General features: G+C 45.7%; 1 protein-coding gene and 1 long non-coding RNA gene across 2 annotated transcripts; one reads left to right on the top strand and one right to left on the bottom strand.

Moving 5' to 3' along the window:
• Positions 1 to 26,507: 26,507 nt before the first annotated feature.
• Positions 26,508 to 30,368, bottom strand: LOC136571794 (metallothionein-like). The gene is made up of 3 exons (XM_066572421.1): positions 30,338 to 30,368; positions 27,040 to 27,105; positions 26,508 to 26,566 (listed from the first exon to the last, which is right to left on the bottom strand). Exons 1-3 carry the CDS (start codon positions 30,366 to 30,368, stop codon positions 26,508 to 26,510), a joined length of 156 nt encoding a protein of 51 aa, XP_066428518.1.
• Positions 30,369 to 32,282: 1,914 nt separating this feature from the next.
• On the top strand, positions 32,283 to 53,875 carry LOC136631556 (uncharacterized). The gene is made up of 2 exons (XR_010793054.1): positions 32,283 to 32,381; positions 52,845 to 53,875. It is a non-coding gene; the product is annotated as an uncharacterized lncRNA (long non-coding RNA).
• Positions 53,876 to 72,089: the final 18,214 nt, after the last annotated feature.

Raw genomic sequence — 72,089 nt, forward strand, 5'->3', positions numbered from 1 at the left:
CACACAAGTGATGTTTTGCAGCCTGTGACATTGCAAGACTACAAAATCACAGCATGCTCTATACAGCCACAATTTTTTGTAGCCCCCGTTTCCCTATGCACCCTTCCTTTGCTTTACATAACAGTAGAAAATCCTGCTGTCAAAGGCCTATGTGCATAAAAATAAGAAAAGAAGAATACATCACCTCTCACCTGCTGTCATGCTCCAGCACACATCTGCTCTTCAGCCCCAGTCTTCTGTCAGACCTTCCTGGATTTGAAGTTGAAATGAATGAATGCCTGCGAGTAGTTCTCGAGCGCTAGCTCAGCCAATCACAAAAAGTGCTTCCTGGAGGCGTGGATTTCAACATTCAATCCAGGAAGGGCTGGCAGAAGACTAAAGACCGGGGCTGAAGAGGAGACGCACGCCAGAGCCTGACAGCGGCACAAGAACACTTGTGAAAATAGTATGTATTGAAAAACAGACTCTTCACACCATTACGAAAACATAAAAACATATTTATTATTACGCATGTATAAAATGAACCATATTGAAAGAAAGACAAAATTCACTGGAGATTTGGTGTAAAATGAGTTCTTCGCTTGTAACATTCAGTTTTTGTCTTCTGTCCTTCATCCTTTCTTACCCCTGTATACTGTATCATATAAACTGAGTGCTACATTATCAGAGCTGGTCAATTGTATTCTAATTCACATTTAAGATTTCAATGTAGTTGCAAGTATGTGACTTATATCAGTGTCATGAGAATCAGCAATGAACACATTAAAAAGGGTTTTTCCAGACAATTTTTATTGTCTAACCTCAGGATAAGACACCAATAGCTGATTGGTGAGAGTCCTGAGTGGAGGACCTCAGCCGAGAAGCTGTGGGTGCCCACTGCTGCCGGCAAAACACACAAGGTACGGAGTGAAAGCATGCAACGCCGACCCTTGTGTAGTGGCCAGTGCTGGTAATTGCATTCCCAACCCTAGTTGATTTAAATGGGACATGTACTTGCATTTACCTGCGTCGGCCACTACACATGGATTGGCAGTATCCACTTCTGCTCTGTACCCTGTGTATTTTGCCAGCGACAGTGGCCATCTGAACAGTTGATTGAGATTCCAAGCAGCAGATTGCAACCGATCAGCTATTGATAACCTATCCTGGAGGACAGATCAATAAAAATTGCCTTGTAAACCCCCTTCAAAATGCAGAATTACAAGGCAAAAGTACAGCACTAAGATAACTTCTACTATATGGTAAATGTGTATTCTAATAGTCTAAACCCAGCACTAAAAGGGTTTAAATTACTGGAATACACATAAGGCTACATCCATATTTCACTTTTTTTGTGCGTTATGCTTATTTTTTCAGAAATGCACAATAACCAAAAAATACTTTTATTTTTTTGCCTACAGTTTTTAACAATGTATGCATTTTTTTGTTTAAAAACACGTGCTTTTTTAAAATGCTTTTTTTGTTGTGCTTCTGTTGCTGAACGCTGCCACACTGCTTTTTAGGGTAATTTGAAGGGTTTATTTGAAGGGCAATGTTAAAGCTGTATTCTGGGACTTACTACTGATGACCTATCCTTGAGGATGGATCATGAATAGTTGCTTGGTGGGACTCCCTGCTGATCAACTGATCCTCTGGCCCAGTGTCAGTGCACCAGGGGTGAATATTCACATCAGAGATCAGGGCTGGAAGTGTAAGAGACAGTTTAACTCCTATTGAAATAAATAGGAACAATGCCTTCTATTACACCTTCCAGCTCCTCATTGCAGAAAGAGCCAAAAGTCTAGTAGAAGGTTTCTGCCTTCCTCTGGATCAACATGGTTGGCAGGGGGCAGGGGGCAAAAAAAGATGAACTGGATGAACTTTTATCTTTTTTCAGCCTACCATACTATGTTACTAAGTTATTCCCTTTGATTTCAATAGAAGTGAAGCTTTCTCTTATAGTTCCAGCCCTGATCACCAATGCAGACAACTGGCCTCACTGCACTAACAGCAGGCCACAGGATCAGTTGACCAGTGGTGATCCTGAGCAGCAGAGCCCCACCAAGCAACTAGTGGTGATCTATCCTGACAATAGGTCATTGGTAGTAAAAGTCCCGGAATACCCCATAACAACCACCCATACACCTTTTTCCAGTCCCCGTTAAGGGAATTTATTGTGATGCAATTGCCTTTTTACATCGCTGCATCAGAAGCTGCCAGAGGGAGCGGGTGCTCTGCTGTTGGATAATAGCCTGGAACTTGCTCAAACAGCGAGGACTGGAGAGACCTCCAAACCCCGCTGTTTAAGACTTCACGTCACGGTCAACGACCACAGCATATAAAAGGGCTGATAGAGGAAGGACGCTCCCTCTGTCACACATCGGACCCCTCTGATGTGATCACAGGGTCCCAATGGGTTGCTATGGCACCTGGGTACTTGAATATGGACTCTGGGCCTGCTAGCCATTTGGTTAGCCTGACCATGTGACCAAACAGCAGTTTATATCCATCTAACAGGCATTTCCGTGCTCGGGATAAATTGGGTAACACGTTGTGGAGTGCCTATTCTTCTTTTGTTCTTGGAAAAAATGCTTATAATCTGGGGCTAAACCTGCATATTAATGAAAAAAATGGGAATTTTTTTATTTATTTTGAATTTGAAAAAAATTCACAACACACCATAGGGGCAAAAAATTATTCCAGCAAAATAGCGTTCCTTCCCTTCTAAGCCGGCCACATGCCTAAACAGCGATTTATGTCCACAAAAGGGACATTTCTAAAAGCTGCATGCAATTGCCATATGATGTATTTTAAAGTCCCATTGCATTGAAAACAACGAGACAGGCGTTCTGAACGTCTAGAGATAAAACGGGCTCTGAAGAAAAAAAATACAAAAACACAAATCACTTGTGTAAATGAACCCATTCAAAAGAGTAGATGACAAAAACTTACATGATAATATCGTTGATGTGAATAAGCCCTTACAAGGAAAAAAAACAAAATGTGAAAATTGCCAATTTTTCTAAATTTTCAATAATTATAGATTTTTATTAATAAAAGGCAAAAATTATTGTTGAACATTTACCACTAACAAGTAAAAGCATTCAAAAGTTATCAGCGTATTAAGTGACAGATGTCAGATTGAAAAATAAGTCTTAGTCCTTCAGGGGTTAAAAATAATTAAGACTTAAACCACACGTTTGATATCACTGCATGAGTAACCACCAGTATAATACATTGAGCACTGTTTAACCTGCAGGGAGGAAAAAATAAGAGCCAAAATGCTTATTTTATTAATGTTGCCTCAAAAACAATTTAAAAAAAAAAGTGATCACAAAAGCCGTATGCACCCCAAAATGGTACCAATAAAAAATTACAGCTTACATATAGAAGGAACAACAGGAGCTCCATCTTGTAGTTTTGCACAGATAACTGCAGCTACGTATTGATCATTGCATCTCAATTACATTATTCACAATGGATAATTGCAGCTAAAATCCGCATGCCGCGCTGTTCAGTGTGGGGTGCAAATAATTACCGGATTGTTTTGTGGATAAACTGACATTTACCTGAAAAACAGCCTTTAAAGATGAACAATATAGCAGTTTACCTGGAAAATCGTGCAGCCATGAACTACAACTGAAAACCACGCAGGGCTGCAGGTCAGCACATTTTTTGGCGACAAGTGTGAACGCGGCCAGAGGGGGAGAACAGAGTGGGTAGACTGTGTTTGAAAGGCAAAAAGCCCCCTCATCAAAATAAAATTAAAAATCACATGTAAGACATCAGTGTTTTTGAAAAAACTAACATGCGTTGTACGATTTCAACCCTATTCAAAAGACAAGTAAAAATGCATTATGTGAGGGGCCGGACTATCGAGAGTCTGTATTATCAACAGAATATAGGTTATTATTCTTTATTACTTTTGTAAGCGGGTGATATGGGCCTTTTATTCAGTGGTTCTGGGACAAGACATAATAGTAATAGGCCTCTGAACAGCGCAGGGCTGAAGTGGGCGGAGCCTAGAGTGGGCAGAGCCTGTCATCATAATGCTTGAAGGTCATAAGTGACAGTTGGTGAGTCAGGCGCCATCTTGAAGCTAGATGAGAACTGCTGCTGACATTGACAAGAAGTGAACCTGACTGGGTTGGATTTTAGCAGTAACAGCCAGGAAAGCTAGAAGAGGAGGAATAGTGCCAGAGAGATGAAGAAAGAAAAGGCAACAGCAAGTCCTTCAGAGGATACAAGGAAATATATCCAGCAGTCAGAAGAGCCACAGCGTAGACATATCCAAGGGCCAAGTGTGCTGTGATTGGGGGACTGAAGGAGCAGCACCATTATGGATATTACCACCAGCGAGAGGGACCACCGTGAAGCGTAAGTGATCAATTCATGGGAAATGTTTACGTAATCAGTCATTTAAATCAGAGTTTGAGGTTGTGGATTTTGTCTTGAAGTTTGGTATTTGTGGCAAATTTCACCCTTCTGGTTGTAAAGAGTGAAATCTGCAGCAAACCGCCATCATGCTACGATTTTAAATATTCTGCAAGCAATTTTTTTTCCACACTATGGGGCAGATTTAAGAAACTGACTACAAGATAAACAGTCTTAGTTGCCCCTAGCAACCAATCACAGCGCAGCTTTTATTCTACCAGGACAGAATACGAAATATAAGCTGCGTTGTGATTGGTTGCCAAGGACAACAAAACCGTTTCTTTTAGGGTGGATTCAGACAACCGTATATGGGCTCGGTTTTCACGCCGAGCCGATATACGCTGTCCTCATATGCAGGGGGGAGAAGGATGGAAGAGCCAGGAGCAGGAACTGAGCTCCCGCCCCCTCTCTGCCTCCTCTCCACCCCTCTGCACTATTTGCAATGAAAGGAGGCAGGACATGGGCGTGTCTGTTCTGAAAATTAGCCCTGCCGCTGTCCCGCCTCTCATTGCAAATAGTGCAGAGGGGCGGAGAGGAGGCATAGAGGTGGCGGGAGCTCAGAGCACTGCTCCTGGCTCTTCCAGCCTCCCCCCCTTCAGAGAGAGACGAGGTATATCGGCTGGGCGTGAAAGCCCAGCCGATATACTGTCATCTAAATCCAGCCTTTGACATACTAATAGATGTAGTTGGGATTTATTAAAATCTCATCCATATGGCTTATATTGTAAATGCTGTGAATTCTCCATGTGAAAAGTCTGCACGAAATATCTGTAGCATTTTTGCCCCATGTGAAATGTACCCTAATCAGGAGCGGACTGGGATTAAAAAAAGACAGTCCTAGTGCACAACAATCAACACCCCAAATACAATATGAACCCCCTCGCTCCAAGCCACATTGCAGATATATAATATAATAGACCCTGTGCCGCTGAAATAAGGATTTTTGCTAAATGAACGCGCAATAAAAACAACAAAACAAGTTTATCATTTTCACAGAAAACTGTATTTATATCGATACATCTGTAACACCACAAATTCAAGCACCACCCAAGCTGCAGCCGTGTAAAGAAGCTCACACTAGCTATACAAAACAAATCACAATGTTATTTATCATCAATGTACTGGCGCACCACGTAGTGCTTACTTAGAGCACAAAATCAGAGGGCCCGCCCGAGCCGCGCCTGGACCGGACGGATGGCCCCCGCCCGAGTCGCGCCTGGACCGGACAGATGGCCCCCGCCCGAGCCGCGCCTGGACCGTACGGATGGCCCCCGCCCGAGCCGCGCCTGGACCGGACGGATGGCCCCCGCCCGAGTCGCGCCTGGACCGGACGGATGGCCCCCGCCCGAGCCGCGCCTGGACCGGACGGATGGCCCCCGCCCGAGCCGCGCCTGGATGGATGGCCCCCGCCAGGATAAGACTTGCCACAGAGCGGAAAAATATTTAACTATGTATATTTAACCCCTTAATGACATGGCCTATTTTGAGCTTAAGGACCAAGCCTTATTTTTCAAATCTGACATCTGTCACTTTCTGTGCTAATAACTTTTGAATGCTTTTACTTATCAAGGTGATTCTGAGATTGTTTTTTCGTGACATATTGTACTTTATGTTAGTGTAAAAATTTCATCAATAAATTTTGTCCTTATTAGGAAAAAAAATCCAAATTTACTGAAAATTTGGAAAAATTCACAATTTTCAAACTTTGAATTGTTTTCTTTGTAAGATAGAAAGTCAAACACCACAACATAGTTATTAATTAACATTTCCCATAGGCCTACTTTACACAGCAATCATTTTTTAAGTGTTATTTTACTTTTTGCAGACTCCACAAAGTATATAAATTTAGCAGTAATTTTTCACATTTACTAGCAAATTTCAAAATCTAAATTTTTTATGGACCAATGCAGTTCAGACATAGTTTTGCCGAGCCTGTATATCAGAATCCCCCATGAATTGCCCCATTTTAAAATCAGCACCCTTCAAAGTATTCAAAATGGCATTTAGAAAGTTTATTAACCCTTTAGATGTTTTACAGGAATTAAAGGAAAGTGCATCAAAAATTAGAACAGTTCCTTTTTTCTACTGATTTTCAATATAAAACCTTTTTTTATATATAAAACAGTAGGAGTTAGCAAAGAAACAAAACTTGGAATGTATTACCCAGATTCCACAGTTTTTAGAAATGCCCCATATGTGGACGTAGCCTGTTGTATGGGCACATGGTAGGTCTCAGAAGGAAAGGAGCGCTTCTTGTCTTTTTGAATGCAGATTTGGCAGGAATAATTTTCAGACCCCATGTAGTGTTTGCAGTGCCCCTGAGGTAGCAGTACATTTGAAACCCCCAATAACTGACCCTATTTTGGAAACTACACCCCTCAGGGAATTTATTAAGGGGTGTAGTGAGCGGTTTGAACCCACAGATGTTTGAGGAATTTTTTTTAACAGTTTGAGTTCAATACGAAAAAATCCAATTTTTCACATAATGTTTAGCTTTAGGCCCAGATTTTCATTTTTCACCAGTGGCAGAAGGAAAAACGTACCCCATGATGCGTTACCCAGTTGCTCTCGAACACGGAAATGCCCCATATGTGGACGTAGCCTGTTGTATGGGCACATGGCAGGACTCAGAAGGATAGGAGCGCTTCTTGGCTTTTTGAATGCAGGTTTTGCTAGAATAATTTTCAGACCCCATGTAGTGTTTACAGTGCCCCTGAGGTACCAGTGCATTTGAAACCCCCAACAACTGACTCCATTTTGGAAACTACACCCCTCAGGGAATTTTTTAAGGGGTGTAGTGAGCGGTTTGAACCCACAGGTATTTGAGGAATTTTTTTAACAGTTTGAGTTCAATACAAAAAAAAAAAAAATCACATTTTTCACATAATGTTCAGCTTTAGGCCCAAATTTATATTTTTTACCAGTGGCAGAAAGAAAAAACGTACCCCATGATGCGTTACCCAGTTGCTCTCGAACACGGAAATGCCCCATATGTGGACGTAGCCTGTTGTATGGGCACATGGTAGGTCTCAGAAGGAAAGGAGCGCTTCTTGGCTTTTTGAATGCAGATTTTGCTGGAATAATTTTCAGACCCCATGTAGTGTTTGCAGTGCCCCTGAGGTACCAGTGCATTTGAGACCCCCAACAACTGACCCCATTTTGGAAACTACACCCCTCAGGGAATTTTTTAAGGGGTGTAGTGAGCGGTTTGAACCCACAGGTATTTGAGGAATTTTTTTTAACAATTTGAGTTGAGAACGAAAAATTCACATTTTTCCAATAATGTTCAGCTTTAGGCCCAGATTTTCATTTTTCACCAGGGGCAGAAGGAGAAAACATAGTCCATAATGCATTACCCAATTACTCTCGAGCACGGAAATGCCCCATATGTGGATGTAAACAGTTGTTTGGGCACATGGCAGGGCTCAGAAAGAAAGGAGCGCTTTTTTTGAATGCAGATTTTGCTGGAATAATTTTCAGACACCGTGTAGTGTTTGCAGTGCCCCTGAGGTACCAGTGCATTTGAGACCCCCAACAACTGACCCCATTTTGGAAACTACACCCCTCAGGGAATTTTTTAAGGGGTGTAGTGAGCGGTTTGAACCCACAGGTATTTGAGGAATTTTTTTTAACAATTTGAGTTGAGAACGAAAAATTCACATTTTTCCAATAATGCTCAGTTTAGGCCCAGATTTTTATTTTTTACCAGGGGCAGAAGGAGAAAACGTAACCCATGATGTTACCCAACAGGGAAATGCCCCATATGTGAATCTAAACTGTTTTCAGGGCGCAGGGCTCAGAAGGGAAGGACTTAGCATGTGGCTTTATGTACAAGCTGTGCGAAGTACATCAGGGTAAAACGTCAGGGCAATAAAAAAATTAAAATTTCAGGGACGTGTGGTAGATCTTAAAACACTCATTTATACAGAGGCCGGGTTGTGTGGGGCACGTTTCACACTGGTATATGGTGTCTTTTCTTATCCCCTGTTTGTAGCACACTCTGCACCTCTTTTGGGTCCTTCCCTTCATCGCAGTGGAGGGAATTTCACTGAGAAAATGCTGCCCTGGTACAATTCTTGTGGCCTCGCTTCCAGAAGTACTGGGCCTCTCCCCCACCTCCTGGTCCCCAAATATTAGGTCCTTGATAACTTCCTCTTGAAATTCAAGGAATGTCCCCCTGTGGCCTGCACCTCGGAACAGCACGTAGGCATTATACAGTGCCATCTGTACGAGGTGCACGGCCAGTTTTTTGTACCACACCCGTGTTTTCCACATGGCTCTATAGGGCTCCAGTACCTGGTCTGATAGATCGACCCCTCCCATGTACTTATTATAGTCGAGGACGCAGTCTGGTTTGGGGGTCTCTGCACTGGTACCTCGTACTGGGCAGGGGGTACTGCTGTGGCCGTGTATTGTCGTCAACATAAGGACATCCCTCTTGTCCTTATATTTAACGCACAATACATTGTCGCTGCATTGGGCCCGGCTCTCACCCCTTCTGAGCAGTTGCCCAAGCAGCGTCTTAGGGAGGCTTTTTTGATTTTTCCGAACAGTGCCACATGCCACTGTTCCTCTGGAAGCGAGGCACTGAAACAGGGGGACACTGGTATAAAAGTTATCCAGGTACAGATGGTAACCCTGGTCTAATAGTGGGTGCACCAGTTCCCACACTATTTTCCCTGTTACTCCCAGCACGGGGGGGCATTCTGGGGGCTCAATTTTAGTGTCCTTCCCCTCGTAAATACGGAACTTGTGGGTGTACCCTGATGTACTTTCGCACAGCTTGTACAACTTCACACCATACCGTGCCCGCTTACTGGGCAGGTACTGGTGGAATTTTAGCCTCCCCTTGAAGTGTACCAGGGACTCGTCTACTGCAATGTTTATCTGTGGGGCATACGCCTGGGCAAACTTGGCGTTAAAATGGTCTATTACGGGCCTGATCTTATACAACCGATCGTAATTGGGGTGATCGCTGGGGGGGCACAGCTGGTTGTCATTGTAGTGCAGAAATTTTAAAATACACTCAAAGCGCGTCCTCGACATCGCCATGCGGAACATTGGGGTGTGGTACAAAATATCGGTAGACCAGTACGCCCTGATTGTTGGCTTCTTTATTAGCCCCATGGTTAGTATAAGCCCCCAAAATTTTTTTATCTCTGGTGCATCCACAGGGGTCCACTTATCGGGTCTGGCATAGCTGGAGGTGGGATTTTCTTCTATAAAATTCTGGGCGTACAAATTCGTCTGGGTAACAATATGGGCAATGAACTCTTCAGAAAAAAAAAACTTGAAGTCCTTCCCTCTGAGCCCTTCCGTGTCAAATTGAATCCCTGGGTTCCCAATAAAATCAGGGATCTGGGGTCTGTAATCTTCCGGGGTACTCCAGTAAGCATCTGATGCATTGGGGTCAGTGGCGGTCCTTGGACGCCTTCTCGGGGGTGCAGGGAGCTCAGACTCGATGGATGAGGATGAGGAGTCGGAGAATGCCAAAAAAGTGGGGTCGTCATCACCACTACCTGAGTCCGAGTCTGATGCAATGATTGCATACAGTTCCTCTGAAGTGTACCTCCTGCGGGCCATATTTATATAAAATGGGGCACACGGGGAAAAAGTTTTATTAGATGGGACACTGCGGGATGGGGTGACCACGGGACGGGGGTCGGAAAGAACGCGGAAACTTATGTGGTGTATTCACGTAAGTGTTTTTTTTTTCGTTTTTTTTTTTTTTTACACAGACGAATACACTGACACAACACGGACTAACGACACACTACACACTAGACGGACTAACGACACGCTACACTAACTAATGACGGGTGACGGGACAGGTAACGAAATGGGAACAACAGGAACTTTTTTTGTTTTTTTGGTTTTTTTTTTACACAGACGAATACACTGACAGTACACGGACTAACGACACGCTACACACTAGACGGACTAACTAAACGCTACACTAACTAATAACGGGTGACGGAACAGGTAACGAAATGGGAACAACAGGAACTTTTTTTTTTTTTTTTTACACCAAGGGATACACTGACTACACGCTGCGCTGCACTACACTGCTGATCGCACGCTACAGCTCACTCACTACACGTCTGATCACACACTGCCTGATCAATCACTCACTACACTCACTACACTACACCACACTGATCACTAACACTCACTCCACTACACCACACTGATGACTAACTCCTCTCCACTACACTGATCACTCCACTCCACTCCACTCCACTCCACTCCACTCCACTGATCACGCACTCCCTGCCTAATCTACACACTAATCGCTCGTTTTTTCATACAGATATGACAGTAGGTGCTCTATCTACAAGCACCGGAAACACACTGCGGTGCTTGCACATGGAGCCCCTACTGTAAACAGCGCGAAGTCCGCTGCTGCGCTGTGATTGGTCAGGGAGTTTTTCCCTGACCAATCACAGCGATCGTGGGGGAGGGACCGCTCTGATTGGTCCCCAGCCCGGACGCAGCACTTGTCTGCTGACTATGTCAGCAGACATCACTGCTGTGTCGCCGCGATTGTCACCGCGGCGACACTTTAATGACATGACGTACCAGGTACGTCATGTTGCGGGAAGTATCCCGCTACCATGACGTACCAGGTACGTCCAGGAGCGGGAAGGGGTTAAATAAATAAATTTTTTTTTTTAAATAAAGAAAATCGTTCATGTGTATGACCCTAATCAAAAAAATGGGGTTTATTTTCATGTGAGATTTGTGCACCTTCAACACACAAATCTTGCACAATTTTCCCAGCCGTTTTAAAAAGGCCTTACATGGAGTGCAATTTCTCCGCAACAAATCTGCAGCATTTTTTTTTAAACACTGAAAATTATAAATTATGTCTTTTTAGGACGTGAATTTCTGCAGCAGAATTTAACCCCCCAAATACAAAGGTTTAAATCCGCAGCAGATCGGTAAGCAAACGTACAGCCAAATTTATACCATTAGGCTAATTTCACACGGCGAGTGTGATATCGGGCCGTGAAATTTGGCCTGATATTGCGCTCTCCAACATGCTATGTCCCTGCAGTCACCAGGTTATTTTGTATTAAAACCGTTTCACTTTGGTGAAGTAGCGATCCTCCCCCGTGGCTAAAAGTATCGTGAAGGGTTTCCTATTGGTTTCAATGGGGAAACAGTGCATCACACTTGTGTGCAGCTCGCACGCCCTGCAATGCTGTGTGGGCCCCCTTTAAAAAACAATAGCGGATGCCATGCGACGCATTCCAAGGGAATGCCCAAAGATAGGACATGCTGCGATTATTCCCGCACCAAAAGAACATTAATAACTTATGTATATGACACCATTCAAAAGAACGGGGTTCATAATCGAACATGATTTGCCCTTAAGGTGCAGATTTAATGCTTATTTTCTGCAGAAAGCCTGCAGCGGATACACTTTGTGTGAAGATAGCCTTCGGGTACGTTTACACGTAGCAGCAATGCTGCATCACCCTGCCTGTTACTTGTGCAAAAAAAATTGCAGCATGCTCTATCTTGATCTGTACTATGTGCACATACACGCCAAGGTAGTACATAGGGATTGGCAGCATGCAGATAGTACGAATGTCATCTCGTACTTGCTGCATGCCCCCATGCCAGTACACGCAGTTGCGTGAGCCCGGCCTACGTCACGGTCAAATCTCACATTTAGCTGTGATTATTGTAGAATGATAGTAAAACCAATAACAGTTTGAACAGAATGTGTGAACATAACTTCATGTACCTTATACTAAGGCCCCCTGTCCACGGACGCGATTTCGCCAGCGGCAAATCGCTGGCGAATCACGCTGCGTGAGCCTTTTCATAGCATTGCTATGGAAAGCCCTGGCCCCATGTCAATGAGCAGAGAATCATTGCGATTCTCTGCTCGCGGTCGGCAATTCGCAGCATGTTCACATGCGGCAACTCCCGCGGCAGAAATCCGCCACGGGATACCGCTTCGCTCGTGGACAGGGGACCTAAGGCTTTGTTCAGACAATACAGTAAAACAACAAATGCAGTGAAAGAAAGCAAACTAATTTTACAGCAATTATATATTTTTTTTAAAGACGCTCCCATATTTGTGCTGACTGACTATTCATATAGGCGAGTGCTATACGTGTCCGAGAAACTTAGACCAGGACCAATATTGTGCTTTTAACCCTTTCCAATCCAATTTGTATCCTGGTCAGCTTACTCTTTTTCTGCCATTATACAACGGCGCTAGATGCTGGCTACAGCCAGTACTGCATGAGGTGTCACGTTGGCTAGGCTCCGACAGCAGAGAGGCCGGCAATATACAGTAAGAGAACCCCGACAGATGTCTTCCAACATCGGAGCTGTACAGCCTTAAATCATAATGTCTTCAGAGGTCAGACAGTGGATTGGAAAGGGTTAAAGATACGTTAAAAAAAAGTCGGATCGCACTTGTCTGCCATGCAAGTGTGTTTCTCTTTATTTTTATAGATACCATAGGAAATAATGAGTGATTCCTTGAAAGAAATGAGCCGAAAACAGGATATGCAGCTATTTTTTAAAATCTTGCAGCTTCACTACGATTTTTCTTTCTTGCAACATCGCATCAGTTAAAACATCACAAATGTGAAGGAAACCATTGAAAATCATTGGGTTTATAATTCTGCGCTTCTCACAAAAAAGAAATCGCACGATTTTATCGCTCGTGTGAAACCAGCCAACAAGTGATCGAAAAAGCCATGTGTAGCCCAAAATGGTACCAACAAAAACTGCAGCTTGACGCACAAATGCAAAGTAAAAAATCATTTTCGTACCGTTGTAACCGCAAGATTAGGGCTTATTTACACAAGCGTCTATCGGTCGGGTTTTTATGCCCAGCTGATATACGCTTCCATCTATGCAGCCCCCCCCCCCCCCCCCCCGTCCCCCCCAGCTCTCTGCATCTCTCCTCTAGTCCAGCATTTGCAATGGGAGGGGGCGAAACAGGGACAAAGCAAAGTTCCGCTCTGTCCCGCCCACTCCCATTGCTGGCTATGAACAAGGGGCAGGGACCACTCCCATTGCTGGCTATGAACAAGGGGCGGGGACCACTCCTATTGCTGGCTATGAACAAGGGGCGGGGACCACTCCCATTGCTGGCTATGAACAAGGGGCGGGGACCACTCCCATTGCTGGCTATGAACAAGGGGCGGGGACCACTCCCATTGCTGGCTATGAACAAGGGGCGGGGACCACTCCCATTGCTGGCTATGAACAAGGGGCGGGGACCACTCCCATTGCTGGCTATGAACAAGGGGCAGGGACCACTCCCATTGCTGGCTATGAACAAGGGGCGGGGACCACTCCCATTGCTGGCTATGAACAAGGGGCGGGGACCACTCCCCACTGCCATTGCAGACTGCTTGGAGGGGAGGCGAGAGACAGAGAGACGGAGAGGGGGAGGGCTGCTAAGATGGAAGCATGTATATCGGCCAGCCATGAAAATGCCAGCCGATATACGCTTGTGCAAATAAGCCCTTCTCAAACAACAAATTAAAGCACCACACAACACAGTACGGGTAATTGGAACATTTGATGATGGAGTACCATTCATGCAAGGTTTGTTGCAAAAATATTGGTACATCCTGAAGGAGGATCCGGACATTAAAGACATCATCCCAGATACGCCCCTCTTCACTTTTAGGAGGGGAAGGAACCTCAAAGACCACTTGGTCAAAAGCCACTTAGACCCTTCCCCTAACACACGCACTTGGTTAGGCCAGGCCCGACCCAGAGGTACTTTTTCATGTGGGAGATGCGAAGCATGCACGTACATTGGAAAAGGAGATAAATTTTACAGCGTGTCAACAGGCACCTCGTATGTGATTAAGGATTTTATAAATTGTAAATCCTCACATTTAGTCTATGTTGCCACATGCCCATGCCCCAAGAATTACGTCGGCAAGACAATCTAGCAATTTCGTAGACGTATCTTGGGGTATGTGGGCAATATCAGCAGGGGAGAGAGTACCCCGGTGGCAAATCACATGCGTCAGGTACAGGCGGGGGACGAACTCAACATTAAATTCCAAGGTGTCGAATGCATACGCACCTATGGAAAAAGAGGAAACGTCAACCGCAAGGTCCTACAGAAGGAGTCACAGTGGATTTATCGGATCGACTCCGTAGCACCAAGGGGTCTAAATGAGGTGCTACCTTTTGGATGCTTCCTTTGAACTTTCTCCACTAATACATACCTTATTTTTGCTTATTCACATATTTCTTCCAGTCTTATCAGTCGTCCCTGTTCTTGTACATTCTTCCAATGAGTTTATAAATATGCATTTTTGCAGTTCTCCCTATGGACATAGGCACACTCCTTATCTTTTATCCGTCATTTTTTAGGTTATGCACTATATAATGCTATTTATGCATTTATGATGGATTACCACTTGAATTAATGGCGCTCACTATTATGCATTAATTGTCATATCACATCTATTATAGCATTTGTAGCCATTATTTTACACAATGCATATTATGGTATTTGCTTATAGATGCTTCTTTGCATAATTACTTACAGCAAAACATCTATAGACCAACCTAAACACTGTGACACCAACTATACCCTAATAAACTCTAGTACCGGCATGACCCGTTGTTTATTTGACTTACATCATACAGTCAATTGGTACTCAGTAACCAATAAGCCTAACATCCGGGTCTCTATGGTTACAGGTACTAGGCAGCCGACCAATCATCTTTTAGGATTAGTTCCTCCCTGCAGGGTAACTCCTCCCACATACGTCATGATGTCATCGTGCGGTCACATGATTTCGGGTGAGCGTGGTGACGCGATCTAGCGCTACTGTCACTCGCTCCACCCACACGCATTCACACAATCACGTCATGGCGCGGCCACTCCTCCAGACGTCATCACGTCTCCCTGTCACAGGGTATCAGATAAGCTCTATGAGGTGGATTACTACGACCAATGACTTCGGCATCAATGGCGATCCTACCCGCGGATAGGTACTACTGCACACATATTAGCTGTCTATACACTAAAGGGCTTTTACCACACTCCTTTTTGGGGGAATATGAATGAACAGCCGGTATATTTTGACATAGAGTCCCTCCCACTATGATGAGAGGGGGTGGTCTCTATTAATGGTGTCTACTCATTGGATAACAGGGACATACCCCCAAGGGGGGCGTTAGCCTCCTCACCTCATTTAAGACATGCAATACCTGTGAGTTAACATTTCCCTCCTGTCTACCATCAAGACAGGAGTTGCTGTTCTTACTCCCCTCTTCCCCCTTTGCTCTTTCTCTGGTATTCTAACCGAATTAGGGTTTACTCCTTTATTTGATTCAGGAGCATTTACCACGTATTGTGGGGACCCTGCTTTGAATTGCACATTGTTTCCAGCATATAATTTTACTCGGCACCTTCAGTAAAAGAATTATTGCGCCAATCCTGACGCTTAAATATTCCACAGGTGCCTTGTCTATTTTGGTTAGTTCTAATTTTAAGAGCAGACTTCCTAACTATTTGGGTTTGTGCTATTAGGGAAGCTTAGGGTGCTATACTTTTCTGTTATGGGCAACTTATTATCGGTCTATCTGCCCTTACGGATAGGCACCCCTTATTGTAATATCTAACAGCATTATTTACAGTTTAGGGCATTTCTACTATCACGGGTTAATTTAACCATAGATAAGATAGGTACTATAGCTACCAAGGACAACTATTTTCTCTGTCGGATGACACTATCGTGCATCAAGGTTCCTGATGAGTCTGCATGAGACAGAAATGTGTTGAACCAGCTTTGAATCAACTTATAAATTTTCCTATAAGAGAACCCAGTTTGATCATCCACTGGTGTTCTGTACTCAAGAACCAGTTTTGAATTGGTTTTTGAACCACATTATGCATGAGAAACCATCATACTCCTGATTGTGGTCCTCTAGTTCTATTAGAATCTATCATGATTTTTGATTGGTAACCTGTGGCTTAAATTTCATCAGCCACTTTTTTGTATTTTTCGGAAGAACCCAGCGAAAGCACTGATTGGTGTTCCTTCATTCAGAACAAAAAATTCTAACCTGTTCTGAACTCTATCATGGATAAGAACCAATCATAAACTTTCGCTGGCATCTGATCGGTTATCATCCTCTGCCCTTTATTTCTCCAACAGGGCATTTTTTTGGATGGAATCGAACCTGTCTCTTATTGAGACGTTATTACAATAAAAGATGGGTGTTTTGTGACCTCTATCAAGTCGCTTATTATTGTGTTCCTAGTCTATTCGATAGGACATAGTATGGGCCTAAGTGCTCTTTTTCATTAGACGCTAGCTGCAAATCACTGACTTTGGTGGAGCTATCAGCCCCCTTCCACCTCATTTAAGAGTATCTACTCCGACACTGGCCTCTAATCACCTTTAAATGGTTTACCCAGGATAGGCACTAGTGTCTCGTTTTCTAGCACACCCTTGTACGACTATAGAGGGGCTAGCTTCACATAATCTTATTCGGTTCTCTTCTAGTATTGAGCCTCTTGTTCGGTTATTGTCTGTCTATCTTGTTTTGTCTGATTTCTGTGAGGCCTAAACACTATTTTATATATATTTATTATTAAAAGTTATATTTTAGGGGATACACCCAGTGAATATTTGTAAATAAGCTCTTAAGGCTATAAAAAAAAATCTTTTAAAAAGCCCAAATTGGTATTTTTTTTCCTCTTTGGCCTCCAATTTTTTTTTTTATAGAAGTTGTACAATACATTATATGTACCCAAAAAAGGTACAATAAAAACTACACCTTACCATGCAAAGAACAAGTTCTCATATGGCCAGAAATCCCCCCCCCCCCCCAAAAAAAAATAATCATGTCCTTAAGACAAAACTAGGCCAGATTATTAAGGGTTAAAATAGATCACACATGAAAGCCTATGGGAGCGTACACAAAACGCAGTGAGCACAGATGTTACATGCGTGTGCACTTTGTTTTCTTAACTATGCATGTTTCCAAGAAACAAAAAAAAACAAAACACGATTTTCACATGACGCGCGAGGGAGTGAAAACGCAGAGTTGTGAAACCAATGGTTTAATTGTGTCATTCCCATTTACAATGTTTTTACTCATGTGATGTTGAAAATCGCAGCACGTACTATCATTCTGTGTTTTTTTTCCTCCACGTTTTCCTATGGAGCCTCTTTATCGCATCACAAAGCATGAACTTATGATTTTCATGAAATGCATTTTAACATTAGAAACTGCGCTTTTGTTAAGAATTTCTCATGGCGATATCGCGTTCACCAATGGGAAGGAGCCCTCAGTGATCCTCTACCAGTGGGGTCATTCTACCTGCACAGACCAGAACCATCAGAAGTCCTTCCACTCTTCTCAGCTCCTCCTGTCTGCTCGTCTTATAGGCGTCACCCACTAGTACTCCTTATAAAGACTCACCTGTTCCATCAGAGCAGCAGCCATAATCCACCAGGTGGAATGATTGGGGATCCTCCCAGCTATTCTCCAACCAGGTTCCAGGACCCTAACATGCTGTTAGTGCAGTAAATCGCTTTATTTATTCTTGTATCAATCTTCCAGTTTTAGGGTGGATTCAGACGACCGTATATCGGCTCCGTTTTCACGCCGAGCCAATATACGGTGTCCTCATCTGCAGAGGGGGGGGGGGGATGGAAGAGCCAGGAGCAGGAACTGAGCTCCTGCCCCTCTCTGCCTCCTCTCCGCCCCTCTGCACTATTTGCAATGAAAGGAGGTGGGGCAGGGGCGGGGCTAAGTGGCAAGAATTAGCCCCGCCGCGTCCCGCCTCTCCTCATTGCAAATAGTGCGGAGGGGCGGAGAGGAGGCAGAGAGGGGGCGGGAGCTCACAGCACTGCTCCTGGCTCTTCCAGCCTCCCCCCCTGCAGAGAGAGACAACGTATATCGGCTGGGCATGAAAACCCAGCCGATATACGTTCGTCTGAATCCACCCTGAGGGTGCATTCCCACCGGGGCGGGGCTAATTCGTGGAAATTAGCCCCGCCCCCGCCTCGCCTCTCCACATTGCAAATAGTGCAGAGGGGCGGAGAGGAGGCAGAGATGGGGCGGGAGCTCTGTTCCTGCTCCTGGCTCTTCCATCCTCCCCCCCCCCTGCACACGGGGACAACGTATATCGGCTCGGCGTGAAAACCGAGCCGATATACGTTTGTCTGAATGCAGCCTAAGAAAAGTCTGCCTAGCGACTAGGATGTTAATTTTCTTGTTTAGTTTTTTCAAACCAATGATAATAAATGAATTGTAGTAAATTATAATTATTACAGGTGGGGCGTGTTCTAGTCCAGTTGCAAATGTCTTTTGGTATATATGCTTCTGTTTGATAATTGAATAAACAGATGACTTCCAATCACATCAGCTTGTGTGTAGTTTGCTAGTTACTTTGAGCACAAATATAAAACAACTAACTTGGAAACATAGCTTTAAGGCCTCGTTCACATGAGTTTTGCTTTCATGCATTAGAGGCACGTGAAAGGAGCGCTACTATAAGAACTAATGGTTTCCTATAGAAGCGTTCACATGAAGGAATTTTAGATGTGCTAAATACTCGCATGAATCAAAGATAGGACATGCAACTCCAAAGCTCGCATCTTAGGCATTATTTGCACAGGTGTATATTGGCAGCCGTTTTCATGGCCGGCAGTTATACGCTACAGTCTGGGAAGTAAAATCTAATGTTTGTGCGCCTGTTCAGACAGCATGGGCCCCAGCGCATATGCACCGAGGATGTGATGTGATGTCATGTCATGCCATGCCGTTGCCTCTTCCCCTTCCCTTGCTGACTCACCTCGCCTCTGGCTGTATGCAATGGGAGGGGACAGGATGGGGGTGTAGCTAAGCTCCCGCCCCATGTCCGCAGCCAGCAATTGGGGAAGACAGGATGGGGCGGTGCTTAGCTTCGCCCCTCCTATTGCAATCAGCCGGAGGGGAGGAGAGAAGAGGGAGGGACTTTAGCAGTCACGCTGCTAAACTGCCTCCCACCTCCCTTCTCCGGCCGCTGTCAGTGGCTGCTATAGGAGCCCATGCAGATGACAACGTATTCCAGCCCAAAAGATAGTTCCAGGACTATCTTTTGAGCCTGACATAAAAGGGGAGGGAGGAGAGAAGAGGGAGGGACTTTAGCAGTCATGCTGCTAAACTGCCTCCCACCTCCCTTCTCCGGCTGCTGTCATTGGCTCCCATAGGAGCCCATGCAGCTGCCGACGTATTCCAGACCAAAAGATAGTTCCAGGACAGGGGCGTAACTATAGAGGATGCAGGGGGTGCGGTTGCACCCGGGCCCAGGAGCCTCAGAGGGCCCAAAAGGCCTCTCTTTTCAATATAGGGAACCTAGTACTATGAATAAAGCATTATAGTTGGGGGCCCTGTTACAGGTTTTGCATTGGGGCCCGGAAGCTTCAAGTTATGCCTCTGTTCCAGGACTATCTTTGGAGCCCGACGTAAAAGCACCCGGCGCTATATTGGCCCAGCTGGGCGCTTTTACGTCTTGGGAATATAGCCATATGATTCCAATGCATCAGATCATAGTATATATCGTCCGACCATGAAAACGTCGTGCTCATATACACTCGTGGGAAAGAACCCTAAGGTCCATTGTGCAAGAAAAGATCGGTCCTGGGCTGCACGTTTTAAATGTCCCACTGTGAGCAGCTGGAAATTCCCCAGCAGTGGGAGCAGTAGGGGTACTCTGTTCACCTTTCTCCCAAAAAGATTTCCCCATAGCGGGGAGAGAGAGGGAGTTATAGGGCTTCCCTGAAAGCGTGGGAGAAGAGGGCGAGGCTAGAGGTATCCTTGTGAGAAGCCGTATAGCCCCGCCGCCTCTCTAGCCCTGCCCACTCTCTCTGCGCTATGGGGATATCCCTCGGAGATCCCCAGAGCAGGGAGAGAGAGGGGGGGCTATGGGTTAATCCATAGCAGGGAGAGGTATTGGGGCTATGAGGGACTAACCCATCGCAGGGAGAGACAGAGCGGAGCTGTAGGTTAATCCCTCATAGCCCCGTTCTCTCTCTCCCTGCTATGGGGAAATCCCGAAGCCCTGTGGGGTTTCTTCTCTCCCTCCTGGAGTAGCTGCCTGTTCACAGAAATGTTTAGCGCAGTGTAGATGTGTTTCTTTCACGCACCTTTATTGCTCTAAAACCACGCTTGTGTGAACGAGGCCTAAAGAAAAACTTTATTGCTCTCACTAACAATGCTTCACTGAGACAGAACACAGTTTTCTTCTTGGTTCAAACTCCATGGAGCTGATTTGTTAGGACAGAAGCTTTGTCTGCTGGTCTTATCATGCAGCCCCGCTATCAGAAGATTCGCTTAATTTATGAAGAGGTGCAGGGATTCTATCAAACACTGCAGCGCTTCAGAATGAGGACACTTAATGACAGGCTCACACAAGTGTAATTTATTAGTGTATTACGCGGTGAATAGAGTCAGTGAAAGTACATTGATTTTCATTGATCCAGTCACACTTGTTTATATACATTGAATATAATACCCCCATAAAAAAGAACGCAGCATGTTCTACTTTACTGCGTATTACACACGATAGAGCCCTATTGTTCTCTATGGGCGTGTAATAAACGCTGTACATATGCAATTACGGAGTTTATAAGTCGCTTAGCCACTGATCGTGAAATATTTTTTAAAAAGCCATAATGTGAATGACAGCATGCGTGAGATATATGCAGCTGTGAATGAACCCATTGAAATCAATGGGCTTTATTCGCTGTGTAATACGTTGCATATTTACGTCCATGTGAATGAGCACTAACACATTTGCAAAATAAAATAAAGCTGTTATGTGCCGTAAAAAACCTCTGCCATACACAGTGATAGGCTGGCTCACACAGCGGTATGCTGCGCTATGCACGTAAAGTTTGACTTGGAGCTATGCTCTGAGTCATGGAGCCGGACGCGCCAGCCTCTCCCTGCCCGCTGCATAAAGACTGACAGCCTCTCCCCTTTTGTATCTCATTTGTGTATAGGATAATGATCTGAGGGTGAGTGATTGATGATGTAACAATGCTTATCCAGGAGAGTCTCTGTATACATTTAAATGCCCTGACCGTTGTTTGGGGGATCCTACACGACCCCCCACACTAAGATCGCAGGTTGCCGTGCGTTTGCAATGGCAGACAAGGGCCTTTTAAAAGCCTTTTGAAAGCTCAGTGCACTGCTCCTGGCCGTTCCGCCTCCTCCTCTTGCAGAGAAGGGTAGCGTATATCAGCTCATCTGAATATGCCCTAAGGGCTTATTCATGTCCTAAGGGCCGATGTGCTCGTGTGACTGAGCCCTTACTGCAGGAAGAAGACGGCCGTACTTCAAGACGGACGACTCCCCGCAGCGCTGAAGAAAGAACACATGACCGGCAATGAAGCCGGTCACATGTTCTTTCTCCCAGCGCTGTAGACAGACGTCCATCTTGGAGTACGGCCGTCTTCTTCCTGCAGGAACACGGGCGCCGATGCGCCCGTGTGACTAAGCCCTAAAGCTGTATTCAGGTACTTTTACTACTGATGACTTATCCTCAGGATAGATCATCAATAGTTGCTTGGTGAAGTTTATTAGAAGGCATCACTCCTAATGATTTCAGTATGAGTGAAGTTGCCTATTATTAGAGATGAGCGAGCACCAAAATGCTCGGGTGCTCGTTACTCGAGACGAAATTATCGCGATGCTCGAGAGTTCGTTTCGAGTAACGAACCCCATTGAAGTCAATTGGCGACCCGAGCATTTTTGTATATCGCCGATGCTCGCTAAGGTTTTCATTTGTGAAAATCTGGGCAATTCAAGAAAGTGATGGGAACGACAGCAACGGATAGGGCAGGCGAGGGGCTACATGTTGGGCTGCATCTCAAGTTCCCAGGTCCCACTATTAAGCCACAATAGCGGCAAGAGTGGCCCCCCCCCCCCTCCCAACAACTTTTACTTTTAAAAAGCCCTCATTAGCAATGCATACCTTAGCTAAGCACCACACCACCTCCAACAAAGCACAATCACTGCCTGCATGACACTCCGCTGCCACTTCTCCTGGGTTACATGCTTATAGCCGGTTCCACTGAAAGCAATGGGCTGCCGGCGTGCGCTGGATGAATTATCGGGAAGGGCTTAAATATAGAAGCCCTTCCCTGCAATTCATCCAGAAATGTGTAAAAATAAAAAAAATATACCGTATATACCGGCGTATAAGGCGACGGGGCGTATAAGACGACCCCCCAACTGTCACCTTATACGCCGGGAAAACAGCGGAGCAAAAAAAAAGAAATCATTACTCACCTCCCCCGGCGTTCTGCGGCGCTGCTGCAGGATGTCGCTCCCTTCTGGTCCCCGGCAGAGCATTGCTTTCTGGACGCAGGGCTTGAAATCCCCGCCTCCAGAAAACACACGTGCCTTCAGCCAATCACAGCCAATGACAATGATGTCATTGAATGGCTGTGATTGGCTGACGGCGTGTGTTAGCTAATCACAGTAGCTTTCTGGAGGTGGGGATTTCAAGCCCTGCATCCAGAAAGCAATGCTCTGCCAGGGACCAGGAGGGAGCGACAGCCTGCAGCAGCGCCGCAGAACGCCGGGGGAGGTGAGTAATGATTTATTTTTTTTGCTCCGCTGCATTCCCGGCGTATAAGGTGACCCCCGACTTCAGAGCAGATTTTTCGGGGTTCAAAAGTCGTCTTATACGCCAGTATATACGGTATATACTTACCTAGTCCCGGCAGACGGAGTTCAGCCGCGGTGGCCGGCAGTGGGTGTGAAGGGGGTGTGAGTCAGACCTGCCCCCTGATTGGCTCAGCGCTGAGCCAATCAGAGGCAGGTCTGACTCACACCCCCTTCACACCCACTGCCGGCCGCCGCGGCTGAACTCCGTCTGCCGGGACAAGGTAAGTATATATATTTTTTTTATTTTAACACATTTCTGGATGAATTGCAGGGAAGGGCTTATATATTTAAGCCCTTCCCGACAATTCATCCCGCGCACGCCGGCAGCCCATTGCTTTCAGTGGAAACTGCTGTATTGCCGGCTCCATTGAATTCAATGGGAAACATTGTTCTTCTCTGCCACAGCTGTTACAGCTGTGGCAGAGAAGAATGATTTGTCTTCTATATGTTCTCAATGGGGTCGGCACTGCTGCCGCCAGCCCCATTGAGCGCATATAGAGAAGAGAATAGGAATCGCAGATCGCAGATAGGTGCGATCTGCGATTTCTGACTATGGCCTAAGAAGAACCGTTGGGGTTCTTGAAGCCTAAAATAACTCCTAACGCTCTCCCTATAGCAACTCCAGCAAGACAGCACTGTCCCTGAACTATGTCAGAATGCATCTGTGGCGAGCCGCGGGAGGGGCCGATTTATATACTCCGGTGACACCTGATCTCACCAGCCACTCACTGCAGGGGGGTGGTATAGGGCTTGAACGTCGCAGGGGGAAGTTGTAATGCCTTCCCTGTCTTTCTATTGGCCAGAAAAGCGCACTAACGTCTCAGAGATGAAAATGAAAGTAACTCGAACATCGCGTGGTACTCGTCTCGAGTAACGAGCATCTCGAACACCCTAATACTCGAACGAGTATCAAGCTCGGACGAGTACGCTCGCTCATCTCTATCTATTATACTCTCAGCCCTGATCACCAATGCAGACATCTGGCCTCACTGCACTAACAGCGAGTCGCAGAATCTGCTCATATGTGAAGATCCTGAAGCGGCAGAGCCCCACGAGCAACTATTGATGATCTATCCTGAGGATAGGGTAGTAAAAGTCCCGGAATGCCCTATAATGACCACCCATACAACTTTTTCCAGCGCCTCTTAAGGGGCTTTATTCTGATTCAATTGCCTTTTTACAGCACTGCATCAGAAGCTGCCAGAGGGAACGGGTGCTCTGCTGTTGGATAATAGCCTGGCTCTTGCTCAAACTGGGAGGACTGGAGAGACCTCTAATCCCCGCTGTTTAACACTTCGCATGCCACAGTCAATGACCATGGCATATAAAAGGGCTGACAGAGGGAGGGGGCTCCCTCTGCCACTCATCGGACTCCTACATTGTGATCATAGGGTGCCAATGTGTCGCTATGGCACCTGGAGACTTGAATATGGCCTCCGTGTCTGCCAGCCATTTTTTGTTTTCTTCCCTCCTATCTTCTATTCCCTTAATATTTCTTTATTAAAGCATTTTTTTCTTTTGCCCTTTTTATTTGATACATTTCCTGTGTCTCACCCTCCTGGCTTTTATTATCTTTTGATTATTATTTTTTTTATTACGACTGACGACAATGCGATTTGCTGACCAGCTTTTATACATGTTTTTTTGGCTATTCATTTTGTTTATCAATTGCTGTTGTAACACACGGTGGGTAATACATTTGAACACTGGGACTTGTATGTGCTACAATTCCACTTACTGTGGGTATGGCTGGAGGCCTAGTCCCTGTCACAGTGTAGCCGAGTGGTAACACGAGGGGAACTGTTTGTAGAAGTATTTATCACGTTGTGACGCCCCCATTCGCACTTCGTTATTCTATACGGTGTTGTAATAAACACAGAGATTTGTGTATCGTAGGTTGGGAGGAAAAACACACAGGAACAATACGGCCCTATAGTCTACGTTATCTATATGTCACCGGTCCTGGACATTAAATATACTCCAGAGGAGGTAAAAGGTAGTGGTCTCTCCACTTACACTCTGGCAGGCAATCACTTAGAAGAAGGCTTAGCCTAGATGCACCCCGCACATTCTCTACGTGGGTGTCACAATCACGTACCTCTGTGTAGTGATCCTTATGGCGGACAGCCACATAGGAAAAATAATGCCTGTAGTGTGAATAAGTACCTGTTTTAGTGGACTGGAATTTGTTGCGCTCTCTCTCTCTGAAACGGACTCACTCCTATTACATCCACTCTCCATGCGCTACTGGTAGTCATTCCTCCTCCTCCATCTTCACCAACATAGAAGCTAAAGGTGCTTCCATGTGGCTCTGTGTTAGTCCCGAGCAGCAGGTAAGATGGAACCCTACTCTAAGGGCTAATGCCCATGGCCGGATTTACGCCACATGAACCGCGACGGAAATCCGCTGCATTTCACCGCAGCTATTAGGTTCTATTGAACCTATTAGCTCAATATACACACTGCGGAATTCCACTGCAGAATTCCGCAGCGTGAAATTACCCGCGGCATGTCCTATTTGCCGCGGGAATACGCATTGTAGTCAATGGAGGGCGCCTGTCACGCTATACTTAGGCTGTAGCACAGCGGAAGTATGGCGTGAATACCGCCGGCTGCGTCATATGACGCTGCCAGCGCGTCATATGACACCGCCGGCACCATACTGCGCATAAGTGCCAGCGCTTCATGCGGGAGCTACACAGCAGATCCGGAAGTGAGTATGGGGTCTTTGGGGGGGGTTCAGGGACGGACTCCGCTGTGGTATTCTGCTTGCGGAGCCCGTCACGGCCGTGGGCATGAGCCCTAACAGCGATTGAAGAACACTCTCTGCTCCCAGACACTCACTTTTATAACCTCACTTGTACCACATCACATAAAAGGAAAGATACATTCAGCAGCAGAGCTGACAGGCAATGATTGTATGGGAGTTAACTCTTCAGACACTGCAACTGTGCAACACACATACAGAAAATGGACATGACAGTTTTGCACAGTGCATCCACATGAGACAGAACATGTATGACAATCATGGAGGGGACCAGGATGTTATTCTGGGACACTACACTGTCCCTGGAATTTTAATTTTATTATTGCATTGAAGCACCGTTATGTGTTTTACCATGATATACTGCGTACAGCTCATACATAAAGCCCAATGCCGGTCTTTCCCTTCTGAGCCCGGCCGTGTGCCCCAACAACAGTTTGCGTCCACATATGGGGCATTTCTAAAAACTGCAGACTCCGAATAATAAATTCTGAGTTTTGTTTCTCTGCTAACTCCTAATGGTTTTAGGCTACATTCACACAGGCGTGTACGATATTGGCCCGTTATAGCGCTTGCTAATGTGTTTTTCATGTCGATGTGTGGAATTTTTCATTAAAAAATGCTTCAAATCGCTTTTGTGAAATTGCAATCCTCAGGCAATATCAATGGGAATCTTCATGTTGCATGGTAAGTAATGTCCTGCATTCAGTTCTGCAATGTGAAATAAAGGGCATCAAGTCACATTCTGACCTCCTTTTACTGTTCGGTGTAATTTCCGTTGTTAAAAATCTTGAAAATGAAAATATCAGAAGCTTCAGATGCAACAGTGATAGTCAGACCCCATTGGCTATAATGGGGTCTATCCAGATTCTAGCATGGCCCCTGAAATTATGCAGTATGAAATATTGCAGCGCCATGCACTGCTTCATCTGGGATTTTGTGACTGATTTTCGCCAGAAACTCCAAATGGTGTTTCCATTGCAGACGTGAACAGGACTTTGAACAGTTTGGATTAGTTTTTTATTTAGCTTTTTTTCAAGAACCAAAGAGCTTTTGTTTCCTTTTTATGTTTTTTATTGTTTATAAAGAAAAATAAAATATTACAAAAAATATCTCTTGATAGATCCTGCTATTTTCTAAGGAACTGAAACTACAAGTTCTACATATAGCGCATGTATACTCACTTTTTTTGCATGAAGTACATTTGCAGTTGCGACATTTACATGACTCTCCACAGGAACAAGAAGCACCTGGGAGAGAAACGGGAATGTTGGTATGGAGCAGAATATTAAGGATACTCGGGGGATATCAACTAGCAGAGATTTCTCTCCATGACAATAAACAGTCTACTGAACCCCTGCTGATACTACTATGTACAGCGGCACTAGCTGCATGCTGGGGGAATACAGCCGTCCCATCGCTGACCGTCACAACACATTGTAGGAAGAACATTCTGACATTGTAACATGGAAAGATATTTTACTACAATCATCATTTTCCATTTCTGACTGTAGTAAAATTTATCCTAATATTGCATTGGCCTAAATGGGTATTCTTGGCCAATTTATTAAACGCTGAGGGCTTATTCACATGGACGCATAGCGGCCGGGTTTACACGCCCGGCCCATATACGTTGCCCCACTCTGCAAAGGGAGGAGGTGGGATGAGGCGGGAGCTAGTGTGCTGAGCTCCTACACACTCTCTGCCCCTCAGCACTATTTGCAATGAGAGGGCCAGGACGGGGCCGCCCCTCCTATTGCAAACAGTGGCAGGAGGCGGGAGCTCAGCACACTAGCTCCCACCCTGTCCCGCCACCTCCCCTTGCAGAAAGGGGCAGCGTATATAAGTATATGGATACGTCCATGGAATAAGCCCTAATACTGAATGACAACGAACAACTAAAAATAATTTTCAGGCCACTTTTAGACGACTGATAGTAACACATCCAGCATACGGATGTGTTACAGATGACAGTGGTGAACTATAATTTTTATTGGTGCCATTATTGGGTACATAGACTACATTGTAAAACTTTTATTATTTTTTTTATTTAAATAGGGAGAGAAAACTCATCAATTCTGCCATAGGTTTTTGGGAGTATTTTTAAAAGCGTTAATCATGCAGCATAATGACACAATATGCAGGTCGGTAAGATTACAACGTTACCAAAATTCTTATATTTTTTTAGGTTTTTCCACTTTTCTGCAATAAAAACCCTTTTTTGGAAATCTTTTTTTTTCTAGATCGCTGCATTCAAAGTCCTATAACTTTTTTTTCCCCGTATACGGAGCTCTGTGAGGGTTTATCTTTTGCAAGACGAGCTGTAGTTTTTATTGGTACCATTTTGGGGTTCATACGTCTTTTTTGATCACTTTTATTTTGTTTTTTGGGAGGCAAAAGGCTAAAAGTTAGCATTTTGCTCAGTTTTTTAGCGTTTTTAACGTTTTTTGCCATGCAGGATAAAAAGCATGTGAAAGTTATTGTACACGTCGTTACAGACACGACGATACCAAATATGTGGGATTTTAATTAAAAAAAAAAAATTATGCGAATATAAGAAAAAGGACATAAAAAGGGTGTTTTTTTTACATTTTTCTTTTTTTGTACATTATGTTTAGCTTTTTTTCACCATTTGTGTACCTCTGGGGGACTTACATCATAGCACCGATGATCGCTATGACAAGGCATTGCAGGACTTCTCTCCTGCAATGACTTATCACTTATTACAGCAATCATAGGCAGCGGTAATACAGGACGCCTGTAGGCGGCATCTTGTTACCCTAGCAACCAGCAGGGCTCTCTGCGATTACATTGTGAGAGCCAGATAACATCACAGAGGGAGTGCGCTCCCTCTGTGAACCCTTCCCACGCCGCGATCTACGTAGATCCTGGCAGGGAAGGGGTTAACAGCGGGGGCGCATCTCAAATACACCCCCGCTGTTGCAGCAGGAGCCTGGCTATCAGTGACAGTCGGCTTCCAGTGCTGGATAGCACAAGATCTCTTCTGATCTCGTGCTATCCCCAGGACGTAAGTTTATGCCCTGTTGCGGGAAGTACCCCACTGCCAGGATGTCAACTTATGCCGTGTAGTAGGAAGGGGTTAAAGCATCACAAGTTCTTGTTCCTTCTGGAAAGTAAAAAGTAAAAATAAGTTTTTAAAAGTTTTATTAATTATTAAAAAGAATAAAAAGTAATAAAAGTTTTTTAAAAAAGCGTTTTGCCATATTTATAATAAAAGAATCTAAATAAAAAACATAAATACATATTTGGTATTGCGGCATCTGTAAAAGTCTAATCTATCAAGTGTCGTCAGAAAAAAAAAAGAATGCAATAATGCTTTTTTTGGTACCCCCATCTCCATGAAAAAATGTAATAAAAATCTATCAAAAAGTCGTATGTATTCAAAGATGGTACCAACAGAAACTATAGGACGTTCCGAACAAAATGAGCCATGGCTCAACTATGTTGATGAAAAACTACCGTAAGTAGTACATGGCGGGAGAAAATAATTAGAAAAAATTAAATATCGTTGAAAAAAAAAAAAAGTAGCACAGCAAAAAGAAACTATATAAGTTTGGTATCTTAGTAGTCATACTGACCCATAGAATAAAGTTATCACGTCATTTTTGTTGCAGTGTGTATGCGGTAGAAACAAGACGCACTGAAAGACGGCAGAATTTCATTTTTTTTCTATTTCACTCCACTTAGATTTCTTTTTAAGTTTTCAGTACATTATATGGCACATTAAATAGTACCATTAAAATACAACTCGAAGCACAAAAAACAAGCCCTCAGACAGCTACGGCAATGGATACATAAAAGTTATGATTTTTAATGATATTTTTTAGGTTAAAATACGGTTGTGGATAATACAACCATGTGAATAGATACATAGAATTGTATTAGCTCCATATTATGGACAATAAAATATGGACCAAATACGGAGCTAATATTTGCTAGTCTGAAAGCGACCTTAGGGTGCATTCACATAGGCGTATTTCCCGTCCGTGCGCTGACTGTGTAATTTGTGGACAGCACACGGACCCATTATAGCCTATGAGACAATTCACATGTGCCAGTTTTCACACAGATCAATGGACAATGTAAAAAAAATTGCAACATGTCGTATTCTGGTCCATATCACAGAGGAGAATAGGACATGCAATGTCTGATGTGAGTTGTGTCTGAGAATCTTGTGCACAACTCGCTTACGGCGGCCTGAATGTGGCCATAAGGCAGATTTATTTTCCAGCCAATTAAACCAATTGTTTTGTCCTCCTAAATGAACCTGCTGATACTATTGTGTCTGTGGGTGCAGATCTCAGAAAGACATGAATGTCTAGTCTGCATTCTGTCCTGAAATATACATCCACAGACATAACAGTGGCAGAAAAGGCAAATGACAAATTCAGCACTGCTACCTCTAGCAAACTCAGCGCTCCTACATCAAATCTGTAAGGGCATTTTAAGTCCTTTGCTTACCTGTTGCGCAGTTACAGTCCTGAGGGTCCATGGCTGTTGGATACAACTTTCTGTGGGCTTGATGGATTCTGACTGTGAAACTGAATGAAGAGAATAGTTGTTCTTCGCCTTATATACACACAAGAGCTGAGTCCTAACCCGACCCATAAACCAACCCACCATCCCCGGGACACAAACCAACCCCGGGACACAAACCCACATGGGTAAACACAACGTAGAAATCAGAACATGCTGTGTGTAAAACCTGCAGAGTCACACAAGATGGGGCATGATCCAGCAGTAATGTCTGTTGTTACTAGGAGTCACTTATAGTAGTAATGCACTGTTTTTTTACTAGTATTTTTACCTTTATCTAGGAATATATATCCTAAAAGAGGACTGCTATAAGGAATATAACCCTCGGGAGCTGTACTCTCTACATTACTGGGTAGAGTACATAACACTATTTTCACAAAAGATTGTCACCCAGCTTTCTAGGACAATGCTATTGTTAGGGATAGTTATAGTTACAGTGTGATAGTTACTAACAAACACTGATGCATAACGTCTTATATACACAATTGCAAAGTTTCAAGGTAATAATACAAAAAAACATAACAGGAAATTATAATTATTCTAGAAATTGCTGACAGATATGTATATATTTCATAAAAAGATATTGACGATCTTGCCTGAATGCTACATATTAGCGGACTTGGCTGTATGCCTGGAAAATCCTTAAAGGGGTTGTCTCGCGAAACCAAGTGGGGTTATACACTTCCGTATGGCCATATTAATGCACTTTGTAATATACATCGTGCATTAAATATGAGCCATACAGAAGTTATTCCACTTACCTGTTCCGTTGCTAGCATCCTCGTCTCCATGGTTCCGTCTAAATTCGCTGGCAGCTTGCTTTTTTAGACGCGCTTGCGCAGTCCGGTCTTCTCCTTTCAGCACGAGCCGCTTCAGTGTGCTCCCCGCTACAGCTCTTCTGCGCATGCGCAGACGAGCTGTCACTGCTCGGGAGCGCGCTGGAGCGGCCATTCTGTACCTTCCTCTGTTAGAGGAAGGTGCAGAGCTGCCGAGCTGTCCGGAGAAGCCGCCCAGCTGTCCCGCCGTCCAGCTGTCCTGGTAAGTGATGGGCCGGGGGGGCTGCCGCTGCGCCGGGCTGCGCCGGGGGGGAGGGGCTGCCGCTGCGATGGGGGGGGGCTGTCGCTGCGATGGGGGGGGGCTGTCGCTGGGCCGGGGGGGGGGGGCTGTCGCTAGGCCGGGGGAACTAGCGCTGGGCCGGGGGGGGCTGTCGCTGCGCCGGGGGAACTAGCGCTGGGCCGGGGAGGGGCTGTCGCTGGGCCGGGGGGGCTGTCGCTAGGCCGGGGGAACTAGCGCTGGGCCGGGGGGGGCTGTCGCTGCGCCGGGGGAACTAGCGCTGGGCCGGGGGAACTAGCGCTGGGCCGGGGGGGGCTGTCGCTGGGCCGGGGGGGCTGCCGCTGTGATGGGGGGGGGCTGCGCCGGTTACCTTCTGCCTGGCGGTGGGTGACTGGTCGGCTGTGTTCACTCCAGGGGTCCGGTCGGCGGCTGCGGGGCGTCGTGTTGTCATGGAGACACAGCTGGCAGCGTCTCGGGAGCGTGCACGTCGGGCTGCAGCGAGCGACGGGAAAAGAGCCGGCGGCCATCTTGGGGAAACTTTTATAAGTTGCTGAAACGCTGGAACGGTAAGTACGAACCAGCTAGAAATGTCATTTACAGGGGGGCTTAGTAATGTGTACTTAATGGGGGGGACTGGGCAAAAAAATAAAATTCACTGCTTCCTCGAGACATCTCCTTTAACTCAACTTTACTTAGAAGATTTTAACCTAAATTCACAAAATGAAATTTAAGTAGAGACAAGTAATGGCTGACAAGGAGACTACAGATAGAAAGCAGAATCTATATCTTTAACATTTCCCCAATTTAAAACAGGTCATCTGAAGATTCTTGGTGACGTTGCATTAAAGGTACAGTCAACTGTGTCTCTGCCAGATTCCCACTGTTGCCGACTCTTGAGTGGCTGTTGTATTTACAGGTAGGTGTTCTGAAGTCTCCTTGCTTGTCGCTGTACTCAGCAGAACCAAAATGTTTATTAAGCATAAAATGACAAAGACAAAACAAAACAAAATTACCACATTGTAAAATAAAACATTGCATTATTATTACTTCTGTTATCACGTAGTTAAGCTAAGAGTTTCATCAAGACCTTTTCTGGCGTGCCCAAAACATCCCATACATAGAGACATTATAGAAGGTATACATTGTATGCAGCAACATAACATTATACAAACAACCAGCACCTCCATACTATCCCGAACAACTGCCAGAGCCAAGATAGGCTGAACCAGGACCTAAACAACCAATCAAACCATCCCTGATCCTTTTCTTGTTTTATTGATTGCAGTATGCTCTGTATCCCCTGTATCTTTTTATGAATGGATTCTGCATTGTTAGGCCGCCTGCAGATGGCCTGGTCGGATCCGGCAGTGAGAATTCTCGCCACGGGACGCGACCCGAGCGCCTGCAGAGAGCAGCGCGTACTCACCCGCGCCCCGCAGCTCTGGATCTTTCATGTGCCGGCTGCCAGGCAGCTGGCGCATGTGCGGACCGGAGCCGGCGGCGGGTGAGTGACGTTTCTGTAAGGGGCTTTGCAAGCCCCGCACAGAAATAGAACATGCTGCGGTTTGTTTGCCGCACGAGATTTCGCATGGCCAAACCGCTGCCGTCTGCATAGGATTGCGTTTGTTAACGCAATCCTATGCAGGCTTCCAGCGGCGGAAATCCCGCCGCGGAATTTCCGACCGTCTGCCGGTGGCCTTAGTCAAATTAAAACAGTACATTCCCTCAAACTCCTTGCACTGGTGATTTAAGGCCAGCAGCATATAGTCAATTGTGTCTCTATTCTGCAAGGTGGCCTTTCATACCCCTTGTACATCTAGAAGTAACAAGTCCAGGGCTTGAGAAGTAGCATTTAGAGCCTTGGCCATGTCACATGCTATCCCATTTATTACTCACCCATTATATATTGCCAAGCTCAATACTCCCACTATGGAAGCTCCTAGGGCTACTAAGAACCTGGGAGGGAGATATACCCCATCCACAACCACACCCTTTACCTGCCTACATATCCCCCCCCTCTTCTCCAGACCGGAGGGCTGGGCCGTTTTGGCGATTAGACAATGCACCCTAGACAGGGCATCAGCATTACCCTGTGACTTGCCTGGCCTATATTCGAGGGTGAACTTGAAGTTCTGAAGCGAAAGAAACCACCTCGTCACTCTCGCATTCTTTTCTTTATTTTGCTTCATCCAGGTCAAAGGGGCATGGTCTGACACCAATTTGAACTCTCTCCCCAAGAGATTCCTCTATCAATCCTAATTCCAGTATGTGCTGAAACTCGGCAGAAACTGCTTCCCTACGTGCTTCTGGAACCCTATATGGTTTTAAGTTTACCATCATCCCGGGTTCAGTTAGGATATCATGTGTTATGACGTGTGTACGACCGGGCCGGTCAGAGAATTTGTCTCTGTTTCTTTGTAGGAACTCTTTTGCCTCCTACCGTTGGCACACCGAGAGGGCCTCACCTACTCTAACTTTGGGCAGGGAGGGCTGCGGCCCACCCCTTCTGATGCTTGAGGTAGCCAAAGCTTCTATATCCTTCCAAAGCTTTATTAAATTAACATGGTACACCTGATACAGCTTCCTTTTCCCCGGCTGATGCACTCTACAGTTTACGTCGCCTACCTTCTCAACGATTTCGTAGGGACCCTGCCATCTAGCGAGGAATTTACTCTCTACAGTAGGCACCAAGATGAGAACTCTGTCACCGGGACTAAAAGTTCTCACCCTGGCAGAACGATTGTACACTCTGCTTTGGGCCTCCTGTGCCCTCTGCAAGTGTTCCCTGACAATAGGCATTACAGTATTAATGCGGTCCTGCATATAAGCCACGTGCTCTATGATGGTCCTATAGGGAGTAGACTCGGTCTCCCAGGTTTCTCTGGCTATATCCAAAAACCCTCTGGGGTGCCGACCGTATAGCAACTCAAATGGCGAGAAGTCTGTCGAAGCCTGTGGTAAATCCCGTATGGAGAACTTGAGATAAGGTAACAGACAGTCCCAGTCCCGACCATCTTTCTCTACTACCCGCTTTAGCATTTGTTTCAGTGTCTTACTGAACCTCTCCACCAACCCGTCCATCTGAGGGTGGTATAGGATACTCCCTTGTATCACCGTGTATACACACCACACTTATGTGCTTACCCGGTATGAAGCCTTCTGCTATCAGGCTAGCATGCACTAAGGTGACCAGGCTATCTGAGTCCAGGAGAGCCTCCACAGAATGGTGGTTTTCACTTATGCGACACAGTTGTGGCTCAGTCTCTGTGAGGTATTGCAAGTAGGCCTTGCAAACACGGACCGGTGCCAAGCACTGTCATACTCTATAGGCCCAGTGGTCACAGGGCACTGAGCCAACACATGCCTGAGCTCCTGGCATCTCCAGCACGTCAAAGGCCCTGGTTTCTTTGGCTTAGAAAACTGGCTCGGGCTATCAGGGCCTTTTAATTCCAATGGTTCCCTTTCTAGTGGCCCAACCTCCTTCCTGCCATGCCACAGCTTTCCTCCGGCATCTAGTGGTCTCTTACCCCGTGCAGGTCTGAAACTCGTAGCGGGGGTCTGCCCGGAGGTAGTTCTCTGTTGCAGTGTAGCGGTCGATCAGGTCTACCAGCTGGTTAGCGTCCTTGGTCCTCCATGGCCGACCCAGCGTCGCAGATCTGCCGGCAAGGCACGGGTATAACAATCCACCACGACCTTATCGACCATCTGGGCCGGTGTGCAAACTTCTGGTTCCAGCCATTTCCTTACCAGATGGTACATGTCAAACAATTGCGACCTGGCGGATTGGTTGGACCTGTAGCTCCAATTATGCACTCTCAGAGCCTGGACCGCCACCGTAACACCCAGGCAAGTCAGGATCTTTGCTTTTAGCCTGATGTAGTCATTTATCTCGTGATCCATGAGATCATGGTACGGCTTCTGTGGTTCCGCAGTGAGGAATGGTGCTAGAACCTCGACCCACTCAGCCTTGGGAAGTTTCTCTCATTCGGCGGTTCTCTCAAATACCGTCAGATAGGCCTCAATGTCATCCTCAGAAGTCATCTTTCGCACAAATTTCTGCACAGTCTCTCTAGGCCTAGGTGTAGTCGGAGCTCCTTCCTTCCTTAAGGTGGGATGTTTTAGGAAGGCATCCGTCAGCCGATCCATCCTTGCCAACAGCTTATTCAAAGCTAGGGTTGGAGCTTGCATTGTGATCGCAGGCTTTACCCAGAACATTTGCCAGGTGATGCGCCGTTGCCCTTATCAGTCAGGATTGCTGCCTGAATCCAAACACCAATTGTAGAACGTCCTCCAGGGGGTGGGGCGGCACAGACACTCTGGACTCAACTGGAATAAACTCGCTTCAGTTTATTCAGGAAAATAACATAAAAAGTCCAACTCAAAGTCATCAACGCAAAGGTGCACCACGCAGGGTGCTCAGGTTCAGGCTGCAGGATGCTGCTCTCTCCTCAGCTTGTCAGGCACTGACTTCCTGGAGTCTTTAATGCTCCAGTAACGGGGTCAGTGCCCACAGATGAGTTGAGAGCTAGGGTGAAGCTATGGACTGGATCTCCACCATGTCCAGACTAAGAGCCTGGGAGGGAGATATACTCCATTCACAACCTCACCCTTTACCTGCATACAGTAGTACACTGTTGAAAAGAGACACTACAAGGCACAAGGAGGGCACATTGTAGGTAAAAGTGGTATTCTATTGAGCAAAGTTTGAGCAAAAAATCTCAGAACGTCTGGTCAGCTGCAGTTAGTGTTTCTAATGCAAGAGGGCGAAACACAAGCAACAGGTTGAAGGCATGCTGAGTAATATGCCACAAGGCATTACCAACCAGTCTGAGCTGAAATGAGGGCAGCAAAACTAAACAATTCCTCTTTTTTTTAAATCAAAGCCTAGGTAAACAAGGCGGAAAGGGCTTTACCGGGAGGCAAAATTTATCACTGCTTATATTGAACTCCCGGGTTTGGGAATAGAATATCACAACTGCAGTGAAAACTGACACTGACATATACAAAGGCATAGAAAAATTTACATCCTACCCTGAGCGGTCATTAAAGTCTTATGCATAGGGGAGATAAATTTTTATCCCCAGTCAATATCTGCATCACACATTTTGCATTCATCACAGCCTGAACTCTGGTCAGTAACATTCATCCATCCATGTGGTCAAGTCTGTCTCTCTCATATAAATATTAAAAACCATATAATCCTCCACAGAAAGGCTGACTAGAGACGGGTCAGACAGAACTCAGGCTGCAGACAGAGCTCAGAGAGTGGGGCAGAATTGAGACAGAACAGAGTAACAGAGTGACCAGAAAAGGCTGAGTGTCAGGAACAAATAAACACCAAGTAAAAGCATTAATGTGCATCAGTTCAGCTTAAATAGGGGTGCAATGACTAATGAACCCCCCAGGGGAGCTCCCAAGGAAAGTGCTGGGTACCCCTCTCAGTGCTGGACAAAAGCAAACAGGGAAAGCAGAGAGACGCTAGCAACAGCATCACACAAGTACTACAGTCCTCCTCATCCACATACAAATGAATTCAACTGCTACCACCTCCCTCTGGAATTCCTGTTATCAGGGAGAGCAGCAAAGAGAAGAACATTCAACCTTTAACTGTTTGTAATACTAAAGCTGCACAACAGGTTCCACAGCAACCACTAATATCACTAATATTTTCCCATATTAGGAAAACATTTAGGTCTCACATAGAGGTTATCCACAACTCATTTCTCCTACAGGACATTCTCACCATTTAGTAAGTATACACACGTCCAACCAATCACAGAACTGACATTTACACAAATAACAGCTAGAATATACCTTAAAATTCCTATAGCTTTCCTATTTTTAAGACAGTATAATTCCCTTAATTTATAACAAGTTTCTATTCCATTCACAGAAAAAGTAGCGCTGCAACATTTGGCAAGGTCAATCACATACTATTCCCCCTGTCCCTTGTGTTCACTGTTAAAACTTCTATCTTTCCTTACTTTCGCTCATTTGAATGATTATCGTTTCATCTAAAAGTGCCCTTATGCATATTCATTTCATTGGGACTGCTGGAGCTAGCTCCAGTCATATTGAGATTAATAGAGCAGCTGAGCGCATGCAGGGCCAGCTGACATCAGACATCATGTGGACACTAGAGAAAGTCATGTATAATGAAGACAATTTATGGTGCTGTCGCTGAGGTCAGACACTTGTAGCTTCAAGTAAGAGAAGGCAGTGTCAGGCAATTGCTGGGCTTTGTGGGGCATATCTGCAATCCCAACTACTTGGGAGGCTAGTGGATTACTTGCATCCAGGAGTTCTGGTCTGCCCTGTGCTATGTTGATCTGGTGTCCACACTAAGTTCAGTATCAATATGGTGACTCTGGGGGAGCTTGGAGCCACCAGGTTGTCCTAAGGAGGGGTGAACCAGCCCAGGTCGGATATGGAGCAGGTCAAAACCTTCATGCTAATCAGTAGTGGGATTGCGCCTGTGAATAGCCAGTGTAGAGCAGCCTGTACAACACAGCGAGACGTTGTCTTTATGTACCTGTAAGTAATTTACAGTGCCAGTGAAGAAGAGTCCTTACAGTGCCAGTGAAGAAGAATCCTTGCAGTGCCAATGAAGAAAACAAAACAATTATTTGGAAATCTCATATAACCATATTTTATTCATAATAGAACACATATAAGGTGAAAGTGAGACATTTTTCCATTTCATAAAAAAAAATAACCAATTTGGAAATTGATGGCAGCAACACATCTCACAAAACTTGGGCCATATCTACTACTGAGTAGCATCTCCGCTTCTTTTTACAACAGTCTGTCAACATCTGGGAAGTGAGGAGACCAATTACTGGAGTTTGGGTAGATGGATGTTGTCCCATTCTTGTCTGAGGTAGGATTTTAGATACTGAACAGTTCTGGTTCGTCTTTGACAGATTTTTCATTTCATAATGCGCCAAATCTTTTCTATTGGTGAAATGTCTAGACTGCAGGCGACCAGTTCAGCACCCAGACTCCTCACCGAAGCCATGCTGTTGTGATGGATGCTGTATGTAGTTTAATATTGTCTTGCTAAAATATACAAGACCTTTCCTAAAAAAGACGACGTCTGGATGGGAGCGTATGTTGTTCTAAAAGCTCTGTCAGGAGTCTCATTTTCACTGAGGACCTTATATAAGCCTTATGGCTGCCTTCAAATGGCCGATTGTAATTGTGTAGCAAGGGCTCGTTCACATTAGCATATTTGCGCAGCACAGTTTACTGACCAAAAAAGACAGGGGTAGACTATTGCTGGTTGCGCAAATACACAGTGTATTTTTGCAACCAGAATGCGCTTACACCTTTGAACGAGACCTAAAAGTGACCTCCATAGTAGAAGCAGAAGTAACTGCTACATGAAAATTTGTTTGTAGCCCCTTAGGCCACTCTCACACACACACTTGAGTACACTCACACTGGGGTACTATGTGATCGCTGACTCCTCCCACACTGGTAACATAATCACAGGTCCTGGAAGCTGCTGTTGGCTTTGCCAGTGGGGGTCTGTGTGAGACGGCTGTGAGTGATAGCAGTGGCTGTCCTCTCCGGGATGACTGGGGTGATCTTCTGCCAGCATCCTTCCTCCTCTCCTGCAACAGCTACACACTGCTGGTGACCAGCCAGCCAAGCACTCAGCGTGCAATCTCTATATCGTGGGGGCCACTGGGCCCCCTGACCGCAAGGGCCGGGTAGGAATCGCGACCCCTGCTCCTCCTAGCGGTACATCTGTGGTTGTGTTGTTTGATGGCTTCCTCCAGTCGGAGAACTTGTAGCAAAATACATTCAGGTGATTTAACCCCTTAACGACGGCCCCATCGGGAAACTACGTCCTCAGTAAGTGGGCTTTAATCCTAGAGGATGTAGTTTTATGCATCCTCTTTGGATTAATGCCCACTTGCCTGAGGACATGACAGCTCCATGCTGTTGGTGCCCGCAGGTAGCCGACAGCACAGAGCTGTCATCCCAGGATGCGGGCAGTCCCCCCCGGTATTGCGATTGGCGATATCCAATGCATAGCGCCGATCGCAAAAAAGTAAAGAAAAGTGCCTAAAAGGTTAGATATTCAGCTGCCCTGATGGATTGGATCCATCAGAGCAGCTGAAAATTCTTACCTGGCTTGTCGGCGGTGTCCCCTAGAGATCGGATCCTCCTGGACCCGCCGGCGGTCTTCTGCGCATGCGCGCCAGACGATGACGTCAGGCGCATGCGCAGAAGCCCGGTAGCCCCCGGCAAATTTGAAATCTCCTGGCTCCCGGCTCCTGAAGGTAGCCGGGAACCAGGAGGTGTTACCTGGGACCGTGGTGAGCGGTCCCCGGGCACGCGATCGCCGCTATCCATTGGATAGAGGCGATCGCGAAAAAGTTTTAAAAAAAAGTCAGTTTCACCTCCCCTCATGGATCCGATCCATGAAGGGAGGTGAAAATACTCACCTAAGTCCTCCCCGATGTCCCGGGACCCGAATCCCCGTCTGCGCATGCGCACCCGATGATTGACATCGGGCGCGTGCACAGACGGGCTCGAGCCCCAGGAAATTTAAAATCCCTCTGCTCTTGGCTGCCATGTGTAGCCAAGAACAGAGAGATTATACCGGGGACATGATCACTGTTATCCAATGGATGACAGTGATCATGTAAAGTTAAAAAAAAAAGTGTAAAAAGTGAAAAAAAGGGTAAAAGTAAAAAAAAAAAAGTTTTTAAAAAAGTTTTAAAAAAGCTAAAAAAGCTTGCGTTTCATCTCCCCCCACGGATCATATCCGTGAGGGAGGATGAAATGACGTACCTAAGGCCCGCGGATTTATCCACGGACCTTACCCCAGCTTCTGCGCACGCGCCCGTCGCCAAAGTGGCGGACGCATGCGCAAAAGCCGTGGATTGCCAGGATAATTTAAAATCTCCCTGCTCCTGGCTACAAAACTTAGCCGAGAGCCTGGAGATTTCACGGGGGCCGCGGTGAGCGGCTCCTCGTCACGTGTTCGCCGTTATCCAATCGATAATGGCGATCACGTAAAAGTAAAAAAAAGGTGAAGCTTCATCTCCCCTCACCGATGCGATCGGTGAGAGGAGATAAAACTTTTTACTGGAGGCCTCCGTATTTGCACCCCGACGCGATCTACCTCCGTGAACTTACCCGGATTCTGCACATGCGACCGCCGGCAAAACAGCGAACACATGCGCAGGAATCGGGGAGCACAGGAAATTGAAAATCTCCTTGCTCCCAGCGACCAACGGTCGCCGAGAGCCTGGAGCAGTGACGGGTGGCCTCGTTGAGCGGTCCCCGGTCACGTGATAAAAAGGTAGCGATCTACCTTAGGCCGGTCTCACATGACCCGATAGGAATTACAGATTCCGCATGTGTCTGATCCGCGGTAATACGCAGATGAAGCGCATTGGATTACACAATTCCGCTCACATTAGCAGGTCGGAATTGCGTAATCCACTCGCAGAAAAGAGAACGCAGCAGGTTCTATTTTACCGCGGATATCCGCAACATAGAGCTCATTGTGCTCCACGGTCGCGGATATACCCGCAGCCCATACGCAACTACATTGTATACGGGCTGCGGGTACCCGGGTCATCGCTAAGCGACGGTGCGGGAAATACAAATTTTAAAAAAGTACTGCGAATGAAAGCCTGTGTGAGTAGGCAGTTATGCGCAGTACAATAGGCAGCCGTACGCAGGGACACAGCCGGGCTCACAGCTGGGATCCACTGCGGGCCTCCGCAAGCGGATTCCACCTACGGCCGTGTGAGCCCGGCGTTATTCAGACCGCTGCCTGTAATACGCAATTTACAAGAAGCCCCGGGAACGCTCGCCTTCATGCAGTTCCAGGAGCAGCTTGTTGAGCGTCTTCTGTGCGAGACCGCCGCACCTCATCAAGCTTACGGAGACTCACATAGCGCCACTTTTTACACCCTATACCCACCACTGAGGTCAAGAAATGACCCCCAAAAAGCATGAGTGGAGGGGGGATACACGGTTTTATTGGGGAACGCCGAAAAGGGCGCGGAGTGTGTGGGGGAGGGGCGGGGGATTTTTAGGGAGTCAATTTTTATTCTGTAGAAATGAACAATGGGGCCTTGAATTTATTCAGTTCTGCCCTGAAATCCAACAGGTGTTCCCTGCATTACAGGCCTAACCATGTGTCCTATAAGTAGATTAGGGCCACAATGGGTATGTTTTTGAACACGGGACAAATGGGGGTATCCATTTTGGGGTGAAGGTCTTCATTCCTATGTAAACTGTACAAAAAAAACAGTTTTTAAATTGACAAAATTGCCAAAAAAATGAAAAACGTAATTTTTTCCTTCTGATTTGCTTAGATTTATTCAAAAACTGTGGGGTCAAAATACGCAGTACACCCCTAGATAAATTCGTTAAGGGGTCTAGTTTTCAAAATGGGGTCACTTGTGGGGGTTCTCTTTGGTTTTGGCCGCTCAAGAGCTCTACAAAAGTGCTATGAGTCTAAAACGCCTTCAAGCAAAATTTATGTTCTGAAAGACACCGACGACTCCTTTCATTTTGGGTCCCGTTGTGCATCCAGACATAAGATTAGGGCCACAATGGGTATGTTTCTGAACACGGGAGAAACGGGGGTATCCATTTTGGGGTGTAAATCCTCATTTTCATGGGCAATATAGGAAAAAAATATGTCTTTAAAATGACATATTTGCAAAACTATGAAATTTTATTTTTTCTCCTCTAAATTGAATTAATTCCTGAAAAAAACTGGTAGGGTCAAAATACTTATGACACCCCTCAGTGAATACATTAAGGGGTGTAGTTTTTAAAATGGGGTCATTTGGGGGGGGGGGTATCTATTATTCTGACACTCATGAGCCTTTGCAAACTTGGCTTGGTGCAGGAAAACAAAGTGTTCCTCAAAATGCTGAAAAGTAATGTTAAATTTGTACGTCCTATAAATGGTTAAAAAAACACAAGTTTTTCAAGTGTGCATTCAGAATAAAGTAAACAGATTGAAATATATATCTTATCAAAAAATTTTACAGTATGTTTGGACATATTTGAGATATTACAGTTGAAAATTTGAAAAAATGAAACTTTTTTCAAAATTTTTCCAATATTGGTACTTTTAATAAATATACACAAATTATATCGGTCTCTTTTTACAACCAAAATAAAGTACAACATGTGGCGAAAAAAACAATGTCAGAATCACTTGGATATGTAAAGCCTTTACAGAGTTATGCTACGTTGAACGACGCATGTCAGATTTCCAAAATTTGGCTCCGTCACTAAGGCGCAAACAGGCTTTGTCACTAAGGGGTTAAACATCTGTGGAGAATATACCCTACAAGAAAATAGAAAACCTATATCAGACTTCGTGAAACAGGTCTACCATGCATACTTCCTTTCCTGTACATGATGGAAGGTCTTTCTGAGAGACAGTTCTCTAGATCCGTATCTTTTCTCAGGATTTGCCAGTATTTTGTGATTATGGCTGATTTGGGTAACCCTTTCTAAGTTTGTGTGAGAAATCCTTTTGTCTCTGCTTTTTCTGATTGAATATAGTTAAAAATGGCATAAACTGGGCTGTCTATTCTATAATGGTTAGCAATAAAGTAAATAAGTAAAAACTCTGATGAATATAGTTGGTCAGCATTATTATTTATTATTTGCAATTTTGCATCGCATTAAATCTCCACCCAATAAGCCGAGGGGCATAAATAATGCACCTCAACAATTATTAGCGGTACTTATACATCAATATGTCCAGACTGCTATGCCCGGGGATATTTCTGGACATGGTATCCTTTGTATACCCTCTAACCTTTAGAGGATGGCATCCCAGCGTTGTGTGATTTGCAGTGGGCTTACCAGCTAAACTACTAGAAATGGGGGCCTACGGCGAACGTGCAGAATGCTGTGACGTCACCATCAGGCTCTTCTATTCATCGGGGATTCACCACTTTAGAATGACGTCACTCGGTATCGCAAGACTCCGGCAGGGAATAACCGGTGTCCTGAAATGCTTGTTGATTGGTGCTAAGAGGGACGAGCCCCCGATGACAAGGGGTGAAGCCAGTACTACTTAAACATAGGCTAAGTGAGTGCCTACCAAGACTGTCAGTTCACCCTGGGAAACCTAACCCAGAGGTTGTGTGTGTGTGTGCATGGCTGTAAGGAAAGTAATAGTCAAATATCTAGGCTATTTGTGAATGAGTACTATTAATCTCTAACATCCTGATGAATCAGCTGCAATCATAGGAGAATCATTGAGAAAAGTATTCTTTTTGGTGGTGATATGTTTTTTCTTTTTGTGTATATTTTTGTGGGGACATGATGGTGCGACTATCTCCTTTATTGTTTTATTTTTCCTGAATATTATTGTGGGTCTATCCTTTAGGGAATTTTGTAAAAATGGGTCTTCTTTTAGGATGTTCCAGTGAGTTTGAAAAATCTTCTGGATTTTAGCATGTTGAATGTTGTACTTCGTTATGAATCTAGGTTGTTTCTCATGGAGTTCTTGCTTCTCCTGGCTATTCTGATCTTTCTTTGTTGTTATTGTTTTTGTTGTTATTGTTTCTTCCCTTTCTTGTTTCAAAGCCTTCTCATATGCTCCTTCCACTAGTTGGTTTGGGTATTTCTTTTCTTTGAACCTCTTCTTTAACAAGTTCGACTGAGCCACAAAGTCATTCATCTTTGTACAATTCCTTCTTATGCGGATAAATTGCCCGTATGGGATGTTGTTCTTCCAGGCCTTGGCATGACAGCTTGTATATCGCAGGTAGCTATTCATATCAGTTTTTAAAAAAAAGGTTTTAGTGTTGATTCTATTCTCTTCAACATAAACTTCAATATCCAAAAATACTGCCCCAGAACTACTATGATCCTCTGTGAACTTTAGTCCCCAATCATTAGAATTTAGTTTGTTTATAACTAGAGATCAGCGAGCACCAAAATGCTCGGGTGCTCGTTACTCGGGACGAAATTTTCGCAATGCTCGAGGGTTCGTTTCGAGTAACGAACCCCATTGAAGTCAATGGGTGACCCGAGCATTTTTGTATATCGCCGATGCTCGCTAAGGTTTTCGTTTGTGAAAATCTGGGCAATTCAACAAAGTGATGGGAACGACACAGCAACGGATAGGGCAGGCGAGGGGCTACATGGTGGGCTGCATCTCAAGTTCCCAGGTCCCACTGTTAAGCCACAATAGCGGCAAGAGTGGGCCCCCCCCCCGCACTGTCAGCGTAAAGATCGTTCTCCTCTGCCATAGCTGTAACAGCTGTGGCAGAGAAAAACGATGTTTGCCCATTGAATTCAATGGAGCCAGCAATACAGCAGGTTCCACTGAAAGCAATGGGCTGCCGGCGATCGCAGGATGAATTGTCGGGAAGGGGTTAAATATATAAGCCGTTCCCTGCAATTCATCCAGAAATGTGTTACAATAAAAATATATACCGGCGTATAAGGCGACGGGGCGTATAAGACGACCCCCCAACTGTCACCTTATACGCCGGCAATACAGTGGAGCAAAGAATAAAAATCATTACTTACTTCTTCTGACGTTTTGCGGCGTTGCTGCAGGCTGTTGCTCCCTCCTGGTCCACGGCAGAGTATTGCTTTCTGGACGCAGGGCTTGAAATCCCTGCCTCCAGAAACACAGCCAATCACAGCCATTCAATGACATCATTGTCATTGGCTGTGATTGGCTGAAGGCACGTGTGTTTCTGGAGGCGGGGATTTAAAGCCCTTCGTAGAGAAATCAATGCTCTGCCGGAAATCAGGAGGGAGCAACAGCCTGCAGGAGCGCCGCAGAACGTCAGAAGAAGTGAGTAATGATTTTTATTCTTTGCTCCACTGTATTGCCAGCGTATAAGGTGACAGTTAGGGGGTCGCCTTATACGCTTATACGCCCCGTCGCCTTATACGCCGGTATATATTTTTATTGTAACACATTTCTGGATGAATTGCAGGGAAGGGCTTATATATTTAACCCCTTCCGACAATTCATCCTCGCGCACGCCGGCAGCCCATTGCTTTCAGTGGAACCTGCTGTATTGTTGGCTCCATTGAATTCAATGGGCAAACATCGTTCTTCTCTGCCACAGCTGTTACAGCTGTGGCAGAGAAGAAGGATTTGTCTTCTATATGTTCTCAATGGGGTCGGCGCTGCTGCCGCCGGCCCCATTGAGCGCATATAGAGAAGATTTATGGCCTTAAGAAGGACCGTTGGGGTTCTTGAAACCTAAAATACTTCTAACACTCTCCCTATAGCAGCTCCAACACGATAGCACTTTCCCTGAACTAATGTCAGAATGCATCTGTGGCGAGCCGCGGGAGGGGCAGATTTCAATATTCGGGTGACACCTAATCTCACCAGCCACTCACTGCAGGGGGGTGGTATAGGGCTTGAACGTTGCAGGGGGAAGTTGTAATGCCTTCCCTGTCTTTTTATTGGCCAGAAAAGCGCGCAAATTTCTCAGGGAAGAAAGTGAAAGTAACTCGAACATCACGTGGTACTCGTTACGAGTAACGAGCATCTCGAACACCCTAATACTCGAACGAGTATCAAGCTCGGACGAGTATGCTCGCTCATCTCTATTTATAACTAAAAGGAGTTCTTTCTCTTTACCTTCCCAAATTAGGAAAATATCGTCTATAAAGCGACAGTAGAATTTGATCCTTTGCTCTTGTAGTTCTTCCTCGAATGCACCCATGTAGAGGTTTGCATAAACTGGCACAAATTTTGTGCCCATTGCGGTGGCTTTTTGCTGCAGGAAAAATTGGTTTTCATAGGTAAAATAGTTGTTATTTAATATGAACCTTATTGCCCTAAGGATAAAATCCTTCAGTTTGTCTTGGCATCAATTTATTGTTTGAAAGAAAATGATCCACGGCTCCAATGCCTTTTTCATGTGGTATGCTAGTGCACAGTGCAGTAACATCCAGAGTGCAGAATATAAAACCATTTTGCCATTCTAACTCTTTTAAAGCTTCCAGAAAATCTCCTATGTCTTTGGTGTAGGCTGGTAGGGTGGTGACTATCCTCCGCAATTGGAGATCTACATATTCTGATAATGAGGAGGTGACAGAATTGATACCCGCTATAATCGGACGGCCTGGGGGGTTGGTTTTATTCTTATGAACTTTGGGTAGAAAGTAAAAGTATGGAGTATCCGGCTGTTTAATATGGATGTAATTCTTTTCCTCCTTTGTTAGGTAGTCCTTTTCTAGGCCTTCCTCCAATAATAGAGACAATTCAGATTCAATCCTTTTTAGGGGATTCTCCTTTAGTTTTCTATAGTACTCTGTATTGTTCAGGATTTTATTCACCTCAGCTTCATAGTCATCAGTGTTCATTATAACTGTTGCTCCCCCTTTATTGGCTTTCTTCCCAATAATTTGCTCGTTCATGGCTAGACTTAAAAGGGCACTTTTTTGTCTTTTATCATTATTCTTCTGATGGAATTTACTCATCGTTGTCAAGTCACTGGGTACCTTTTGGTAGAATGTTTCTATAAAGCAGCTTTTGCTTTCAAGTGGATAAAAAGTACTTTCTAGTTTAAAACCTGTTTTCAATGGTTCCATCCCAGGACCTTGTGATGGTTCTTCGTTCGGTGGGAACTCATTATCCTTGTGGTGCATTCCTATTGTTTCTCCTATTGGCAGTATGGTGACTTCTCCAGAACAGCAACACAGTGATCTGAGAGTGACAAATAAAAGTCACTAGTGTAAATTGATCAGGAATGAATAGAGGCAAATAATTTGTGTCCGTTAATAACCATTCTCCTATAGACATAAAATGGAGTTATAATGGAGGGGCAATTACACTTGGGGTCCGAGCGAATATAGCTGTATTATCCCTATCCAAGAGAACCACGATACATATTCTCAGTAAGCATCTAAGATATGGTATAAGGTGGCTTACATTTCATTATGGTAATCACTGGCTGTTTCCCTCAAAGGGTCCCTAATGTATACATGATCATCAAAGCCTGCGTCCATAACTAATCTTGCGCCAATGAACATTATCTGACCTGAGGACTTATTTGATCCAGGTCTAGGACCTAATGCGCAGTAATATATGGGAAATTTTTGGTATCAAGTGGGACGTATTCTGTTCCTATATAGAGTTTAGACCCAACGGTATACTTGAACTGGAGTATTTATTCCAAGTGTCCAACTCTGAAGAAACAGTACTGTTGGCCTCAAGTGATACCTATTGATCTGTCTCTTATACCATTGACCTGTTCAAAATTCTAAACCTGGGATATCATATCTTCATCCTAGTAGGCTTGTAAAAATTTATATAATTTGTCTATGTCTTGAGTAGTGGATCTAGTATTTTAGATTAAAATTATAGATGAGCTAGTATACTCGCTAAAGGCAATTGCTCGAGCGAGCATTGCCTTTAGCGAGTATCTCCCCCGCTCGAGACTGCAGGTTCAGGTGCCGGCAACGGGCACGGAGCTGCGGGGGAGAGCGGGGCGGAACGGAGGGGAGAGATCTCTCTCCCTCTCTCCCCCCCGCTCCCTCCTGCTGACAGCCACTACTCACCGCTCCCCCGCGGCACCCGAACCTTCTGTCTCGAGCGGGGGAAATACTCGCTAAAGGCAATGCTCGCTCGATCAATTGCCTTTAGCGAGTATACTCGCTCATCTCTAATTAAAATAATAATAAGTTAATTTTTAACGAAAATTTATTTTGGTAGGTTCTACACAGTGACACGATTGCTATTACTAGAACCGATCTGTCCCAGTGATTAAGTCCGTTTCATTTATGGTTTGATTTTCATTATTTGGAATAATAAATTGTTACATAGTCCACTTTGTTTTGTTCCTTGCATCCCAATATTGTAGAAAATAACACTAATTTGTATGGTATTTGTTTAATTATATCAATCATATGTGTAATATGGAATAGGGTAATAAAATTCACTCAGTGCCAATATCACAGAAACTAGTGCTGATAGGGGAAAATGGATGGCATATTTGAAATCAGCACACGAAATATACTTTATATCAGTTATCAAACGCTCTGCACCAAAATACACGTTGGCCAGTGTTATATATGTACAGCTGGTATAAGCTAGACATCCCCTGTATATAGTGATATGGAGCATGCTGGTATAACCAGGTTAGGGCCACTTCACAAGGGCGAGCGCAATATGTGAATGACGGCCCGGTATTGCGCTCCCCACTATGTGAACACCCTGTAGATGCGAGGAGTTTTCATGTAAAAACAGCCTTGCATAACTGCAGGGATGGAGGAAATCCCCACCACGGCTGTGACGGCCGCAGCAGAGGATCGAGAGCTTAGCTACAAGCCAGCAAGAAAACAGTAAACATGATACAAATAGCGCATTTTTCACTTGCGTGTCTATTTTTTGGCTTTTATTTTAGATGTTTTTGCTTAGACTTCTCCATGAATAATGGCATAAAAAATGCAAGCTAAGCAAACACATAGTAACCACCCAAAAAAACCTGTGAAAAACTCTTGTGTCTGTTAAAAAAATTGTTAATATTTTTTAAATACATTTTTGGGGGATAAAAAAAAAAATCACCCAAAAATTGATGGTTCAGGGAATCCTTAAAAGAAATGTATAATTCATCTGTATTCTTTTCACGGAGGAAAACCAGATAGTGCAACCTATTCCATTTATCTCATTTTTTCCTATTTTTATTTTCTCATTATAGATTTTCTTTTTATTCTATTATCTGTACAAGAATACTGGGCACCCATCTTTCAAAATATGTTTATTGGTTTTCCAATTAGCATTACAGTATTGAATACGATTGTAAATAAGGGACAATACAAGATATTGCTAGGCGTGTTGGGGTCGCAGGCGGCCACCAAGGGGAACCCCCTCCTGAGATTATGGAAACATAGACTTCAAAAATCAGTTGTGATTAGACTAAGATCGCCTGGAGTCCAGGGCACAGACTCCGTTCCCAGGGAGTTGCGGCCTACTCGACATCAGGCCGCATCAACCCCGTTCTCTACAGTTGTTGACCCCCATTTGGGCACCATTAGATTATTACGGGGGGCTACGGGCCGCCGATATTGTCTTTACTGCAGTTTACAGCATTTAGAGAGATGCTTTACTGCAGAACTCATGGGCCTTTCACACAGTGGACAGAAGCTAACCTAATAATTTCTACTGGAGACTATTCCAGCATGCACTGTGACCTGTGCAGGGAGGGGGAGGAGGTAAGCTGTGACTATCACTTTAGCCTTAAGATTCTTGTTAATGTCATGTGTTTTAAGTAGCATCATGTGAGAGGAGTTTTTCAAAACTAAAATTAATCAAGAGCTGTCTTATGGTCCACTGTGAGTCAGGCTTGGCTCTCTGGCTTAGCCATCTCCTTCACAGTCCAGCATCATTTCTTTTGCTTGACTGCATTATAGGAAGCAAACAAAAAAATACCAGAAGCCCCGTATAGGAACGGTGCTAGAGGGACATCGACTGTAATGAGGTCTGTCTGACTACCAACATGGCACCTGAAATGTTTAGTGCATGCTGCACTAATTCATCTGGGATTGTGTGACTGATCTGTACTGGAAGCTCCAAATGGAACGTTCATCACAGATGTGAACAGGGCCTTAAAGGGGTTGTCCTGCGGCAGCAAGTGGGTCTATACACTTCTGTATGGCCATATTAATGCACTTTGTAATGTACATTGTGCATTAATTATGAGCCATACAGAAGTTATCAAAAGTTTTATACTTACCTGCTCCGTTGCTGGCGTCCTCGTCTCCATGGTGCCGACTAATTTTCGGCCTCCGATGGCCAAATTAGCCGCACTTGCGCAGTCCGGGTCTTCTGCTTTCTTCAATGGAGCCTCTCGTGCAGGATACCGGCTCCGTGTAGCTCCGCCCCGTCACGTGCCGATTCCAGCCAATCAGGAGGCTGGAATCGGCAATGGACCCCACAGAAGCCCTGCGGTCCACCGAGTGAGAAGATCCCCACGGCCATCTTCATCAGGTAAGTAAGAAGTCACCAGAGCGCGGGGATTCAGGTAAGCGCTCTCCGGTGTTCTTTTTTAACGCCTGCATCGGGGTTGTCTCGCGCCGAACGGGGGGGGGGGGGTTGGAGAAAAAAAAAACCCGTTTCGGCGCGGGACAACCCCTTTAAATTGTTTGGTTTCTGAAAAAACTAGTTAAACTCCCCCAAATCAAAAGGGTAGCAGGACTCAGTCCACTGTGGAGCTTTTTTATCATTGTTTAATGTGGCTTCATACAAGCGTATGCGCAAATACGCTAGCTTCAGCAGAACATATTTGCGCATGAACGAGGTGGGATGATTTGCTCACGTCTGTGCATAGTACTGTGCTTTATGCGCACGCAGGGCCAGTTTACACACACATGTGCGACAACCCTTCCGTGGATTAAAAGACTATTTGCCTAATGAGGTCCAGATGTGTTCTTTTCCCCGCAGTTTTGCGCAGTGTTTTACGCATCACGTTGCGTATTTGCATACCTTCCATAGACTTATGGGGGCACTTGCTCTGCTATACATAGAAAGATAGAGCAAGTTCTAGTTTTTTTCCACGTGTGCAAAACACGCTTGTTGACACAAACCCATTGAAATTTAAAAGGTTCTATTCCCTGTGTTTCGCGCACGTATGTTTTAAGTGAGCAAAAACATGTGCAAATACAGTCGTGTGAAGAAGTCCTTATACAGAGACTGACTCAGGTAAGCCGTCGTCATCTGTCTCTTGCAAGACAGATAAAAATGGAACTAGCAGTGCATTCCTCCTCGAACATCTCATTCCAAAGGTGCACCACCTTGAATCCAGCCACCTTACTTCCATTAGGTGACGTAGATTCAAATGGGGGAGTAAGTACAGGGAATCAGTTGTTTTACAACTCCCTGACTGCCGAGCAGGAGGCATTTGATGCCGAACACCAGCATGGCTGTGTGGCCCTCATGGCCCAGGAAACGGCTGGGTTCGCGGATGTTACAGACAAGCCCCTGCAGAGCCCCCAGTTTGAGCTGTTTGTGGACGGATCCAGATACCTAAATGACGAGGGAAAGTTTGTAACAGGATTTGCAGTAGTCACACTGAACGAGATACTGATACAAAAACCACTGCCACCACACGTCAGCGCAGGAGGCTGAGCTCCGTGCTCTAACTGAGGCCTGTACGATTGCAAAGGGTACTACTGCCAACATCTACACTGATTCTAGGTACGCGTTTGGTATTGCACACGATTATGGACCCATCTGGCGGTCCAGGAGCTTTCTCACGGCACAAGGCAAGCCTATTAAGAATGGTGTATCAGTAGGTAGACTAATGCAGGCCATCATGTTGCCGGAACAGGTGGCCATTATTATGGTGAAGGCACACACCCAGGGGCAATCACTAGAGGCTAAAGGTAATGACCAAGCAGACAGAGCCGCCAAGGCTGCTGCGCTTCTAGACCGGACACAAGACCCCGAGGGTCCCATGTGCTATAAGGTAGATTCTGGTACCACAGTTCCCTCCGACCTAGGGCTTACTGCCACGGGAAGTGAGGTAGAGCAGTGGACCAAGGCAGGTGCTAGGTATGTTGATGGAATGTGGAGAATGGGAAGTAGAATGTGTTTACCGGCAGCCGCTTTCCCGCAGATGGCGGACCTAGCTCACGGTAAGGTGCATGCCTCCCGGAATGCTATGGTTTCAGTGGTAGACAAGGTATGGTATGCTCCAGGGTTCGACAGGATGGCGAAGGCATATGTGAAGGCATGTGAAGTGTGCACCCTGCACAATCCAGCTCAAGTGGTGAGGACCCCCCCGGAAGTGCACACCCAGACCACTGTATCCTTTTCAGAGATTGCAGATCGATTACATTCAACTTCTCAAATCAGGCAGGTATGAGTACGCTCTCTGTGCCTGGACCTGTTCTCAGGGTGGGTTGAGGCTTACCCTGTGGGCAGGGCCACCGCACAATGCACGGCAAAGAAACTTGTGGCAGAACTTATATGTAGATTTGGGGTGCTAGAGACAATTGAGAGTGACAGAGGTACACATTTTACAGGTGAAGTGATGCAAGAGGTAATTTTCAGCCCTTGGGGTGGAACAAACGTTTCACACCCCATACCACCCGCAGAGTTCAGGCAAGGTGGAGAGACTAAATGGTACGCTCAAGTTAAAAATCCAGAAAGCCATGGCTGAGACAAGGAAACCATGGCCAGAATGTTTACCCATAGCACTGTATTCAGTCCGTACCACACCCAACAGAAAGACAGGTCTGTCCCCTTATGACGTTTTGTTTGGCTCCGTGCCAAGATTGGGGCTGTATCATCCACAGGCCCTACAGCAGGGCTATGACACAGTAGCCGGAAACGTAAAGCACCTGTGTGATCAACTAAAAGTAACACACAATCTAGTGTTCTCTTCCATTCTAGATCCAGACAACCTAGAGGGATCTCACTCCCTGCAACCTGGACACTGGGTGGTCGTAAAGAGGCGTGTCTGGAAATCTCTAGAGCCCAGATTCCAGGGGCCCTATCAAGTCCTGCTGAACACACCTACTTCAGTGAAAGTTGAAGGAACTGTTGCTTGTTTTGGGACTAATGGGACTTTTCACGCCCTGCTTCGCCCCCCTATGAGAAGGAAAATGAAGGACATTTTGTTTATTGTTGGACTTTTTGGACTCCTCACTCCATGCTTTGCCCTCATATGAGGAAGTTAAGCTTGGACAATGCCCAGAACCACTTTGTTAGACACCACCAAATACTGGTAGATGGACTGAACACCTCACAGGTGAAGGACTGTTGGACTTGCACACACGCACCTGGTGCCACTAGTCTTCCTTTCCTGGCTGTTCCTGGTCCGTCGGAGGAATTGCTTACATGGACAAATGAAAACTCAGAAACCAGGGATAGCTGGTGGGGTAACACATTTAGTTTTTTTTAGAACCCTGCCAATTGTTTCTCTGGTCTGGGAGGATGGTACCTGGGAATCCTACAAAGTATACTTCAAATGGTAATGATTTTGCTCGTCATATATGTTGCTCTAACGGTAATCATGTCTTGCATTACGCGCTATAGGGAAGGAGCCTCTGCTAAACTTTAACCCAGATGGACTTCGGGACCACCACATGACTCTAGGGAATCTGGCAGGAGCTGGCACCACTCGGGTGAATGTACCTAGCATGATGGTGGACCCAATGTCTAAATGGGGGAATGTGAGGGGATTAATTCTAGTTTCCCTTTGCAATGAATAAATAAGAGAAAAATAAGTTTAATTTCTCTTCTGTTCTATTATCGTCTCTCTCTTTCTGATCTTGTTCTCACACGAGTTGTTATCTGTCCTCCTTTCTCATCCTGTGCTGGGAAAATAGTCAAGGATACTTTCACTTCGATAAGCTTATCACAATGTGTAAATGTCTCGTCCTTGTAACCGGGCGTCTTTGAATAAAGTATTATTAATTGTTCTTTTCCAGATGTCCAAACAACCTTGGACATGCGCTGTGATTAAATCCTGTATGAATTAACTTCTTTATATATCGAGATGTTTAAATAAACACGCACTTCTTCTTTGGCTAACCGCATACCGTATGGTCATCCATTTGAGTTATTCTACGAGTACTCATGATTCAGACTAATTGGGAAGCAGACCGCATCAGCTGACGGGTCCCCTTGAGACCCCTAACAAGAACAATAGAATTTGGGGGAATCATGTTTGTCTTCAGGGCATGAAAATATAAGCTACACAGATGAGTCCTAGAATTGCAGTTAAATAATATGCTGTAGGTAAGGTGGAATTTCCCTTTCAGTGTATGCACTCATCAGGATGAATGCAGTGTTACTGAATATAGGGATGTTCCAAGCTGATGACAATGAGTGCACTGGTGGCGATGATGTCTGTGTGCACAGATCAGGGCTGTAGACAATGTAGTACGCGCTGAGTGCACAGGGCACATGTAGTCATTTGTGTTGCTGAGGTACACAGTACCGTATGCCCCCATTGTTCACCACTAAGAAAACAAAGCATACTATGCATATTGCATTGTTCTTTTTTTGCAGTGCTTGACTGTATAGAAAAAAAAACTAGTATGTTCTGCTTTCCTACACAGCAGAGATCGCTGCGTTTTGTTCAGTGGGACTTTCTAATGTTAAAATCGCATCGCACAAAAATCGCAGAAGCACAAATTTGTGATTTTTGTGCGATTTAACATTAGAAAGTCCCATTAAAAAAAAAAAATGCAGCAATAACACAGCATTTTTTTTTTTTTTAAACGCTAGGGCAACTTTAGACGAGTGGGTGTGCAAATATGCTCCCACTTCAATGCGTATCTGCGCATGAACAAATAATCTAAAAGCGCCCATTAAGACACAACTATTATTGCTCAAAAGATGTCGCTCAAGCGACTTTTGAACGATAATCGTTGTGTCCTTTGCAGCCCAAGATGAGCAATCACCTTGCACTGCCAGCGGAGGATGCGGAAGACAAGCGGGGTGTCCCCGCTTGTCTTCTGCATCCAGATATTTTCTGCACGGAGCACCCAGCTGTGTGCTCCATGCCAGGTATAGAGAACAGAGCTAGGCCGCCTGTCATCAGGGAGCGGGATACACCTGAAACAATAGTATCAGCTGTATCCCGCTACGAATCCCTGATAAGGCGCATCGTTGTCTTACAGCATGCGGAAAGACAACGATGAGCGACGGCATAATGAAAACTGCACAATCTCTGTGCAGTTACACACAATGATTATCGCTAAAAAGACGGTTTTTGAGCAAATTTTCTGTGATAATCGTTGTGTCTAAATGGGCCTTTATACACATTCATTTCATTGCGACTACTGGAGCTAGCTCCAGTCATATTGAAATTGATGTCACCTGGCCCTACATGCGCTCAGATACTTGGGAGGCTAAGGCTGGTGGATCACTTGAGTCCAGGAGTTCTGGTCTGCCCTGTGCTATGTTGTTCGGGTGTCCACACTAAGTTTGGTATCAATATATGGTGACTCTGGGGGAGCTTAGAGCCACCAGGTTGTCCTAAGGAGGGGTGAACCGGCTCAGGTCGGAAATGGAGCAGGTCAAAACCCCCGTGCTGATCAGTAGTGGGATTGCACCTAGGAATTGCCAGTATAGAGCAGCCTGGACAACACAGTAAGACAGTCTTTATGTACCTGTGTAGTGGCCCAAAGTTAGGGTCCCTTTAGTGCATGTTTGTATACCCGTGTGGATTCTATGTGTATCCACATTGTTGTTGGGTTTTTTGTCGTGCATGTGGTAACCTCTTTAGGTAATCCTGAGGTCATGGTTTCATGTTGGTGTCACCAAACATGGTGGTGTCTGTGAGCCTGTCTCCGTAACCTGTTCTGTGTGGCGTGGTTGGTGGATAGATCGGTTGGGGGGGTAGCGTTAGTGTAGAGGGAGAGCGAGAAGAATGTAGTGGGTGAAGGATGACATGTGTAAGGGAGGCTGAGGCCGAGATGCTTCCGCCCGGGCCCATCTCATTTAGCCATGGAATGCAACCCTTCAGGGGACCTGAAGTCAGAATTCGTTTCTGGAGAAGAAACTCAGTAGGTAAGCAGGAGAATATTACTCACTCCCCTGCTTAACTACTAAGTGGAGGGACAGGACCGACTCTTCTAACTTGCAGCAGCGAAGTCTGGCATGAGTGACTGCGCAATAAATGCCGCTATGTCAGCAAGGAAAGGGCTCAATAAGTAGTGAAGGACTTTGTGTTTTCTCTTCAGTGTCACTCTCAAGAATTCCCATCAGATTACTGAGATTGATGCCGACTAAATCTCAGGGAACGAGCGTCTTTTCTAGCTCAAGTGTGTCGGAGACTGTAAAGGGAAAAATGTGCCAGAAGTATTGTACCTAAGACAATGCATTCTTGAAAAATCTAAGTTGGAAATGTTGAGTAAAAACCGTGTGCCTCTGGTTTAAACTAGACTTTGGCTATGGACTCTTGTTTGGTATTGGTAATGCATTTCGTGAAACAGGCACAGGTGTCACATGAACAGTTAAGTTATCATATCTAAGAGCACGGCTGCTAACTTTTACCCCTGCGTCAGTCGAGTCAGGTCACATTTCGATAATCCAGGAGGAGTCAGAGCCATCGTGACTCACCATTGTGTGCCCCGCTGTCTCCCCAACAAAAGGTCTGGACTTGGCTGCTGGATCTGTAAGTAATTTACAGTGCCAGTGAAGAAGAATCCTGGGCTTCTCTCTGGAAAGTTACTGCTCCCTTTTCTATAACCCCATTCCCAAAATGTTGGTATGCTTTATAACAGGGGTCCCCAACTCCAGTCCTCAGGGACCACCAACAGGTCATGTTTTCAGGATATCCTATAAGTAAAAACACCTGTGGCATTGTCTGAGGCACTGATAATTACATCACCTGTGCAACACTGATGAAATCCTGAAAACATGACCTGCTGACGGTCCCTGAGGACTGGAGTTGGGGAACGCTGCTTTATAAAAAGTAAATGAAAAAAAAAAATCAATTATTTGAAAATCTCATAACCATATTTTATTCACAATAGAATGCAGACCACATCAGAAGGTGAAAGACATTTTTCCATTTCATAAAAAATAAAAATAAAAAAATACCCATTTGGAAATTGATGTCAGCAGCACATCTCACAAAATTTGGGCCAGGGCCATGTCTACCCTTGTGTAGCATCCCCTCTTCTTTTTACAACAGACTGAACATCTGATAAGTCAGGAGGCCAATTGCTGGAGTTTTGGGAGAGGGATGTTGTCCTATTCTTGTCTAATGTAGGATTTTAGCTGCTCAAGAGACCTGAGTCTTCTGTCAGATTTTTCATTTAATAACGCGCCGTCTTTTCTATTGGTGAAGATCTGGACTGCAGGCGGTCAAGTTCAGCACCCGGACTGTTCTACGAAGCCATGCTGTTGTGATGGATGCAGAATGTGGTTAATTATTGTCTTGCTAAAATATACAAAAAAAGAAGAAAAAAAAAAAAACGACGTCTGGATGGGAGCATATGTTGTTCTAAAAGCTCTATATCAAGAGTCTCATTCTCACTGAGGACCTTATATAAGCCTTATGGCTGCCTTCAAATGGCCGATTGCAATTGTATAGCCAGGCTCTTTCACGTTACCATATTTGCGCAGCGTATTTTACTGGCCAAAAGAGACCGATGTAGATGATTTTTGGTTGTGCAAATACGCATTGTATTTTAACTATTAGAATGTAGTTACACCCATAAATGAGCCCTAATAGTAACCTCCACAGTGGAACCAGAAGTAACAGTGACCCCCATAGTAGCTCCAGGGATGCTGCCCGGCCTGGGGCTAATAGCAACCCCCTTATTGGCCTCTGGCCAGGCAGCATTCCTACAGGCTTTCCAATCACCATGTCTGCCATGGCAGAGTCTGACTGCTGACCTCTCACCTCAACGCAAATAGTCAGCTGTCAAACTCTGAATTGCCGACTGGAGCTACAGGTAGAGTAGAATTCCTGTAAAGGGGTTATCCTGGGAGTGCCCATCTGTATACACTGGGGTTGGAGCAGTGGCTTCCACTAGGATCCTGATGTATCCAGGCGATTGCTGCCAGGATAACCCCTTTAAAAGTTTAATGCACAGCCAGTGGGCCACATAAAACTGGACACGAGCACATCCATTGACAGTGCCCACACTAAACCTGGATTAGTCGCTGAAGACAACCCAGTTACACTCCATTGCAATCCAGTTTCGTTATTGATGACATAACTGCAAACGGAGGTGAAGGTGGATGCGTGTCGAAGGCAGCAGACGTAATGGACGCCGTGAGACCAAATGTCCTTCAGTCAAGTGCCTGGATATGATTCTGGTAGACACAAGGGCCTTTATCATTGATGCCTCCCATCTCTGGATGGCAGAGAAGAAAACAGTTGAAGCTGCTTGTGTGTTCTTGTGAATTTCTGGGAAAAAAAATAATTCATTTTTCAACCCCTTCCTTCCATAAGCCATAAGGGTACTTCCCGCAACTGGATGTATCTTTACATCATAGGGATAGTGCAAGATCATAAGAGATCTTGCGCTATCCGGCCTCCCTCTGCAACAGCGGGGAAGGGGGGTGCATCGGAGATGTGCCCCCCGCTTTTAACACCCTCCCTGCCGTTATCCATGTACATTAAAAAAAAAAAAATTATAAAAAGTTTTACAATATACTTTATGTACCAAAAAATGGCACCGATAAAAACTAAAGTTCACCACGCAAAAAACAAGCCCTTATATAAAAGGAAAAAAAAAAATTGGCTTTTGAAAAATGGAGATTAAAATCCGCCAAAAAAAAAATTTAATTATATTTTGCTCACCTTTTTATTCCTTTTCTTCCCTTTATAAAGCTGGCCTGAAGACTTTTTCAAAGATAGTGCCGCTGGGAAGTTACAATGATGCACTGCTGTCTCTCTCTCTCTCTTCAGCGTACGCGCTCCCGATGACGCCGGTCACGTGACTGGAAGACAAGCGTCCTTATGGAGACGCATGCTGTCATGGGGAGAGCAATATCGGGCTGTGAGTGACAGCCTGATATAGCTCTCCCCCTCCGGGAGTCCCTTCACTGCTTTGAATGGAGCCAGCAGCCGCCAGGCCCCATTCAAAGCAATGGGAGAGCAGGGAGAGCTACTGCTCTGACAGCTGTAGCAGGAGATTCCTTCATCTCCCCGGCATGTCCCCTCATCACTGGACACTGTGACAGCACCACCCCCCTGCCTCCACCAACCCAACCTACACATTGAAAGCCCAAACGCCCCCTCCCTTCTTCCACCCCCTGCAGGCACCCGACCAGCACACTAACAGCAGCCCCCCTATCCCCCCAGGCACCCGACCAGCACACTCACAGGCCCCTCTTCCCCCCCAGGCACCCGACCAGCACACTCACAGGCCCTCCTTCCCCCCAGGCACCCGACCAGCACACTCACAGGCCCTCCTTCCCCCCAGGCACCCGACCAGCACACTGACAGGCCCTCCTTCCCCCCAGGCACCCGACCAGCACACTGACAGGCCCTCCTTCCCCCCAGGCACCCGACCAGCACACTGACAGGCCCTCCTTCCCCCCAGGCACCCGACCAGCACACTGACAGGCCCTCCTTCCCCCCAGGCACCCGACCAGCACACTGACAGGCCCTCCTTCCCCCCAGGCACCCGACCAGCACACTGACAGGCCCTCCTTCCCCCCAGGCACCCGACCAGCACACTGACAGGCCCTCCCTTTCCCCGTTACACTCACCCTCTTGACAGCTGGACACTTGCAATCCTCATCGCAGCAGACCCGGACTGAAGAGAGCTACTGGGCATGCACGAAGAATACCAGGCTCGTCCACAGAAGGAGGATCATCTACTGCGCACATAGACTATTGGAGAAGCCGGCTGGAAGAACTAGTCTTAGCCTGGGATGATGGATCGTCAATAACTTCTTTATGGCCAATTTACAATGCACAATGTATATTACAAAGTGCATTGTAATGGCCATACCGAAGTGCACACACCCACTTCACACATTGGGACAACCCCTTTAAGGGGTTAACTTTTTTGCCTACAGTTAACAATGTAAGCATTTTTTTGGATTAAAAAAACATGCTTTTTAAAAAATGTCTTTCTTGTGCTTAAAGAAAAAAAAAAACACACCAAAAACCACAAAGTGTGAACGCTGCCATGCTGCTTTTTAGGGTAATTTGAAGGGTTTATTTGAAGGGCAATGTTAAAGCTGTATTCTCGGACTTGCTACTGATGACCTATCCTTGAGGATGGATCATGAATAGTTGCTTGGTGGGGCTCCCTGCTGATCAGCTGATCCTCTGGCCCAGTGTCAGTGTACCAGAGGCGAATATTCACATCAGAGATCAGGGCTGGAAGTGTAAGACAGTTTAACTCTAATTGAAATAAATAGGAACAATGCCTTCTATTACACTTCCAGCTCCTCATTGCAGTCAACGCTGGAGTGTAACAGAAGGCTTCTGCTTTCCTCGGAATCAACATAGAGGGGTAGAAACAGGCTAAACTGGATGGACATTTGTCTTTTTTCAGCCTAGCATACTAGGTTACTCCTAATGATTTCAATATGAGTTAAAGGGGTTGTCTCGCGGCAGCAAGTGGGGTTATACACTTCTGTATGGCCATATTAATGCACTTTGTAATGTACATCGTGCATTAAATATGAGCCATACAGAAGTTATTCCCTTACCTGCTCCGTTGCTAGCGTCCATGTCTCCATGGCTCCGTCTAATTTCGCTGGCTTCTTGCTTTTTTAGACGCGCTTGCGCTGTGCAGTCTTCTGCCTGGTGAATGGGGCCGCTCGTGCCGGAGAGCTGGTCACCGCGTCGTCATTGTAGCTCCGCCCCGTCACGTGTGCCGATTCCAGCCAATCAGGAGGCTGGAATCGGCAATGGAACGCACAGAGCCCATGGTGCACCATGGGAGAAGGCCCATGGTGCACCATGGGAGAAGACCCGCGGTGCACCATGGGAGAAAACCGCAGTGCATCCCTGGGAAAGGACCGGTGGCCATCCTAGGCAGAAGATTTTTAAAACTTCACATTTCAGCACATCGGTGAGTAGCAAGCGGCTTAAAAACCGCTTTAAATTGTTATTTTATGCCAGGGGGGGTGACAGGGGGAATGGGGTAAAGTAAAATTTTGATGTTTGCCGCGAGACAACCCCTTTAAGCTGTCTATTATATTTCCAGCCCTGACCACCGATGCAAACATCTGGCCTCACTGCACTAACAGCGGGCCGCAGGATGAGCTGATCACTGGGGATCCTGAGCAGCAGAGCTCCACCAAGCAACTATTGATGATCGATCCTGATGACAGGTCATCAGTAGTACAAGTTGTGGAATACCCCATAACAACCACCCATACATCTTTTTTCAGCACCTGTTAAGGGGCTATATTCTGATGCAATTACCTTTTTACAGCACTGCATCAGAAGCTGCCAGAGGAAGCGGGTACTCAGCTGTTGGATAATAGCATGGCACTTGCTCAAACAGCGAGGACTGGAGAGACCTCCAAACCCCACTGTTTAACACTTTACAGGTTACTGTCAACGACCACAGCATATAAAAGGGCTGACAGAGGGAGGGGGCTCCCTCTGTTACCCATTAGACCCCTGTAATGTGATCACAGAGTCCCAATGGGTTGCTATGGCACCTGGGTAATTGAATATGGACTTTGGGCCTGCCAGCTATTTTGTTAAACTGCTGTTCGGACACATAGGTCAAGCTATGTCCATCTGACAGATATTTCCGTGCTCGGTATAACTTTGGTAACACATTGTGGGGTGCTTCTTTTGCCCCTGAAAAAAAAAAAAAAATCTGAGGTTAAACCTACATATTAGGGCACCTGCACACGAGCGGGAATTCCGTGGCGGGATTTCCCGTGGAATTTCCGCCCCTGGAAGCTGCCATAGGATTGCGCTAACAAACGCAATCCTATGCAAACGGCCGCGAGAAATCTCGCGCGGCATGCTCTATTTCTGTGCGGGGCTCCCAGAGCCCCGCACAGCAATGTCACTCACCGGCCCCACTCTGCGGCTGCGCGGCAGCCGACACATGAAAGAGCTTGAGCCGCGGGAGAGGCGAGTGCCCGCGCTGCTCTCTGCAGACGCTCGGGGCAGGTCCCGCTGCGAGAATTCTCACAGCCGGATCCGACCCGGCTGTCTGCAGGTGGCCTTACTGAAAAAGTATTTTTGTTTTCAAATTTAAAATAAATAAATACAAATTCACAACACACAGTGGGGTCAAAAAATTATTCCAGCAAAATCTGCATTCCAAAAGTCCAATAGCGCTCCTTCCCTTCTAAACCGGCCCTGTGCCCAAACAGCAGTTTATGTCCACATTAGGGGCATTTCTAAAAACTGCAGAATCCAAACCGGGTAATAAATTCTGAGTTTTGTTTCTCTGCTCAGGCCTGCTGTGTTATAGAAAAAATGGTTTTAGGCTACATTCATGCTGCGAGGAGGCAAAAAAAAAAAAAAAATTGCTCAAGTTCATATTTGTGCGAGTTTTGTTCATCTCACAACACAGAAAACCTGCATGAGATTCTCGCCTATGTGAATGAGCCCTTAAATGGAAAGTTTGAAAGAAATAACAAACAGACATCAAACTGTTCTAATTTCTGACGCACTTTTCTTTAATTACTGTGAAACATCTACCCTGTTTCCCTGCAAATAAGACATAGCATGATTTTCCAGAATTTTTGAGGATGCAAAATGATTTTTCAGGCTTTTTGAGGATGCTTGAAATATAAGCCCTACTCCAAAATTAAGCCCTGCTAACAGTTAATTAAAGTCAATTTTAATAGTGTCCAGGCAGCTATACATGTAAAAAAGTTAAACCTTTTTGAACAAAAAATTAATATACAATACTGTCTTATTTTCGGGGAAACACGGTAAGAGGGATAATGAAAACTTCAACGCTTCTGTGAAATTGCGATTCTCACTCATGTGATAGGATCACAACAGTTTCTTATTGCCTTCAATGGGAAATGTCGCACGGCATGCAATTGCCATGTGATGTATTTTAAGGTCCGATTGCATTGAAAACAATGAGGGAGGCGTTCTGAATGCCTAAACATAGAACGGGCTCTGAAGAAAAAAAATACAAAAACCCCAAGTCGGTTGTGCAATTGAATCCATTCAATAAGAGTAGATAGCAAAAAAACTGATGTGATAATATCGTTCATGTGAATAAGCCCTTACAAGGAGAAAAAGTCTGAAAATTGCAATAAAAAACTACAGCTTGGATATAGAAGGAACAATAGGAGCTCCATCTTGCAGTTTTGCACAGATAACTGCAGCTACATATTGATCATCGCATCTCAATTACATTATTCACATTGGAAAATTGCAGCTAAAATCCGCATGCCGCGCTGTTCAGTGTGGGGTGCAAATAATTACCTTTAGGCTGAATATAGCAGTTTACCTGGAAAATCGTGCAGCCATTAACTACAACTGAAAACCACGCAGGACTGCAGGTCAGCACATTTTTTGGCGACAAGTGTGAACGCGGCCAGAGGGGGAGAACAGAGTGGGTAGACTGTTTGAAAGGCAAAAAAAAAAACCCCATCAAAATAAAATTTAAAATCACATGTAAAACATTTAAAAAAAAAACAAAAAAACTAACATGCGTTGTACGATTTCAACCCTATTCAAAAGGCAAGTAAAAATGCATTATGTGAGGGGCCGGACTATCGAGAGTCTGTATTATCAACAGAATATAGGTTTTTATTCTTTATTACTATTGTAAGGGGGTGATATGGGCCTTTTATTCAGTGCTTCTGGGACAAGACATAATAGTAATAGGCTTCTGAACAGCGCAGGTCTGGAGTGGGCGGAGCCTGGAGTGGGCGGAGCCTAGAGTGGGCGGAGCCTAGAGTGGGCGGAGCCTAGAGTGGGCGGAGCCTAGAGAGAGAGGAGCCTAGAGAGAGAGGAGCCTAGAGAGAGAGGAGCCTAGAGAGAGAGGAGCCTAGAGAGAGAGGAGCCTAGAGAGAGAGGAGCCTAGAGAGAGAGGAGCCTGACATCATAATGCTTGAGGTCATAAGAGACAGTTAGTGAGTCAGGCACCATCTTGAAGCTAGATGAGAACTGCTGCTGACATTGACAAGAAGGGGACCTGACTGGGTTGGATTTTGGCAGTAGCAGCCAGAAAAGCTAGAAGAGGAGAAATAGCGCCAGAGAGATGAAGAAAGAAAAGGCAACAGCAAGACCTTCAGAGGATACAAGGAAATATATCCAGCAGTCAGAAGAGCCACAACGTAGACATATCCAAGGGCCAAGTGTGCTGTGATTGGGGCACTGAAGGAGCAGCGCCATTATGGATCTGATTACCAACTGAAAGGACCAGTGATCGGCAACTGACCTGATGGAGAGCCAGTGCCAGCCACAACGTCAGAGCCTCAGGGACCACCAGCGGGAGGGACCACCGTGAAGCGTAAGTGATCAGTTTATGGAAAATGTTTACGTAATGAGTCATTTAAATCAGAGTTTGAGGTCGTGGATTTTGTCTTGAAGTTTGGTATTTGTTGCAAATTTCACTCTTTTGGTTGTAAAGAGTGAAATCTGCAGCAAACAGCCATCATGCTACAATTTTAAATATCCTGCGAGCAATTTTTTTCACACTATGGGGCAGATTTATGAAACTGCCTAAAAGATAAACTGTCTTAGTGGCCCCTAGCAACCAATCACAGCGCAGCTTTCATTTTAGCAGGACAGAATACAAAACAAAAGCTGCACTGTGGTTGGTTGCCAGGGGCAACAAAACAGTTTTTCTTTAAACATACTCATGAATCTCCCCTTATGTAGTTATTTATTAAAATCTTATCCATATGGCTTATAGAAGATGAAGATTTTCCATGGGGAAAACGAAATATCTGTACCATTTTTGCCCCATGTGAAATGGACCCTAATCAGGAGCGGACTGGGATTAACCCCTTCCCTCCATATGACACAAGGGTACGTCCTGGAGGCAGGTTACTTCTCGCAACTGGACATACCCTTATGTCATGTCATGTGGATAGCGCGAGATCACAAGAGCTCTCGTGCTATCTGCCAGCGGGAGCCGGCTGTCACTGATAGCCGGCCTCCAGCTGCAACAGCTGAGGTGCATCTGAGATGTGCCGTCCCCCGCTGTTAACCCCTTCCCTGCCGCGATCTATGTAGCTCGTGGCCTGAGATGTTATAGGGTGCTTACAATGTAATTGCAGAGAGCCCAGCAGGCTGCCATGGTAACAGGACACCACTTACAGGCACCCTGTAATACCATTGCCTATGTAATAAGCGATAAGGAACTTCTCTCCTGCAATGCCTTATCATAGCGATCAGTGGTATGGCGTAAGTCCACAAAAGGGACACAAATGGTGTAAAAAAAACAAACAAACACCTTTTGGCTCATATTAGAATTAAAAAAAAAAAAAAACGAAACAAAAACACATATATTTGGTATGGTCATGCCCGTAACAAGGCATACAATAAGTTGCACATGCTTTTTATCCTGCACGGTAAAAAAGCGTAAAAACAAATGCTTAAAAACTCCATACATAGAAAAAAAAAAAAGTTAAGTACTTTGAATGTAGCGATTTAGAAAAAAAAAAATTTTTTTGCAGAAAAGTGGAAAAACCTAAAAAAAATTTATAATATATATATATATATATATATATATATATATATATATATATATAAAAATAAACATTTTAGTATCGTTTTAACCCCTTAATGACGCGGCCCTTTTTCTTTTTCCATTTTCGTTTTTTTCTCCCCCCTTTAAAAAAAATCGTAACTCCTTTATTTATCAATCGACGTCGCTGTATGAGGGCTTGTTTTTTGCGGGACGAGTTGTATTTTTCAATGGTGCTATTTAAAAGTACCATATAATGTACTGAAAAACTTTTTAAAAAGTCTAAGTGAAGTAAAATGAAAAAAAAACACATTTCGCCATCTTTTAGTGAGTCTTGTTTCTACGGCTATTGCCCCCGGGGGTCAGCTGTTAAAAACAGTTGACGCCCGCACTGTATGAAGAGAGGTTGCCACGCAACCTCTCTTCATACATACCACGACGCTCCATGACGTACCAGTACGTCATTGGTCGTGAAGGGGTTAATCTTACCAACCCGCAGGGGGGGGGGGGGGGAAATGTATTGTATCATTTATACTGCATAATCGCTGCTTTAAAAAAAAAAAAAAAAAATCTATAGCAGAGTAGATGCGTTTTCTCTCCATGCGATCAAATAAACAAACAAGTTTTACAATATAGTCTATGTACACAAAAATGGCACCAATAAAAACTACAGTTCACCACGCAAAAAAACAAGCCCTTATACGTCCGTGTTATTGAAAAATAAAAGATTAAAATGGAGATTAAAAATCCGCCAAAAATCATTGCGTCCTTAAGCCCAAAATAGGCCATGTCCTTAAGGGGTCAAAAGACTGTCCTGGCACATAACACTCACCAGCCCAAATACAATATGGACCCCCTCGCCCCCCAAACCACATTACAGAAGAATAGCGGTTCTCAATACTCACTGAAAAGATACGGATTACTTACCGGTAGTCCCATTTCCAGGAGTCATCACGACGGCCCCATTACATATGGAGGTTGCCCTCTGACCCAGGTAGGGACAGGAAGAGTTTAAAAGCACCTCCCTTTCCACCCATGCTTCAGTGGCTTACAAATTATTACGGTGGACAAGGTTTACTAAACCAAATTTTTACCTTCATTCGGTCATATTTACATTGAAAGAACATAAATTATTCTATAAGGGAGGGAACTATGGGCCGTCGTGATGACTCCTGGAAATGGGACTACCGGTAAGTAATCCGTATCTTTCCAGGTCGTCATCCCGACGGCCCCATTTCCATATGGAGTATACCAAATTATACGTGGCTTTGGGGGGGGGGGGGGAGGGGGACTACTGCCTGAAGGACTTTTCGTCCGTAGCCCAGGTCTTTGTTCGACTGGACGTTAACCCTAAAATGTCTGATAAACGTATGTTGCTAGACCAGGTGGCTGCTTTGAAATTTGCTCGGCAGACGCCTGGCCTTTTTCTGCCCAAGAGGAGGAGAGAGAGCGTGTGGAGTGGGCTCTAATTTTTCCCCGGGGGATCGAAGCCCCTGGCTTTATATGCCTCTTGGATGGCAGTCTTGATCCACCTCGCAATGGTGCCCTTAGTTGCCGTCTTTCCTGTTTCCAGCCCCTGAAATTGGAAAAAGAGGTTATTTTTGCGAAAGGAGCAGGTAGCCTCTAAATACACTAGAACGGCTCTCCTAACATCTAGGCTATGAAAATCTCGTTCTTTTCCATTGCGGGGATTTTGACAGAAGGAGGGCAGAGTGATTGTCTGCTCCCTATGAATTTTTGACACTACCTTCGGTGGGAAGGCTGGGTCCGGTTTAAAGGTAATTCTGTCATCTTGTATTACCATATATGGTTCAATACAGTATAAGGCTTGTAATTCCCCTATTCTCCGAGCCGAAGTTATAGCGACTAAAAGGGTAACTTTTAGCGTAAGTAGTCTCAGGGAGAGTTGGGAGAGGGGTTCAAGGGGGGGGTTGGCAAGACTATTTAGGACTAAGTTTAGGTCCCAGGTAGGGAAGGTTTCTCTAATAAAGGGTCGAAGTCTTTCTGCCCCTTTGAGAACCTACGCACCCAGCGGTGTTCTGCCAAAGGGAAGTCTAGGTAGGACCCTAGTGCTGCTGTATGAACTTTAAGGGTTCTAGGGCTAAGGCCTTTCTCTAGGCCTGCCTGTAAAAATTCCGGGATTACAGGTATGTCAATCCCTGGGATTTTCCCTGGCTCTATTTTGCAGAAGTCTGTGAACTTCCTCCAAATCCTATCATAGATGGCTGTAGTGATAGGTTTACGGCTCTTTGTCAGGGTGGTAATTACTTTATGGGAGAGTCCCTTCCCACGCAGTATCATGCTTTCAGCATGTATGCTGCTAGATTCAATTTTCCGACCCCCAGGTATGTTAGCGGGCCCTGGAGTAGGAGATCATCCACTACTGGTAGTAGAGGTGGACCCCGAATAGTCAAGGCTTTTAGTAGGGGATACCAGGGCCTTTTGTCCCACATAGGGGCAACTAGTATGACTGACACCCGGCTGATCTGGATTTTCCTGAGGATGTGAGGGATCAGTGGGAAAGGGGGGAAAGGCGAATGCTAGGTCCATGTCCCAGCTTTGGGACAGGGCATCTATCCCGCACGGGTTGGCTCTTGGATTCAGAGAGTAAAAGTCCCAGCATTTTGAATTTTTCCTCGAGGCGAACAGGTCTATCTGCGGTTCTCCCCACCGGCAACTCGGTTGGTCGAAGACTCGCTGGTTCAGCCCCCATTCTCCTGGAAGGATGCTCTTGTCTGCTCAGGAAGTTGGCAACAACGCTTGTGGACCCTTTTAGATGGATTGCTGAGAGAAAAGACAGCACGTTGGACTCCGCCTAGCGGAGTATTTTTATCGCCAGTTGTTGCAGGTGTGGGTCGCATTCCCCCTTGGTGGCGAACAAACGACAGAGCTGTCCTATTATCAGTCAGAATTTTGATATGCCTTCCTCTTATAGGGGGTTCTGCTGCCTGAAGGGCCTCCCAGATTGCCCTTAATTCTCTGTAACTTGATGAGCGCTTAGCTACTTGGGGGTCCCAGATTCCCTGTAGATTTAGGTCGGCTACTTGCGCTCCCCATCCTGTTTTGCTGGCATTTGTTGTGATGGGTATAGTAGGTTCTTGCGACCAGGAGGTACCTTTGCTTAGGTTCCTCTATGAGGTCCACCAGCGTAGGGACTCTGACTCAGACGGACAGGCTCACCTTATTATCCAGGGAGGTCTGCCGTTTGTCCCACCTGGCAAAAATGAACCCTTGTAGTTGTCGAGTATGGGCTTGTGCCCATGGTACTATTTGTATGCAGGCTGTTTAGGATGCCGAGCACCTTCATTGTTTCTCTGATAGAAACCGTCGTAGCCTGACAGAGGGAGGTTACTCTTTGGAGGAGGTCTTCCTTCCTAGATGATGGAAGCCGAGATTCCTGGATGTGGGAGTCTAATAATACACCCAGGTATACCTTCTGTGTACCAGGGTTCAGGTCGGACTTCTGTTTATTGACTATCCACCCTAAACTGTTTAGGGTAGACAGGACCATAGATAGGTCTATACGTATAGTCCTTCTGTCCTCGACACTGACAAGAAGTCATCCAGATATGGGAATATACGGATTTGGTTCCGTCTGAAATAGGCTACCATCTCTATTATCTTTGTGGACACCCGAATAGTAGAGGAGATTCCGAATGGAAGGGCCATAAACTGATAATGTTGGATTCTGTCCCCTCCCGCCGAGCGAATCTCAAGTACTTGTGATGGACTGCAGCTATTGGGACGTGACAGTATGCATCTTTGGGATGCATAGTGCACTTTACAGTATCCCGGTCTATTAGTGAGACGATAGACCTCACTGTTTCCATCTTAAAATTTTTTTTTAATTTTTTTTTTATATGAAATAAATTTACTTAGGGCTTTAAGGTTAAAGATAGTCCTAATGGAACCGTTTGGTTTAGATGAGAAATAAGGGAGAATAGAATCCCTCACCCCTTTCATAATCAGGGACTTGTGCAATGACCCCTAAGTCCTTGAGTTCGTGTACATTTTTTATGAGGTTCCCTTGTTCTTGTAGGGACCCAGGGGAGGTTATGAGGAATCTCCTAGAGGGTAGAGAGTGGAACTCAATTCGGTACCCTGCTTCAATTATTCGGAGTACCCAGGGGTTAGATGTTATCCCCTGCCACTGACTTAGATAGCGTGCTAATCTACCCCGTTTGTTCAGGAGAGGGTTGAGCTTCCTTAACCCAACCTCCCTTGGGGTACGACCATCTTCCAGTCTTCCCTTTAACTTCGGGAGGTGGCTGCGCCTCGGAAAGGATGGTTTCCTGTAAGGCTATCTGTCGCTTGCTCTGTCGCTGATTTTCTCCAGGATCTTGTCCAGGACGGGCCCAACATGTATTCCCCTTAGAGGGGGATGGCGCAGGGCTTGTTTTTTGATGTCACATCTGCGGCCCATGTCTTCAGCCATAATGTGCATCATATCTTACCATCTCCGCTGATGCATCGGTCAGAAAGGCGGTAGTCATTTTTAGGAGGGAAAGACAACCGGCTAACTCCTCTCTAGGGGCCCGATCTATGATGGAGGCTTCCAGCCTATTTATCCATAGGACCATCGATCTGGCCACAGAAGTCGAGGCTATGTTCTTATCCATTGGATAAGACAGTTGTGAGGTATCTTCAGGGGCCAAGAGGGTTTTCTTGGCCACCTTGATACCTCTATTCTTTTCTCAGGCTCCTGCCATTCATCGGCAATTAGCTGTTGTAGGGTCTAGTTGACCGGGAACATGGTATTTCTCCTTGACCGGAGGCCGCCGAGCGTTTCATCTTGGTTTTATGGAACGCTTCACGAATTTGCGTGCCAGGAGGTACTATCCCATTGCGGCAGCGGCGGCCGGAGCATGCGGACCGCGCGAGGGACAGTGCAGAATCCAGAATATGTAGGCAAAATGCAGAGGGTCACTTGTGATTGCACTAACCAAGGATATTTGCTATATGAAAGCACAATAGAAAGATCAACACAAGTGTAACCATTGTCACAGAAAACTGTGAACCACAACAGTACTTACATCTATACATCTGTAACACAAATTCAACCACCACCAAAGCTGCAGTCGGAGCTCACGCTAACTATACACAACACATCATTAATGTACATCAAAATACGGCTGCACCACATAGTTCTTAATAAGGGCACATAAACAGAGACACCGCCCGTCGCTGGAGCCTCCGCCAGAGACACCGCCCGTCGCTGGAGCCTCCGCCAGAGACACCGCCCGTCGCTGGAGCCTCCGCCAGAGACACCGCCCGTCGCTGGAGCCTCCGCCAGAGACACCGCCCGTCGCTGGAGCCTCCGCCAGAGACACCGCCCGTCGCTGGAGCCTCCGCCAGAGACACCGCCCGTCGCTGGAGCCTCCGCCAGAGAGACCGCCCGTCGCTGGAGCCTCCGCCAGAGAGACCGCCCGTCGCTGGAGCCTCCGCCAGAGAGACCGCCCGTCGCTGGAGCCTCCGCCAGAGAGACCGCCCGTCGCTGGAGCCTCCGCCAGAGAGACCGCCCGTCGCTGGAGCCTCCGCCAGAGAGACCGCCCGTCGCTGGAGCCTCCGCCAGAGAGACCGCCCGTCGCTGGAGCCTCCGCCAGAGAGACCGCCCGTCGCTGGAGCCTCCGCCAGAGAGACCGCCCGTCGCTGGAGCCTCCGCCAGAGAGACCGCCCGTCGCTGGAGCCTCCGCCAGAGAGACCGCCCGTCGCTGGAGCCTCCGCCAGAGAGACCGCCCGTCGCTGGAGCCTCCGCCAGAGAGACCGCCCGTCGCTGGAGCCTCCGCCAGAGAGACCGCCCGTCGCTGGAGCCTCCGCCAGAGAGACCGCCCGTCGCTGGAGCCTCCGCCAGAGAGACCGCCCGTCGCTGGAGCCTCCGCCAGAGAGACCGCCCGTCGCTGGAGCCTCCGCCAGAGAGACCGCCCGTCGCTGGAGCCTCCGCCAGAGAGACCGCCCGTCGCTGGAGCCTCCGCCAGAGAGACCGCCCGTCGCTGGAGCCTCCGCCAGATAACCCCTTTAAAAGTTTAATGCACAGCCAGTGGGCCACATAAAACTGGACACGAGCACATCCATTGACAGTGCCCACACTAAACCTGGATTAGTCGCTGAAGACAACCCAGTTACACTCCATTGCAATCCAGTTTCGTTATTGATGACACCACTGCAAACGGAGGTGAAGGTGGATGCGTGTCGAAGGCAGCTGACGTAATGGATGCCGTGAGACCAAATGTCCTTCAGTCAAGTGCCTGGATATGATTCTGGTAGACACAAGGGCCTTTATCATTGATGCCTCCCGTCTCTGGATGGCAGAGAAGAAAACAGTTGAAGCTGCTTGTGTGTTCTTGTGAATTTCTGGGAAAAAAAATAATTCATTTTTCAACCCCTTCCTTCCATAAGCCATAAGGGTACTTCCCGCAACTGGATGTATCTTTACATCATAGAGATAGTGCAAGATCATAAGAGATCTTGCGCTATCCGGTCTCCCTCTGCAACAGCGGGGAAGGGGGGTGCATCGGAGATGTGCCCCCCGCTTTTAACACCCTCCCTGCCGTTATCCATGTACATTAAAAAAAAA

The sequence above is a fragment of the Eleutherodactylus coqui genome, chromosome 6 (assembly GCF_035609145.1).
Source record: "Eleutherodactylus coqui strain aEleCoq1 chromosome 6, aEleCoq1.hap1, whole genome shotgun sequence".
Taxonomy (NCBI): domain Eukaryota; kingdom Metazoa; phylum Chordata; class Amphibia; order Anura; family Eleutherodactylidae; genus Eleutherodactylus; species Eleutherodactylus coqui.

What these genes read in the sequence shown, in the direction of transcription:
- LOC136571794 (XM_066572421.1), bottom strand. Translation starts at nt 30,368, where the DNA reads ATGGACCCTCAGGACTGTAACTGCGCAACAG. An exon ending in GGACTGTAACTGCGCAACAG is followed by an intron (nt 27,106 to 30,337) that starts GTAAGCAAAGGA and finishes TTTCTCTCCCAG; the next exon opens with GTGCTTCTTGTTCCTGTGGA. An exon ending in ATGTACTTCATGCAAAAAAA is followed by an intron (nt 26,567 to 27,039) that starts GTGAGTATACAT and finishes TTCACATTGCAG; the next exon opens with AACTGAATGCAGGACATTAC.